The sequence below is a fragment of the Oncorhynchus mykiss genome, chromosome 14, assembly GCF_013265735.2.
Source record: "Oncorhynchus mykiss isolate Arlee chromosome 14, USDA_OmykA_1.1, whole genome shotgun sequence".
Taxonomy (NCBI): Eukaryota; Metazoa; Chordata; class Actinopteri; order Salmoniformes; family Salmonidae; genus Oncorhynchus; species Oncorhynchus mykiss.
Window position 1 is genome coordinate 4,518,780 of NC_048578.1, and position 72,089 is coordinate 4,590,868.

Sequence of the window (72,089 nt, forward strand, 5' to 3'; positions counted from 1 at the left end):
GCAACAGATGGCTGAAGCCTATGACATCGCCAGTAGAAACATGGAGAAATCAACAGCAAAGGGAAAAGCCTACTACGATCGGAAGAAAATTAGTTTGGTTCTGGTCTCAGGGGATCGTGTACTGGTGAGGAACATGTCAGAACGTGGGGGGCCGGGAAAGCTAAGATCACACTGGGAGGACCAAATACATGTGGTGGTAACCAGGAAAGCTGATGACAGCCCTGTCTATGAGGTCAAACCAGAGAGGGGTACAGGCAGGGCCCGGGTTCTGCATCGCAATATGCTCATGTCATGTAATTCCCTACCATTTGAGGAACCTTTTGAAGCACCCAGTAGAGGTTATAGTATAACGTCACTACTTTAAGGTGGTTTATGCATCCAAACAAGACATAGGGTCCATTTAGTCTTAGCTGTCCTATTGCTAATGTTAGTGAATAGTGGCCATAGAGGTACCTGCATCTTTATTCTATAAGTGTGGATCTCAGTCTCTTCTGGCCCATAGACTGCTGCCAACATAAGGACAAATCTGAGTGTTTAGCTAATTTGAATGATCTCTTTATGTTAAGTGCCTGACCCTTTCATTTCCCAGATGACTTCTTCCTCTTCTTGATCATTTCCTCCTTTTAATTTCTCATCCTTAAAGCTTCACTCCAACTCCTCTCCCCCATATCCTTTCTCATCCGATCCACCCATTTGTCTCTCTCCTTCATCCTCTCCCTCCCTCCCTCTCTCCTTCTATCTCTCTCTCTCTCTCTCTCTCTCTCTCTCTCTCTCTCTCTCTCTCTCTCTCTCTTTCTCTCTTTCTCTCTTTCTCTCTCTTTCTCTCTCTCTCTCTCTCTCTCTTTCTCTCTTTCTCTCTTTCTCTCTCTCTCTCTCTCTCTCTCTCTCTTTCTCTCTTTCTCTCTTTCTCTCTTTCTCTCTTTCTCTCTTTCTTTCTCTCTTTCTCTCTTTCTCTCTTTCTCTCTTTCTCTCTCTTTCTCTCTCTTTCTCTCTCTTTCTCTCTCTTTCTCTCTCTTTCTCTCTCTCTCTCTTCTTTCCAAGCCCTTTACCCACTCTCTAAATATCTGTATCCCACCTCTTCTTATACTCCTCCCTTGCCCTCTTCACATCTTCCTCTTTTTGCTGAGCCGACTCTTCTTTAATGATCGGCTATGAAAAGCCAGCTAACATTTACTCCTGAGGTGCTGACTTGTTGCAGCCTCAACAACTACTGTGATTATTATTATTTGACCATGCTGGTCATTTATGAACATTTGAACATCTTGGCAATGTTCTGTGATAATCTCCACCCGGCACAGCCAGAAGAGTATTGGCCACCCCTCATAGCCTGGTTCCTCTCTCGGTTTCTTCCTAGGTTCTGGCCTTTCTAGGGAGTTTTTCCTAGCCACCGTGCTTCTACACCTGCATGGCTTGCTGTTTGGAGTTTTAGGCTGAGTTTCTGTACAGCGCTTTGAGATATCAGCCGATGTAATAAGGGCTATATTACTACATTTGATTTGATTTGATAAGCTGCCTCCAACATTGTTTTAGAGAAATTGGCAATTACGTCCAAACGGCCTCACAACCGCAGACCAAGTGTATGGTATTGTGTGGGTGAGCGGTTTGCAAATGTCAACGTTGTGAACAGAGTGCCCCATTGTGGCAGGCATAAGCTAAGGACAATGAACACAATTGCATTTTATCGAGGGCAAGTTGAATGCACAGAGATACCATGAAGTGATCCTGAGGCCCATTGTCGTGCCATTCATCCGCCTCCATCACCTCATGCTTCAGCATAATACACCCATGTCACAAGGATCTGTACACAATTCCTGGAGGCTGAAAATGTCCCAGATCTTCAATGGCCTGCATACTCACCAGATGTCACCCACTGAGCTGGTTTGGGATGCTCTGGATCAACATGTACGACAGCGTGTTCCAGTTCCCGCCAATATCCAGCAACTTCGCACAGCCATTGAAGAGGAGTGTGAAAACATTCCAGAGGCCACAATCCACAGCCTGATCAACTCAATGTGAATGAGATGTGTCGCGCTGCATGGCGCAAATGGTGGTCACACCAGATACTGCCTGGTTTTCTGATCCACCCCTCTACCTCTTTTTTTTAAGGTATCTGTGACAAACAGATGCATATCTGTATTCCCAGTCATGTGAAATCCATAGATTAGGGCCTAATGAATTTATTTTAATTGACCGATTTCCTTATATGAATTGTAACTCAGTAAAATATTTGAAATTGTTGCGTTTTATATTTTTGTTCAGTGTACATTCCATTCTCAGCATCAACAAAACTCTATTTATCTTTTTGAGTGTGTTCAGGTGTGTTGCCTGTGCCCACTAATAGGCCAAACCTGATCTTAATGAGTCCTTTGAAATGGGGTCTGTTATAGACTAAATAATTATACATTTAATTTGTAACACGCTTTTCTCACACTAAAGGCGCTAAAAAATAAAAATAAATAAAAATAAAAACAATCCAAAACACAGAAAACAAACAAAGCTATATACAGGTGTCATAAGAACTGAATTCGCAGAAGTCCATGAAAGCTTTTCTGAACAGCGTGGCCTTGAGCTGTGCCTTAAAGAAGGACAAAGACTCTGCAGTCCTAATAGTGTCTGGAAGTGCGTTCCATGGCTGCTTAAAATGAATAGCTTTGTATGCCTACAAAAACATACTCCCATACTCTGGCTCATTGGACAAATTCCATGGACAGAAAACAGAAGGTTTGAATCTCACTAATGCCGTATCATAATAAAAAGAAATGTGTTTGTATGATTAATGCCGAAGGAAATTCATTTTCATGTGTCCCATTGGTGCTTGGAGTTCCAAAAAGTTAACCCAAAATAAGCTAGCAGTGTTATTAAAAGTCGTATTGAAACATTCAGTGAAAGTTAAGGAAGTTATTAAAAAACCTCCAGATAACCTATAATTTCCATTATCAGAATGTTACAGTTTAGATTGCTTGAGCACGTATCCAAACAGAGTTCACTTTTTCAAAACAATTAACATGCAGCCCCAAACTGAAACACGCCAAAATGAGATTTAATTTGCAAAATGCATTAAGACTCAACATTAAATACATGACACAAAATCAACTACCTCCGTCAAAGCATGCAACTTGTTATTTAATGAAAAGCTAATTCAATCAATCGCTAAACAATGACCCAATAAATACTAACTACAACAATCCATATACACTAACGTGGTTAACCTTTTTTTATGTTTTATTTTATTTTTATTTCACCTTTATTTAACCAGGTAGGCTAGTTGAGAACAAGTTCTCATTTACAGCTGCGACCTGGCCAAGACAAAGCGTAGCAATTCGACACATACAACAACACAGAGTTACACATGGAATAAACAAAACATACAATCAATAATACAGTGAACAAATGAAAACAAAAAGTTTATATACAGTGAGTGCAAATGAGGTAAGTTAAGGAAATAAATAGGCCATGGTGGCGAAGTAATTACAATATAGCAATTAAACACTGGAATGGTAGATCGGCAGATAGATGGGCTGTTTACAGATGGGCTATGTACAGGTGCAGTGATCTGTAAGCTGCTCTGACAGCTGGTGCTTAAAGCTAGTGCGGGAGATGTGAGTCTCCAGCTTCAGAGATTTTTGCAATTCGTTCCAGTCATGGGCAGCAGAGAACTAGAAGGAAAGACGACCAAAGGAGGAATTGGCTTTGGGGGTGACCAGTGAGATATACCTGCTGGAGCGCGTGCTACGAGTGGGTGCTGCTATGGTGATCACTGAGCTGAGATATGGCGGGGCTTTACCTAGCAGAGACTTGTAGATAACCTGTAGCCAGTGAGTATGAAGCGAGGGCCAACCAACGAGAGCGTACAGGTCGCAATGGTGGGTAGTGTATGGGGCTTTGGTGACAAAACGGATGGCACTGTGATAGACTGCATCCAGTTTGTTGAGTAGAGTGTTGGACGCTATTTTATAGATGACATCACCGAAGTCGAGGATCGGTAGGATGGTCAGTTTTACGAGGGTATGTTTGGCAGCATGAGTGAAGGATGCTTTGTTGCGATGTAGGAAGCCGATTCCAAATTTAATTTTGGATTGGAGACGCTTAATGTGAGTCTGGAAGGAGAGTTTACAGTCTAACCAGACACCCAAGTATTTGTAGTTGTCCACGTATTCTAAGTCAGAGCCGTCCAGAGTAGTGATGCTGGACTGGTGAGCAGGTGCGGGCAGTGATCGATTGAATAGCATGCACTTAGTATTACTTGTGTGTAAGAGCAGTTGGAGGCCACGGAAGGAGAGTTGTATGGCATTGAAGCTCATCTGGAGGTTAGTTAACATAGTGTCCAAGGAGGGGCCAGAAGTATACAGAATGGTGTCGTCTGCGTAGAGGTGGATCAGAGAATCACCAGCAGCAAGAGCAACATCATTGATGTATACAGAAAAGAGAGTCGGCCCGAGAATTGAACCCTGTGGCACACCCATAGAGACTGTCAGAGGTCTCTATGGGACAACAGGCCCTCCGATTTGACACACAGCACTATCAGAGAAGTAGTTGGTAAACCAGGCGAGGCAATCATTTGAGAAACCAAAGCTGTCGAGTCTGCCAATAAGAATGTTGTGATTGACAGAGTCGAAAGCCTTGGCCAGGTCGATGAATATGGCTGCACAGTAATGTCTCTTATCGATGTCGGTTATGATGTTGTTTAGAACCTTGAGCGTGGCTGAGGTGCACCCATGACCAGCTCTGAAAACAGATTGCATAGCGGAGAAGGTATGGTGGGATTCGAAGTGGTCAGTAATCTGTTTGTTAATTTGGCTTTCGAAGACCTTAGAAAGACAGGGTAGGATAGATATAGGTCTGTAGCAGTTTGGGTCTAGAGTGTCACCCCCTTTGAAGAGGGGGGTGACCGGGGAAGCTTTCCAATATTTGGGAATCTCAGACGATATGAAAGAGAGGTTGAACAGGCTAGTAATAGGGGTTGCAACAATTTCGGCAGATAATTTTAGAAAGAGAGGGTCCAGATTGTCTAGCCCGGCTGATTTGTAGGGGTCCAGATTTTGCAGCTCTTTCAGAACATCAGCTATCTGGATTTGGGTAAAGGAGAAATGGTGGGGGCTTTGGCGGGTTGCTGTGGAGGGTGCCGGGCAGTTGACCGGGGTAGGGGTAGGCAGGTGGAAAGCATGGCCAGCCGTAGAGAAATTCTTATTGAAATTCTCAATTAGAGTTTATTATTTATTGGTGGTGACAGTGTTTCCTAGCCTCAGAGCAGTGGGCAGCTGGGAGGAGGTGCTCTTATTCCCCATGGACTTTACAGTGTCCCAGAACTTTTTTGAGTTAGTACTACAGGATGCAAATTTTTGTTTGAAAAAGCTTGCCTTAGCTTTTCTAACTGCCTGTGTATATTTATCCCTAACTTCCCTGAAAAGTTGCATGTCACGGGGGCTATTCGATGCTAATGCAGAACGCCACAGGATGTTTTTGTGCTGGTCAAGGGCAGACAGGTCTGGAATGAACCAAGGACTATATCTATTCCTAGTTCTACCTTTTTTGAGAGGGGCATGCTTATTTAAGATGGTGAGGAAGGCGCTTTTAAAGAATAGCCAGGCATCATCTACTGACGGGATGAGGTCAATGTCATTCCAAGATACCCCGGCCAGGTCGATTAGAAAGGCCTGCTCGCAGAAGTGTTTCAGTGATGAGGGGTGGTCGTTTGGTCGCGACCCATTACGAATGCAGGCAAGAGGCAGTGATTGCTGAGATCTTGATTGAAAACAGCAGTGGTGTATTTGGAGGGCGAATTAGTTAGGATGACATCTATGAGGGTGCCCGTGTTTACTGATTTGGGGTTGTACTTGGTAGGTTCATTTATAATTTGTGTGAGATTGAGGGCATCAAGCTTAGTTTGTAGGATGGCCGGGGTGTTAAGCATGTCCCAGTTTAGGTCATCTAGTAGCACGAGCTCAGAAGATAGATGGGGGGCAATCAATTCACATATGGTATCGAGGGCACAGCTGGGGGCAGAGGGAGGTCTATAGCAAGCGGCAACAGTGAGAGACTTGTTTCTGGAAAGGTGAATTTAGAAGCTCAAATTGTTTGGGTACAGACCTGGATAGTAGGACAGAACTCTGCAGGCTATCTTTGCAGTAGATTGCATCACAGCCCCCTTTGGCAGTTCTATATTGGCGGAAAACGTTATAGTTAGCGATGGAGATTTCAGGGTTTTTGGTGGTTTTCCTAAGCCAGGATTCAGACACAGCTAAGACATCTGGGTTGGCAGAGTGTGCTAAAGCAGTGAGTAAAACAAACTTAGGGAGTAGGCTTCTAATGTTAACATGCATAAAACCAAGGCTTTTACGTTTACAGAAGTCAACAAATGAGAGCACCTAGGGGGTGGGAGTGGAGCTCGGCACTGCAGGACCTGGATTAACCTCCACATCACCAGAGGAACAGAGGAGAAGTAGGATAAGGGTACGGCAAAGACTATACGAACTGGCCGTCTAGCACGTTCAGAACAGAGCGTAAAAGGAGCAGGTTTCTGGGCACAATAGCATAGATTCAAGGCATAGTGTACAGACAAAGGTAAGGTAGGATGTGAGTACATTGGAGGTAAACCTAGGCATTGAGTAATGAAGAGAGAGATATAGTCTCTAGAGATGTTTAAACCAGGTGATGTCATCGCATATGTAGGAGGTGGAACAACATGGTTGGTTAAGGCATATTGAGCAGGGCCAGAGGCTCTACAGTGAAATAAGACAGTAATCACTAACCAGGACAGTAATGGACAAGGCATATCAATATTAGAGGGAGGCATGCGTAGCCAAGTGAACATATGAGTCCAGTGAGTGGTTGGGCTGGCTGGGGACACAGCGATTCAGACAGTTAGCAGGCTAACAAGCTAGCAGCTAGTAGACCGGGGCAAGCTAGCAGTTAGCAGGCCGGGTTAGCAAGCAAGCAGTTAGCATGGGCTAGCAGTTACAGACCGGGCAGGTAAGCTAGCAGTTAGCAGGCCGGAGCCGGCATCTAGCAGACCGGGCAGACCGGGCAAGTAAGCTAGCAGTTAGCAGGCCGGAGCCGGCAGCTAGCAGTTTGTAGACTGGGGCAAGCTAGCAGTTAGCAGGCTGGGTTAGCAAGCAGTTAGCAGACCGGGTTAGCAAGCAAGCAGTTAGCAAGAATTAGCAGACCGGGTAAGCAAGCAAGCAGATAGCAGGGGCTAGAAAGTTAGCCTTTGGGGGACGTCGCGATGGGGGTGAGTCTGTTTTTGTCTCTTCGTGCGGTGACGTCGATAGACCAGTCGTGGAATTAGTAGGGTTCCAAGTAGCTCTAGGTAGCCAGCAGGCCTAGCTGGTTAGCATAATGGGCCTTCAGCGGGTGTCACGCCTGAGGGGCCTGTTGGGAGTCCTCGGACAGATTATGTCGGTATTCCAGTCGTAGGGGATCTGCGGGGTTCCATGCCTCCTACCGGCTGTAGAAGGGGTCCGGGTATTGTAGCCCAGGAGTATACTTCGGTGGTAGCACAGGATCCCTGGCCGGGCTAGCTTCAAGCTAATTGGTGCTTGCTCTGGGATGGAAACGCTAGCCAGGAGTAGTCATCCGGGATTGCTGGTTAGCTAGTTGTGATGATCCAGATGAAAATCTTCAGTGCCATTATGTCTGTGCCATTTGTTGATACTATAATTATGGTATGACCATAAAAGGCAAGAAAATATATTATCACAGCATGGACTGTATTCTTTTTTTCCCTAAAAAGTAAACTTCATGTTACTCAGGCCCAGAAGCCAGAATATGTATATAATTGGTACCATTGGATAGAAAACACTGTGAAGTTTGTAGAAATGTTAAAATAATGTTTGAGATTTGAGATCCCATGCTCTTACAATGGAAAGCTGGTCATATGCAATTCTCGCTCCCAGATTGATTCTTTGTTTCTTCCCAAACGAGGAAGAAATGTGAGTTTTGCCACTGGGAGTCAGTCGGAAATCAGTATGTGGGCGCACGACAAAGAAGACATGCACCTGACATTTTACTTTCCTACTTTTTTTAAACCTTTAGTTAACTAGTCAGTTAAGAAGAAATTCTTATTTTCAATGACGGCCTAGGAATAGTGGGTTAACTGCCTGTTCAGGGGCAGAACGACAGATTTGTACCTTGTCAGCTCGGGGATTTGAACTTGCAACCTTTGGGTTACTAGTCCAACACTCTAACCACTATGCTACCCTGCCTCCATACTTCTTTCCATATGAAATATTATAGTTTAATTACATTTTAGGGTACCTGAGGATTATTTAATTATTATTAATAATAATTATTATAAATTATTTTGACTTGTTGAAACAAAGTTTAGCGGTAGCTCTTTGGATTCCTTTCTCTGCATGTTGAACGAGTGGATTACTCAAATCGATGGCGTGAACTAAACAGATTTTTTGGGATATAAAGAAGGATTTTATCTAACAAAATGACCATACATGTTGTAGCTGTAACCCTTTGGATTGCAAATCAGAGGAAGATTTTCAAAAATAAGTGAATATTTAATCGCTATTTGTGATTTTACGAAGCCTGTGCTGGCACCATCCTCAAACAATCGCATGGCATGTTTTTGCTGTAAAGCTTATTGTAAATCGGACAATTCAGTTAGATTAACAAGAATTTAAGCTTTTAACCGATATAAGATACTTGTACAGTGGAGCCAAAAAGTATTTAGTCAGCCACCAATTGTGCAGGTTCTCCCACTTAAAAAGATGAGAGAGGCCTGTCATTTTCATCATAGGTACACTTCAACTATGACAGACAAAATGAAGGAAAAAAATGCAGAAAATCACATTGTATGATTTTTAATGAATTTATTTGCAAATTATGGTGGCAAATAAGTATTTGGTCACCTACAAACAAGCAAGATTTCTGGCTCTCCCAGACCTGTAACTTCTTCTTTAAGAGGCTCCTCTGTCCTCCACTCGTTACCTGTATTAATGGCACCTGTTTGAACTTGTTATCAATATAAAAGACACCTGTCCACAACCTCAAACAGTCACACTCCAAACTCCACTATGGCTAAGACCAAAGAGCTGTCAAAGGACACCAGAAACAACATTGTAGACCTGCACCAGGCTGGGAAGACTGAATCTGCAATAGGTAAGCAGCTTGGTTTGAAGAAATCAACTGTGGGAGCAATTATTAGGAAATGGAAGACATACAAGACCACTGATAATCTACCTAGATCTGGGGCTCCACGCAAGATCTCACCCCGTGGGGTCAAAATGATCACAAGAACAGTGAGCAAAAATCCCAGAACCACATGGGGGGACCTAGTGAATGACCTGCAGAGAGCTGGAACCAAAGTAACAAAGCCTGCCATCAGTAACACTGCACTGCCAGGGACTCAAATCCTGCAGTGCCAGACGTGTCCCCCTGCTTAAGCCAGTACATGTCCAGGCCCGTCTGAAGTTTGCTAGAGAGCATCTAGATGATCCAGAAGAAGATTTGGAGAATGTCATATGGTCAGATGAAACCAAAATATAACTTTTTGGCAAAAACTCAACTCGTCGTGTTTGGAGGACAAAGAATGCTGAGTTGCATCCAAAGAACACCATACCTACTGTGAAGCATGGGGGTGGAAACATCATGCTTTGGGGCTGTTTTTCTGACAAGGGACCAGGACGACTGATCCGTGTAAAGGAAAGAATGAATGGGGCCATGTATCGTGAGATTTTGAGTGAAAACCTTCCATCAGCAAGGGCATTGAAGATGAAACGTGGCTGGGTCTTTCAGCATGACAATGATCCCAAACACACCGCCCGGGCAACGAAGGAGTGGCTTCCTATTAAGCATTTCAAGGTCCTGGAGTGGCCTAGCCAGTCTCCAGATCTCAACCACGTAGAAAATCTTTGGAGGGAGTTAAAAGTCCGTGTTGCCCAGCAACAGCCCCAAAACATCACTGCTCTAGAGGAGATCTGCATGGAGGAATGGGCCAAAATACCAGCAACAGTGCGTGAAAACCTTACAGACTTACAGAAAACGTTTGACCTCTGTCATTGCCAACAAAGGGTATATAACAAAGTATTGAGATAAACTTTTGTTATTGACCAAATACTTATTTTCCACCATAATTTGCAAATAAATTCATTAAAAATCCTACAATGTGATTTTCTGGATCTTTTTTCTCATTTTGTCTGTCATAGTTGAAGTGTACCTATGATGAAAATTACAGGCCTCTCTCATCTTTTTAAGTGGGAGAACTTGCACAATTGGTGGCTTACTAAATACTGTATGTACCTAAATGTTTAATATCCATAATTTCTATGATTATTTATTTGAATTGCGCGCCCTCCAATTTCACCAGAAGTTGTCGACAGGTGTCCCATCGGGACGCCTAGCCCTAAGAAACTGAGAGCTGAACTATCTTCCTCTATGGGCCCCTCTACCCCTCCTTTGTCCTTGACCTCGGCCTCTTACTTGGGCCATTCTTGCAAAGATGTTTCGCACACATGCAGACGAGGCTCACATTTTTTTGAGTAATTCGTGTCAGCTGTGAGCAGATGTTTTAATTTTGTTTTACTTGATTTATTCAACTGACATTTGTGTCTTTTGAGAATGGTGTTTACTGTTTTGCAAAACTGTGCTTAGCATTTGCATTGTGTGAAAGCAATGAGTAATGACTTAGTTTATGCAAAAAAATAATGCTATTGTGCTCAATAGGTTATGGTGGAACGTCGACCCCAGTTTCATTAAAAGTGTCTTAACGATCGAGAAACTATAATGAAACCTCCCAGGGAACATTCAGGAAACTATAGTAAAACGTTCTTAGAACCTCCCTGCAACCAAAAAAATGTAAGTTCCCAGAACACTTCAATTCTCAGGACGTTATGTTTTTCTTCAGTTTTACCGGCCAGAGAACTTATGGCTTCGTTCCCAGAACCAATGGGAAACCAAAAACGTATGTTCCCACAACCTTCAAGGAACTCAATGCGCTAGCTGGGAAGCTGATGGAATAAGGACAGTTACCATGGCAATTCAAACATTGCAAAAGGGCCTACACAATATGGCCAAAGGAATAATAAATAAACAAAATGTTTATTATTAGCGGCACCCCTCCCTCATTGAAAATTAATCATTTGATTCAATGCAATTCCCTCCTCCTGCAAATCCAAAATGTGTTTATCTGTTCAGCTTTTTGGTCTATGTGTATATATAGACTACCAATATTCTCAACTCCGGAGCATTTCATCTTAAGGATCCGTTCCCTATTTTTTTATTTTTGCCTAAAATGACATACCCAAATCTAACTGCCTGTGGCTCAGGACCTGAAGCAAGGATATGCATATTCTTGATACAATTTGAAAGGAAACTCTTTGTAGTTTGTGGAAATGTTAAATTACTGTAGAAGAATATAACACATTAGATCTGGTAAAAGATAATACAAAGAAAAAAACGTTTTTTGTACCATCTTTGAAATGCAAGAGAAAGGCCATAATGTATTATGCCAGCTGAGGCGCAACTTAGATTTTGGCCACTAGTTGGCAGCAGTGTATTGCAAAGTTATAGACTGATCCGATGAACCATTGAATTTCTGTTCAAAATGTTGTATCAAGACTGCCCAAGTGTGCCTAATTGGGTTATTAATACATTTTCAAGTTCATAACTGTGCACTCTCCTCAAACAATACCATGATATTCTTTCACTATAATAGCTAGTGTAAATTGGACAGTAAAGTTAGATTAACAAGAATTTAAGCTTTCTGCAATATGAGATATGTCTAATCACATTAGCCTACGTTAGCTCAACCCACCGATCCAGTAGAGGTAAAAAAAAAAAAACTCCCATATTTCCCATGGATGCACTTGTTTTCTCCTTAAAGTCCAATTGTGATAGGCCTACCATAGAAGAAGAAAAAACGGTATAGGCACACTGAGACACACATATTGTACAATATAGACATTTGTTTTATTTATTTGCAAAATGGAAAATCAGTGGCCATTGGCATACGACAGTTGAAGTGTTAAGGGCTCGATTCAATCCGTACCGCGATGGATCTGCACTGTAGCCCGATTTACAATTAAAGGCAACATTATCGCGCTCGCAAGACTGCATTCACAGTAACCGCTGCAAATGTCGGCTCAATTGGAAATGATCTCAAATGTCAAGCGTGCTACAACACAGTTCTTCCACGCTACGGCTTGAATCAAGCCCTTAATCTAAGTATGCTATATACAGTATCTTTGACATATGAATGACTGAGTAATGTTTGAAAATACATTTATTTATGGAGTGTATCACATTTTTCATAGATGGGGTAGTGCGTGTAACAGTAGCAGTGGCTTTATAATCTCCTCTTAAATCAAAGCACACCCTCTATGTTCCCGCCACATTCTTTTTTTTCTCCTTTATCTTTTGCAACCACTAGATTCCTGATGAGTACACTAAATTACCAGGTTATACTTTATTTACACAAACATTCCATACAGATATCAAGTGACAGTAACAGAAAAGTGATCATCAGATCTTTACATGTAACACAACCCCATTCTCTGACTGACCACAGACCCAGCAGAGAAGAGGCATTCACAGATCAGGATAAACTGAAAGAGGAAGGATGACAGTTTAGGGTGCAGTTCCACACGTAGTCCCAAGGTTTCATGACTTTGTTTCTGTCAAATCCATAGTATACAGTTTGTGGTTTATGAGAAATACAGTACAGCCTCATCTGTAGTCGTTTTCCTCTGATAGTGATAGTGATAGTTTGATTTAACAGATGCTGGATTGATCCTGATGCTCAGTAAAGCTGGCTAACATACAGCAGAGGGCATCGTCAACCATTTCCCATACCAACAATACGAAACCATTGACCGTTCGAGGATCACTTGACATGAACCACTGACAGTGAATGGAACCATACATCACTCCCCATCATCAGTCCAGGACTAAACATGATTCAAATCCCCATCAGGAATCATTCAACAACAACTCATGGGTCTGTAAGACTACCAGAGAGTCACACCTTATCCTCAGGTATGTCCCCTCCACACTCCCCGTTCTGCCCCCCACAGGGGAACAAGAACACCCCCTGACCAGACTCCCTGTAAGACGTCCCTCCACTCCCCACACCCCCCCTCAGTGTTCCCAGTTGGCAGCTAGCAGGACTCCCAGGCAGCAAGGAGGGGGACCTGGAGGCGGCGGAGGCCCAGCAGGTGTAGAGGGCCTCCCCCTCTGGGCAAGCCAGCATGTAGCTCGGACTGGGGCTGGCTGAGGAGGACAGGGTGCGCTGGCTCCCGTTGAGACAGGCAGGGTTCTTCTGTGAGTGACCAGACTCAGCCGAGTTCTTTCGTGAGTGGCTGGCGGAATTGAAGTGGGAGGTACGGTAGTTGTAGCCATGCCAGCCTGGGCGTCTCCTATGGTGGCACTGGCATCTGAGGATGGAGAGGTGGGGGAAGGATTAAGTCCAAATTAAAACGCTTTATTGTACATTTAGGGTAAAAGTGGACATTTGAATTTGGCTTCTACATGGCTCAGAACAACAACCACAATGTACAGAACTTTAGACACACAAAGGGCTACTACGAACAATACTTGGCCACTCTCAGAGTAAATTGTAATATGAAAGACCAATCTGAAGATGCAGAGGAATTAAGGAGTACAGTAATATGATAGGTAGTAAAGTAATAGACCAACCTGAGGATGCGTATGAATGCCAGTTTGAACTCTCGGCTGTAGCAGGGGTAGATTATGGGGTTGAGACAGGAGTTGAAGTAGCCCAGCCAGAAGATCACCTTGAACAGTGTCTCAGGAGGGCGGAAGTCTGGATTGAAAGACCCTGGGGGGGGACAGGAACAGATAAAGATTATACATTTTTATATTCCTTTTAAAATAATATTTTCTAAATAAATTTAAAAAACAATTATAAAAAAAACGAAAAACCAGTAAAAGCAGGTAAGCTGGTTGTAATATTTGTGGCCATTTTCTGGTGTTCTGTGGTGGAAAACTGAGCGTAACACGTCAAACCTGTTACCCAGACATGCTAGAAATGTTTTAACAGCTTGCCATCAATTGCCACTCACTGTTGCACACAGTAAGTTTCCACTCCCCCTGTCACAGAGGGATTCAAGGCCCACGTAACCAGCATGGCTACCACAGCATTCTGCAGCGATATGCCATCCCATCTGGTTTGCACTTAGTCCCACTATCATTTGTTTTTCAACAGGACCTTGACCCAACACACCTCCAGGCTATGTAAGGGCTATTTGACCAAGGAGAGTGATGGAGTGCTGCATCAGATGACCTGGCCTCCACAATCACCTGACCTCAACTCAATTGAGATGGTTTAGGATGAGTTGGACCGCAGAGTGAAGGAAAAGCAGCCAACAAGTGCTCAGCATATGTGGGAACTCCTTCAGGACTGTTTGAAAATCATTCCAGGTGAAGCTGGTTGAGAGAATGCAAAGACTGTACAAAGCTGTCATCAAGGTAAAGGGCGACTACTTTGAAGAATATAAAATATATTTTGATTTGTTAACACTTTTGTTTACTACATGATTCCATATGTGTTATTTCATAGTTTTGATGTCTTTACTATTACTCTTCAATGTAGACAATAGTACAAATAAAGAAAAACCCTTAAATGAATAGGTGTGTCCAAACCTTTGACTGGTACTGTACATGTAAACAGGGATGAAAAGTGACTGGTAGCAGGGATATAGATATACTTATGTTAATAAACTAGTAGTAATATATACAGTGCCTTCAGAAGGTATTCATACCCCTTGACTTATTCCACATTTTGTTTTGTTACAGCCTGAATTCTAAATGGCTTAAATTGATTTTGAGGAAGCACCTTTGGCAGCGTTTACAACTGTGAGTCTTTCTGGTAAGTCTCTAAGAGATTTCAAACACCTGGATTGCGCAACATTTGCCACTTTTTCTTTGCAAAAATCTTCAAGCTCAGTCAAATTGGTTGTTGATCATTGCTAGACAATAATTTTCATGTCTTGCCATAGATTTACAAGTAGGATTAAGTCAAAACTGTAACGTGGCCACTCAGGAACATTCACTGTCTTCTTTGTAAGCAACTCTAGTGTAGATTTGGCCTTGTGTTTTAGTTTATTGTCCTGCTAAAAAGTGAATTAATCTCCCAGTGTCTGGTGGAAAGCAGACTGTACCAGGTGTTCCTCTAGGATTTTAATGATAACAAGCATACCCATAACATGATGCAGTCTATGACTATGCTTGAAAATATGTAAAGCGGTTCTCAGCAATGTGTTGTATTGGATTTGACCAAAACATAACACTTTGTATTCAGGACAAAAAGATGAATTGCTCTTTGCCACATGTTTTGCAGTGTCAAGTGGCTTGGTGCAAATAGCATGCATGTTTTGGAATATCTTTATTCTGTACAGGCTTCCTTCTTTTTACTCTTAGGTTAGTATTGTGGAGTAACTGCAATGTTGATCCATCCTCAGTTGTCTCCTATAAGAACTATTAAACTCTAACTGTTTTAAAGTCACCATTGGCCTTATGGTGAAATCCCTGAGCGGTTTCCTTCCTCTCCAGCAATTGAGTTAGGAAGGACGCGTGTATCTTTGTAGTAACTGGGTGTATTGATACACCATCCAAAGTGTAATTAATAACTTCACCATGCTCAAGGGGATATTCAATGACTACTTTTTATTTTACCCCTCTAACGAAAGTTGCCCTTCTTTGCGAGGCATTGGAAAACCTCCCTGGTCTTTGTGTTTGAATATGTGTTTTAAATTCACTGCTCAACTGAGGGCGCTTAAAGGTAATTGTATGTGTGGGCTACAGAAATGAGGTAGTCATTCAAAAATTATGTTAAACGCTATTATTGCACATGAGTGGTGGCTCCTCAGGGGAGGACCATAATCCTCAGTGAATTTCTGAAACATTTAAATAGTGAAACATTCGTTATCCTTTTTAGATCAAACTATACTAAATATAGTCACATGAGTTTAGTTTTGACAAACAGAGTAAATAACTCACGGACAACTAGTAAAACCTCAAACCAAGTTTATTCACCCACTGGGTCAAACAGCTGCAAAAGACAAACACATATTTACACAAGCACATATATTTATACCCTCCTCCTAGGAGGAGTCACCTCCTTGCACGTCTAGATAGCCAACACATCTCTGTTGCTAGTCATGAACAGAATGTAAACTTCCTGCCTACCCCCATTGTCTCACTCAGTAACTTTCCATACACCTAGTTCTTATCCACCCTCCATTGACCCCAACATACATGTAAAGTAATCAATAAGTTGTAGTATGGTAACATGAACAAATTTCAAGCTATAATCCAACATGTCACCAAATAATTGATTCAAACACACTGTTTTGCAATGAAGGTCTACAGTAGCCTCAACAGCACTCTGTAGGGTAGCACCATGGTGTAGCCGGAGGACAGCTAGTTTCCGTCCTCTTCTGGGTACATTGACTTCAATTCAGACTAACATAGTTATTATGACAACTTCCAGAGCATGTACTCCAACCTATCAGAGCTCTTGTGGCATGAACTGACATGTTGAACACCCAATCAAAGGATCAGAGAATGAATCTAGTACTGAAATAATAATCTACAGCTAGCTAGCACAGCAGTGCATAAAATGTCATGAGTAGTCGACTCAGAGTGAGAAAGACAATAGTTGAACAGTTTTGAACAAATCAATTTCTTGAAAAATGAAGCGTGCGCGAGAGAGCGATAGCTATATGTATTTTTTCACTTTCCCTTACTTAGCTAGTGAATGCAGCTAGCTAGTTTAGTCTGCTCAAACAGATAGGGATGCTATGTTAGCTAGTTGGCTAAGGCTATCCAACACTGGAACTCTTCCAAGTCATGGTCATATTTAACTGCTAAGCTCCTTGCTGACTGTACACTGTACTGCATCGTTGTAATGGGTTTACTAACGCATTAGTTCTGGTAGCTATTTTGACTATGATGTTATAATATGCTGATAATGATGTAGGCTGTGTGTAGCGATTATGATATGAAGGTTTTGCTCGGAAAGTTTTTTTTGCCTAGTTAGACAGCTGATGTGTTGTGCACTGAACTCCAGTAGCGAAGGGAAAAGGTGAGGGGAGCGTTTAGCTGTGAGAATAAATGACAGAATAGCATACTCGGAGTTGCCCTTATGTTAGGCCCTGATCTGGCTTTTCCATATGGCTATGGGCTACATTAGTTAATTTAACAGACAAGATTTGCTTAGAATTCCGTAGCATTATTTTATATTAATGTATAGTATGAAGAATACAATTGAACATAGCTGAATAAAAAATAAAGTATATCTTCTCCAAACGATTTTAGGGAGTGTGCACATGTGGCTATTCTGTGTTGAGTGGTTAACAAAGAAACAGGTCCTCCCATATGCTTAATTTACAGTTATTTAGGCAACTTTAAATGTGATACAAACATTGGGCTATATGTTTGGACTTTTAATACATTCTAAGGTTGCATGATGCAACTCTAATGATGATTTGAAAACGAGTTGCATGAAAGGCATGAGCTCGGCTTTGTTTTCTTTGCGCAGGCTGCACACACTTCATCAGTCTCTCATTCACAATTTGATAAGCATTTGATAATGCCTCAAATTTCCCGGCGGCATCCCCTTAGTGTGACCGTAATGCACCCTAAAAAAAATCCATTCCTTTGGCGGGCAGTGGCCGTTGTGCCCTTGTGCTTCGGGAGAAGGGAATTATAATTATTATATTCAGCCCGTCTAACTCACATGGCTCTCTCGGATAGCTCAAATCTTATTAGCCAATGCCTGTCATGTAATCAGGTCTTTCTCACAGGCTACAAGTGAAGACAGACACATCGGGGAAGCGACTGCGCACGTCCTTATCCAATTCTGAGGTGCATATTGAAGCAGGCCTAACGAACAGCAAAAGCACTAGCCTATGTCATTCTACTATCCCCCATAAGTGCAAAAGTTTACCTGTTTAACCTGTTAGAGCTCTAGGGGCGCTATTTCATTTTTGGATAAAAAACGTTCCCGTTTTAAGCGCGATATTTTGTCACGAAAAGATGCTCGACTATGCATATTCTTGACAGTTTTGGAAAGAAAACACTCTGAAGTTTCAGAATCTGCAAAGATTTTGTCTGTAAGTGCCCCAGAACTCATTCTACAGGCGAAACCAAGATGATGCATCACCCAGGAATTAGCAGAATTTCTGAAGCTCTGTTTTCCATTCTCTCCTTATATGGCTGTGATTGCGCAACGAATGAGCCTACACTTTCTGTCGTTCGCCCAAGGTCTTAGCAGCATTGTGACGTATTTGTAGGCATATCATTGGAAGATTGACCATAAGAGACTACATTTTCCAAGTGTCCGCCTGGTGTCCTGCGTCGAATTCGGTGCGCAATTGCCAGCTGCTTCTACTTTACCATTTGATTCAGGGGAGAAAGCATGTGTCCAAGAACGATGTATCAATGAAGAGATATGTGAAAAACACCTTGATGATTGATTCTAAACAACGTTTGCCATGTTTTCAGTCGATATTATGGAGTTAATTTGGAAAAAAGTTTGCGTTTTGAGGACTGAATTTATGGATTTTTTTTGGTAGCCAAATGTGATGTATAAAACGGAGCTATTTCTAATACACAAGGAATCTTTTTGGAAAAACTGAGCATCTGCTATCTAACTGAGAGTATCCTCATTGAAAACATCAGAAGTTCTTCAAAGGTAAATGATTTTATTTGAAGGCTTTTATGTTTTTGTTAATGTTGCGTGCTGGATGCTAACGCTAATGCTAACGCTAAATGCTAACGCGAAATGCTAACTCTAGCTAGCTACTTTTACACAAATTATTGTTTTCCTATGGTTGAGAAGCATATTTTGAAAATCTGAGATGACAGTGTTGTTTACAAAAGGCTAAGCTTGAGAGATGGCATATTTATTTCATTTCATTTGCGATTTTCATAAATAGTTAACGTTGTGTTATGCTAATGAGCTTGCTGATAGATTTACACAATCCTGGATACAGGGGTTTTTTCATAGCTAAACGTGACGCAGAAAACGGAGCGATTTGTCCTAAACAAATAATCTTTCAGGAAAAACTGAACATTTGCTATCTGAGAGTCTCCTCATTGAAAACATCTGAAGTTCTTCAAAGGTAAATGATTTTTTTGAATGCTTTTCTGTTTTTTTGTGTAAATGTTGCCAGCTGAATGCTAATGCTAAATGCTACGTTAGCCATCAATACTGTTACACAAATGCTTGTTTTGCAATGGTTGAGAAGCATATTTTGAAAATCTGAGATGACAGTGTTGTTAACAAAAGGCTAAGCTTGAGAGCTAGCATATTTATTTCATTTCATTTGCGATTTTCATGAATAGTTAACGTTGCGTTATGGTAATGAGCTTGAGTCTGTATTCACGAACCCGGATCCGGGATGGGGAGATCAGAAAGGTTAATAAATAAATATTCCAAATGTAGTCTGGGACAGTTGTGGGATGCGATAGATCCCAAATTAATACAACCACTAGCATCAAAAAATGTTTTTAAGCAATGAGGTTGACGTAACAGATCAAAACTTTTAGCTTAACATGTTGATAAACTATTAGGCTATTTCTTCACATTATAAGTTCAGCAATGCGCACAAGGCTGTATGTGCAAATGTTCCAAAATGGGAAAACACCATTCTCAAAAGTGACCGCAAATGCGATTATGCATGTAATGCTTTTAATATAAATGTGCATTATTATGGTGAAAATGATCTTCCCCTAACTTAAAACTTGTGCGCTGCCCATGTATGCCAGTTAGGCTCTACACCCATTGTAAAGCAGATTAATATGCTTACTTTTAAGAAGCTATTTGGCCACTTTAGTGATGCTAACCTTATCAAACATTAAAGTCCATGAGCTAGGCTACAGGAGGTGTGTTACTATGATTTTGAAAAAGGCATGCACCGTTTCTTGCCTTACTGCACACAAGATGGGCATCATTCACAAGTGATAGGCTAATATTGTCATCCATCTGATTATCCTTGATTTAATCTTGTCTTTACATATATTATTTAGTATATGTGTGAAATGTGTTTTGATTTAGAAAGGTCCATGATAATAGTCCAGTCTCAAAACAGTGGCACGGGGAAAAAACACGTAATCTACTGTATGCACTTAAATAGCGAATGGAAGATGTTTTTCCCTTGGTTCATTTTCATGCCATTCAGGTTGGATATACTCCGGTTGTAAAGAGAAGCAATGTGCTTAATATTAGGAAAGTTGAGAAATAAATATAGTAGGCCTAGCCTATAGAAAGCTGATGTTATCCTCCTATTTTTTAATAGAGGTCATCAAAACAGTTCTCTCACGCAATTGCATAGCCTATAGATTGTTGCGCTTCATGAGCTCATGGGCTCTCATGAAGTATTTGATTCGATTTCAGAACACATTTGCAATGACGTCAGAGTGATTAAAGGAACAATAGAGTGCTGAGCACGAGGCAGTTAGCAGGTTTGGTAGGCTACTAATGACCATCAGCAGCATCAGAGCATGGACAAGCCTAGTCACCATGTGGAATTTGACTGTGGTCAGCTGTAACAACAAAATGTGGAAAAGGTCAAATGGTGTGAATAATTTCTGAAGGCACTGTACATGTAAACAGAAGTAATAGTTATCCGGCAGCAAGATAATGAGATAGGTACTAATGGCAATCAATGAACAGCAGCATAGTGGTAGTAATAAATCTAATCATTAATCATTTTAGTAGCGGGTGTGGGGGGAGCAGTATTTGTTAGCCATTTAACAGTCTTATGGCCAGGGGAAAGAAGCTGTTTAGGAGTTTTGGTCTGAGCCTTAATGCACCAGTACCATCTGCTGGACAGGGGCATGGAGAACAGTCTATGTCTCGGGTGGATGAAGTCTTTGGCAATGTTTCGGGCCTTTCTCTGATGCCGTCTGGCATGTACATGGGAGCTCACTCCCAGTGATCCACTGGGCCATCTGCACCACCCTCTGTAGGGCCTTCCAGTCGAAGGCGGTGCAGTTGCCATAACATACAGTGATTACAACCAGCCAGGATGCTGTCGATGGCGCAGCTGTAAAAGTTCCTAAGGATCTGAGGGGCCATGCCAAATTGTTTCAGCTTCTTGAGACAGAAGAGGCACTACCATGCCTTTATGACTGTGCTGGTGTGAGAGGACAATGATAAGTCCTCAGTGATGTGGACACAGAGGAACATGAAGCTGTCTTAACCTCTTAAACCATCCCTCAAATCCTTTCAGATAATGTGTCAAATAAGCCCTAGGCCTAAAGTATCGGCAACAAACGTGAGCTAGTAGACAAACTTGAGTTGGAAATTAGCTGGTCACTTTGCTCAAAATGTAATTTTTTTATTTATTTTTTATTTCACCTTTATTTAACCAGGTAGGCTAGTTGAGAACAAGTTCTCATTTGCAACTGCGACCTGGCCAAGATAAAGCATAGCAGTGTGAACAGACAACACAGAGTTACACATGGAGTAAACATTTAACAAGTCAATAACACAGTAGAAAAAAAGAGAGTCTAATATACATTGTGTGCAAAAGGCATGAGGAGGGAGGCGAATAGTTACAATTTTGCAGATTAACACTGGAGTGATAAATGATCAGATGGTCATGTACAGGTAGAGATATTGGTGTGCAAAAGAGCAAAAAAAGTAAATAACTAAAAACAGTATGGGGATGAGGTAGGTAAAATTGGGTGGGCTATTTACAGATAGACTATGTACAGCTGCAGCGATCGGTTAGCTGCTCAGATAGCAGATGTTTGAAGTTGGTGAGGGAGATAAAAGTCTCCAACTTCAGCGATTTTTGCAATTCGTTCCAGTCACAGGCAGCAGAGAACTGGAACGAAAGGCGGCCAAATGAGGTGTTGGCTTTAGGGATGATCAGTGAGATACACCTGCTGGAGTGCGTGCTACGGGTGGGGTGGTTATAATTGTGGGGCAGCTAAAACCATGATTTAGTCAAACAGTAGCATCCTGATCCCGCATGAAAGTGTTTGCCCTGCCCCTGTTTGTCCCTGTGTGCTCTGAGTAGCCTAGATGGAGAGAAGGGGAGGTAAAGAAAAATGCGCAAATTTCCTAATTCAATCACACACAAAAAAAACAGTTGCCTGTTTTGGTTTCAAGTTTCCCTTTCCACAGTTATTAGCCCCAAGTGAATTAGCCTATTGATATTTGTGCACAACGGGTCAGAGTCAGGCAGGTACCGAACAGCAGGACAGGGTCAGGGCAGGCAGAATGGTCAGAACCGGGGAAACAGAACATGAGAAAGCAGGGAGAGGGGAAACATACTGGTAAGACCTGACCAGACAAACTGGCAACAGGCAAACGGAGAACACAGGTATAAATATACTGGGGATAATGAGAAAGATAGGTGACACCTGGAGAGGGGTGGAGACAAGCACAAAGACAGGTGAAACAGATCAGGGTGTGACACAATGGCCTAATTGTCAACCCAAAAATGTACTGGTTTAGATGTTGCACATCAAAATATCTTTATCATGCGTTCCTGCTTGGAAATGTTAGATGAAACACCTTATTTCTTGAATCATTCCATACCAATAGCACTGTGAATGACTTTACATTTACAAAACAAGGTGCTATCTAGAACTTAAAATGGTTCTTTGTCTGTCCCCATAAAATATCCCTTTTTGGTTCCAGTTAGAACCTTTTTGGATTCCATTTAGAAACCTTTCCACAAAGGGTTCTACATGGAACACAAAAGGCTTATCTTATGGGGACAGCTGAAGAACCCTTTTTTCTAAGAGTGTGTAACATTATTACAAACATTTTCTATTGTGTGACGCTGTGACAAAATGTTGGTGTAACCGAATCATGGGCTGGTGCCACCATCTGAAAATGTTAATGGCACCAGTGCCACCAGGGGAAAAAGTTAGTCAGGCGCCCACATATACAGTTTAATGGATGACATGGGTTCATGTTAGGCCAATCATAACATTGCATTTTTTAAAGAAATAAGTGCCATGATATCATGGGAAAAAGGCCTATGGGAGTTTTTGAAATGCTCTGGAATTGAGAATATTAGTATATCTAAAAGACCAAAAAACTGCACAGATGAACACCTTTTTGATTTGCAGGAGAGTAGAATTGTATTGAATGAAATTATTAGTTTCCAATTACTTACCACCCTGTAAGGTTGGGGTACTGCTTGATTTTCATTTATCCTGACAATAACCCCACACTAGTCCCAGGTATGTGACTAGCAGCCCTGGCTGGTGGACATCGTCCTAGCCACTTGGAACAGACACAACAGCACTACGAGGGCGTGGGATGACCCAACATTCCGATGAAAGACAGATGCGTTCCGGACGAGATGCAACTCTTCAAAAATAGTAATTGGTATGTGCCCTAGGCTACATAACCTAATAAACGTCTTAGCCTTGCTCTTGGACCCAGTCATGCCTACCAGGGGTGGCTCTCTCTGCCCAAAGAGTGCTTTCCACTTGAGATAGCAAATCTGCAGTCTCAAGTTGATGTCAGTACCAGTACACTAAACCTAGAAGATTCCAGCACTGGTGGGAAGGAAACAGATAGAAATAGAATGGGCGAGGGATTAAGGGATAGGAGAGAGAGGGTGTGGGAGAAGAAGTGCGAAAGAGAGACCACATGCATTTCCTTACTAAATAGCATGGATTCTCATCAAACACTTTTTTATGTAAGCTAATGAGTGCAGCTGGTCTGTGTTATGTTGTGTCACACTCCCCACTGTGCACTGGTGTGCTACAGACGACTATATTGGTCCTCTAATACAGGACTAGTAAAGGCCCAGTGCACTACTTTTGTGCAATTTTTTTTTATTTTTTTATATGTATATTTTTCAATAAAAACATTTATTCCGATTTTTCAGGTACTGCTGCAGCCCCCTTAGCACCCATATTTCACAGGGCTATGCGCAAAGAGCTACGACTTAGGAATGATAACACCGAGTTATGAATCACAAACTGGAAGGTATGGAATAGCTGTGCTGTGTATTTCTGTGTGTGTGTGAACATGTGTGTTTGTATGTAAGCCACACTTGGTCTCTAAAGAGAAGAATGGCCCAAATTAGTTACACATTCCTGGCGAGATTGTGGATGCTCTATAATCCCAGGCAATCGTGAGTGAAATTACCTCTGTTAGGACATAATATCTGCCAAGCCAGATGGAGACCTCTGCTCCTAGAGAAAAATGTAGGGTAACCTCTTCCAGGACACCACACTGTAAAACAAATCATCTAGTTGTTTCAACAAATTATTATTAAGTAACTGGTTCCACAGTATTTTTATGTTAACTCAATTTATCGGGCCATGTGTTCCCTGAACAATATAACATTGCTGGCCCAAACTTACAAGTATGTTTGCTCAACTTGTATCATATGTTCATTCAACTTAAATGATTATTTGGGCATCTTAAGAAAAAAGGCAACTGGCTACACACAACAACGGCGCTTTTAACATACAATGTTTTCAACATTCAACACCAGTCAAAAGTTTGGACACCTATTCATTCCAGGGTTTTTAAGTATTTTTTCCTATTTTCTACATTGTAGAATAATAGCGAAGACATCAAAACTGTGAAATAACACATGGAATCATGTAGCAACCAAAAAGCAACTAAAAAAGTGTTAAACATATTTTACATTTGAGATTCTTCAAAGTAGCCACCCTTTACCTTGATGACAGCTTTGCACACTCTTGGCATTCTCTCAACCAGCTTCATTAATTAGTCACCTGGAATGCATCTCAATTAAGCCCTATTTGGTAAAACACCAGTCCATACTATAGAAAGAACAGCTCAAATAAGCAAAGAGAAACGACAGTCCATTACTTTAAGACATGAAAGTCAGTCAATGCAGAACATTTCAAGAATTTTTAAAGTTTCTTGAGTGCAGTTTCAAAAACGATCAAGCACTATGATGAAACTGGCTCTCATGAGGACCACCACAGGAAAAGAAGACCCAGAGTTACCTCTGCTGTAGAGGATAAGTTCATTAGTTACCACCCTCACAAATTAAAGCCCAAATAAATGCTTCACAGAGTTCAAGTAACAGACACATCAACATCAACTGTTCAGAGGAGACTGCGCGAATTAGGCCTTCATGGTTGAATTGCTGTAAAGAGACCACTACTAAACGACTCCAATAAGAAGAAGAGACTTGCTTGGGCCAAGAAACATGAGCAATGGACATTAGACTGGTGGAAATCTGTCCTTTGGTATGATGAATCCAAATTTGAGATTTTGGTCCCAACCACTATGTCTTTGTGAGATGCAGAGTAGGTGAACAGATGATCTCTGCATATGTTGTTCTACCGTGAAGCATGGAGGAGGTGGTGTGATGGTGTGGGGTTGCTTTGCTGGTGACACTGTCTGTGATTTATTTAGAATTCAAGGCACACTTAACCAGCATGGCTACCTCAGCATTCTGCAGCGACACTCCTTCCCATCTGGTTTGTACTTAGTGGGACTATCATTTGTTAATCAACAGGACAATGACCCAACACACCTCCAGGCTGTGTAAGAGCTATTTGACCAAGAAGGAGAGTGATGGAGTGCTGCATCAGATGATCTGGTCTCCACAATCACCCAACCTCAACCCAATTGAGATAGTTTGGGATGAGTTGGACCGCAGAGTGAAGGAAAAGCAGCCAACAAGTGCTCAGCATAAGTGGGAACTCCTTCAAGACTGTTGAAAAAGCAATCCAGGTGAAGCTAGTTGAAAGAATGCCAAGAGTTTACAAAGCTGTCATCAAGGGAAAGGGTGGCTATTTGAAGAATCTAAAATATATTTGATTTGTTTAACATTTTTTTGGTTACTACATGATTCCATATGTGTTATTTCATAGTTTTGATGTCTTCACTATTATTCTACAATGTAGAAAATAGTACAAATAAAGAAAAACCCTTGAATGAATAGGTGTGTCCAAACTTTTGACTGGTACTGTACATATTTGACACGTTTACTTTGTGCATCGTCATTTATACAGTAATTATTGAACATGGTTTTATCTCACAACCTCTTGGTTTATGGAATTCTGACCTTCCTGCCACGTCACCATGTCTGTCATTTACCAGTTAATCTGACTATTCTCTTATCATTGATTTCATTTACTTATTATAGCAATTTGAGGATTTTCTGTGTAGTTGTCCAATGTTGGTGGGGCATATTACTCTGTTTTAATGTTCCTTCTTAAAATGACAAAAATAGTTGCTATCATGTCCACTGGTTATATCAAAACATTAGGAACACCTTCCTAAAATTGAGTTGCAACCTCGAAAGCGTTCCACAGGGATGTTGACTCCAATGGTTCCCACAGTTGTGTCAAGTTACTGGATGTCCTTAGGGTGGTGGACCATTCTTGATACACACGGTAAACTGTTAAGCATGAAAAACCCAGTAGCGTTGCAGTTCTTGACACAAACTGGTGCGCCTGGCACCTACTACCATACTCTATTCAAAGGCATTTCAATCTTTTGTCTTGCCCATTAACCCTCTGAATGGCACACATACACAATCCACGTCTCAACTGTCTCAAGGCTTACAAATCCTTCTTTAACCTGTCTCATTCTGATTGAAGAGAATTTAACAAGTGACATCAATAATGGATCATAGCTTTCACCTGGATTCACCTTTCCATGTCATTGAAAGAAAAGGTGTTCTTAATGTTTTGTTTAATCAGTTTATGTCAACATGTGTCATATGTAAGTTGAAAACATTGTATGTTAAAAGCACTTTGTGTGAATGTGTGTGTAACTAGTTCCACAGCCTAGAAAATATTAATTTCTAGTTAAACATATGAGACAATTCCAGCAAACACATTTTATGTTTTCTCAAGTTGGAACTAAGTTTGGGCACAAATTGTTTTGAGTTCAGGTAACACTTGGACCAAAAAGTTTAGTAAAAAAATCAATGGCTGTGGAACCGCTTACTTAATAATGATTAGTTCAAACGACTAGATATTTTTTACAGTGCAATATCAAGGCAAGGGCATCTGTTAGTGGTAACACTTGTCTTCGAACTACAACTGAGTGAAGCATTTAGAGTATATAGTTACACAAAATTCTACAAAGCTATGAAAAAATAAGCAGGTGGTTTATAGATTGTGTTATCAAACATTTAAGGATCGGACCCATTTTTTCCATTTTCGCCTAAAATGATAAACCCAAATCTAACTGCCTCTAGCTCAGGACCTGAAGCAAGGATACACATATTCTTGATACCATTTGAAAGAAAGTGCAAGTCTTTGAAGTGCAAGAGAAAGGACATCATGTATTATTCCAGCCTTGGTACAATTTAGATTTTGGCCACTAGATGGCAGCAGTGCAGGTGCAAAGTTTTAGACTGAGCCAATGAACCATTGCTTTTCTGTTCAAAATGTTGTTTCAAGACTGCCCAAATGTGTCTAATTGGTTTATTAATAACTTTTAAAGTTCAAAACTGTGCACTCTCCTCAAACAATAGCATGGTATTATTTCACTGTAATAGCTACTGTATAGCTACTGTAGGATCTGGACTCTGAGAAAGTGTACAGTGGTAGGACCCAATTCATATTTTACCCCAGACTGGACCCTATCAAGGGAATCCAGTCCAACTCTTACCCCAGATCCAACTTTGGGCCCAGACATAATGTCTGTTTCCATAGTACTGTATGCTCCCAGTCCCAGATACATGGCATCCACTAGACAATTAGCTCTGAGTGGTATTAATCTGCCTGTCTGGAGGGCTCCTGGGAGCAGGAGAGAGATGAGGAGAGATATTAAATCCCAACCTATTCTGCATCTCAAGCAGTCCTACTCTGCATCAATTCTAGGTTACGTAATACCATTTAGGGTTGATGTCTAGGGGAGAAAATAGCATGTGAAAATACCAACCACTAAGCACTGGGCCATTCATCTACTGTACAGGAGGCCAAGACACGTACAGATAACATTATCCCTCTCTCTCTCTCCCCCATCTCTCTTTCTCACTCTCAATCTCAGTCTGTCAGACTAAAACACACATTACCTTAATTGCAAATGCAATTGTGCCACCTGCGACACAAGCCTCACTGTAAACACTGCAGCCATGTCTTCCTTGCCACACAGAGAGAATTGCTGGTGGCTGGTCTATCTCTTCCTCTCTTTCTCTCCAGCCCTGTCTACCTGTGCCACCTTGGCCTGAGCTAAAGATTTTGTGCCAAATGAAAGGAGCAGTGTACTGGGACTGAGAGGGGGACCAGTGTGTACTGGGAAGCTTTGCTTCCTGCACAGAGCCTCAGAGGGGCCGTAAAGCTGGCATTTGCCCGGGCCAACACAGCTGTGTGCCTGTCTGCCTCTCCCTCAGGACTGGGCCCTACACACAGAGAGAGGCCCCTGGGGGCCATGACCATGGGTCAGTGCCTGGACCAATACACACAGCCACTGTGTAAACCCAACACACACACACACAATACAGACAAGCATGTATGCGAGTGCACACACACACAGGCATACGCACACACACACACACAAATACACAGCCCACTTATTCCATACTTCCTGTCTGTGATTTTCAACTCAGTGTTTTCATTCCTAAGGCGTAGCTCCTAGTGTCCACTCTCAGCTCATTAGCCTATGAGATTCCCTCTCACCTGCGATGCTTGACACTAACCGGAGTGAGTGCACAAACCAGCTGCACTCATTAGCCTATATAATAAAATTGTTTGAGAATCCATGCTAATCTTGCTGTCCAGCTAGGTGTTGGAATGCATAGAAAATTAAATATTTGTAATTGATGAATCCAGGTTTCAGGAATTTGTGATCTTTAGCTTTAAAGGAAAATTCACCCTGGCTCTGCCACTGCACATAGTCATTACTATATTAACAACATTGCATTTTTGTCATACATAAAAATGACCCAAACCACAAGTTGGAAAGAGTGCATTTTAATTTAACTGGTAGAATCAGGAAGTTTTGACTTTCTGTGTATTCACGTGCTCATAGTGAACCACAAAGTCTGGCATTCATAGCGAATCTAGATACCGCCCCACTAGGTAGATGGGGTGTACCCACAAACTTAGATTTATATGGCATTGTTTACTTCAAACGAACAACACACAGAAATCTCAGAATTTCTCTAGGCAATATATTTTTTTTTACATTTGTTTTTCATTAACGTTTGTCATCATGCCCGTGTGATGTTCTGTGCCTGGCTGTGCTAATTACAAACAAGTGCAAAAGGAGTTATCATTCACCATTCTACCGAGCTGATATTTCCCATGATGCTGCCCGTAGAACTGAATGAGTCCCCCCTAAATAAGGCAGCAATTAATTCAAAATTGGCTATATTGTACAAATTCATTTTTTTTTAAATTAGCTTTTTGGTCTTAATTTAAGGTTAGGCGTTATGGTGGTTAAGGTTATGTTAAAAATCTGATGTTTTGTCTTTGTGGCTGTGCTAACTAGTGACCACTATGCAGAGCGGCGTCCAGAACAAGATTCATGACTAAAAAAGCTAACCTGCTTGCTGCTATCAAGAATTATGTTTACAGTGACTAAAGATGATCAAAGGGATTTTTAATCTGAATTGATGAGGAATCCATTTCGACGCCAGCTGAGAAGTGATGCGAAACCATCTATTTTTTTCTTTCATAACAAAATGAAAGATTTTCTATTAGAAGTAACCTAACGTTAGCTAGCCTAGCTGGACCAACTAGATACAGTCCTGTATTGAACTCTGAAAGACGTCAACAAAATCATATAGCGGTCTTTTGGATGCACACTGTCAATCAATTTTGCCAATGCTAACTTCAGCAGAGTAAAAAAAAATGTTTGTTCATTCTAACGTTGAGCTAGCTAATGTTAGCAAATAAGAGTAGCGCAATCTGGTAGTCATCTATTCCACTCTTACCTTGAAAACACTGCTACTAAAAATAGAATGGCCGAGAAAGCTAACTCACTCTCTGTTTGTGTGTTGGTAGCAATGAGGAATTTGTTTAAATCGTCTATGATTGGTTAGTTGGTTCTCAGTTGGCTAGCAATCTTGTTAACAGCAAGCTGGCAATATTGAAATGTCCATCTTAGGTGTGCTAAGCTAGCCAGTCTAATAGAGATCAATTGGTTAAATTGTATATTGTTGTGTATTTTGTTGTAGGTCATACAGAATCTTATTCCATCAGAATGTGCTTCCAACCCCTAGCTCTGCACAAGGTGAAGGTAAGTTGGCAAAAATATGTATGACCTGACAGCTAAGAGAGCTCAATTTTACATGAATTGGGTAGTGTGTGTATGGGTTTGTGATATGTGGTTACAGGTGGTTAGAGAGAGCCTGTGAACCATAGAGTACCTTCCAGACCATGTCATCAATTTAGTCTACCCCCTTTTCTCTTTGTAAAACTTGGTTTACCTGGAGTCCTTCCACAGTGCCCTGCTGAAATATACCCTAAAGCGGTTGTATTTTAGGTACACACGCATGAGGGAGTGGACACAACTTGCCATTATGGAGCACAACAACATTGTGGGACAAAAACCGGAAAGGGATACTGAAAGGTATGGCATCAAGACTACAACAGTAACGACACAACCATCTCATTCTTCTTCTCTGCAGATTCTCAAAACACAATACAAAGACATGTCTAGAAAAGTCCCACTGCTAAGGGCTACTGATCGGTCAATGAGCTGAGGGAGGTTTACAGACAGGTATTTGAGATGAGGATGAGGGAGGTTTAGGTTGTGCAGGATTGTGTTTAAAGACATGTATTGTTGTGTATTAGAGCGATTGAGAGGTGACATTTTTTACATACTGTGCTCGATTTTAACAAACCTAACGCAAAGGTAAATCATAGTGCTGATGGTAGCGTTATATTTTTTATATTTTCACAACCAAAATGATGGGTGCAGTAGCTGGCAGTGACTGGGTTTTGATGAATAAACAAGTAGTGGGTGTGTCATGGCTTGGCTTCTCACTGACCAATCAGAACATGCTCCATGGCTAAAAATGTTGTTACTTCAAGTTGAGTATTTAGTCTTTTATGTATTGCATTGTCATCAACTCTAATTTGAATGTTAGTCAATTATAGCCAAGTTGGTTAAATAACCTGCCCAATATTTAGATTTTTTTTTACAGTCCACAATGTTACAATTGCGTTGCTTCAATATGGAAATACATTGTTAAACATAAGCTACAGCATTCCGACTAATATAGGGGCTAGGCCTACTGTAAATTGCAGTCTAGACATGGACATGCAAAACGTAGTCTATAAACAAGATTAAATTCACTTGGCTATTGATAAGTTCTAAAAAGAATGCTGGAGTATTTGAGGTAGATACTGTGTGTACCTGTAGGCGGGGATTAGGAGAAAGTGACTGGTAGCAGGATTAATAATAATAAACAGTACGGCAGCAGCATAAGTAATGGGTGGATTTGTTGTGTGGGTGGGTGGGTGCCATCGTGACAGTGTTGGCATGATAGGCAGATATACAGTACATGTAAACAGGGATGAAAAGTGACTGGTAGCAGGGATATATAAATACTTACAGTAATAAACGAGTGGTAATATATACAGTGCCTTCAGAAAGTATTCACACTGCTTGACTTTTTCCACATTTTGTTGTGTTACAGCCTGATTCTTTAAATGTATTATTGCATCACTGGCCTACACACAATACCCCACAATGCCAATATGGAATTATGTTTTTAGAAATGTGTACAAATTAATAAAAAAATGAAAAGCTGAAATGTCTTGAGTCAATAAGTATTTGTTATGGCAGGCCTAAGTATGTTCAGTAGTAAACATTTGCTTAACAAGTCACATAAGTTGCATGGAATAAAAGTGTTTAACATGATTTTTGAATGACTGTATCCCACACATACATACAATTATCTGTAAGGTCACTCAATCGAGCAGTGAATTTCAAACAAAGATTAAACCACAAAGACCAGGGAGGTTTTCCAATGCTTCGCAAAGAAGGGCAACTTTCGTTAGAGGGGTAAAATAAAAAGTAGTCATTGAATATCCCCTTGAGCATGGTGAAGATATTAATTACACTTTGGATGGTGTATCAATACACCCAGTCACTACAAAGAGACAGGCATCCTTCTTAACTCAGTTGCCGGAGAGGAAGGAAACCGCTCAGGGATTTCACCATGAGACCAATGGTGACTTTAAAACAGAGTTTAATGGCTGTGATAGGAGAAAATTTGAGGATGCATCAACAACATTGTAGTTACTCCACAATACTAACCTAAATTAGTGAAAAAAGGTGGAAAAATAGTGAAAAAAGGAAGTCTGTATAGAATTTAAAAAATATTCCAAAACATTAATCCGGTTTTCAATAAGGCACTAAAGTAAAGCTGCAAAAAATGTTGCAAAGCAATTAACTTTATGTCCAGAACACAGAGCGTTATGTTTGGGGCAAATCCAACACAACACATCACTGAGTACCACTCTTCATATTTTCAAGCATGTTGGTGGCTGCATCATGTTATGGGTATGCTTGTCATCAGCAAGGACTAGGGAGTTTTCTTTGTATAAAAATAAATGGAATTGAGCTAAGCACGAGGAAAACCTGGTTCAGTCTGCTTTCAAACAGACACTGGAAGACAATTTCACCTTTCAGCAGGACAATGACTTAAAACACAAGGCCAAATATACACTGGAGTTGCTTACCAAGACAGCATTGAATGTTCCTGAGTGCCTAGTTACAGTTCTGACTTAAATTGGCTTGAATCTATGGCAAGACTTGAAAATGACTGTCGAGCAATGATCAACAACCAACTTAACAGAGCTTGCAGATTTTTTAAAAGATAGTGTGAAAATATTGTACAGAGCTAAAGAGTTAATTGGCTGAGGTGAAAGAACCTGCCGGAGGACAACAGTCTCTACAGCACTTCACCAATATGGGCTTTATGGGAGAGTGGTCAGACGAAAGCCACTCTTGAGAAAAAGGCACTTGACAACACAACTGGTGTTTGTAAAAAGGCATGTAAAAGACGGAGAGCATAAGGCAAAATAATCTGTGGTCTGCTGAGACAAAAACTTAACTCTTTGGCCTGACTCATCACCCATCTAACACCATCCCTACCATGAAGGATGGTGGTGGCAGGATAGAAGGAACAATGAATGGAGCCAAATACAGGAAAATACTTGACGTTTGCTCTGGTCCAAAGTTAAACCAACTCTCAAGTTCAAAGACTTTCAAAGTTCCTCAATAGAAGCCGCTCCTCCGTAGGTTTAATTCTGTGGGCATAATTCTGATAATTCATGTCATATCAAGATGCCCAGGGCTTCAAGGCAAGCTTCCTCCATCCTCTCTCCTCACCCGCAAAATTTCAGTTGCATCTCACGCACTACACTGTGACTATATATTCTATCCACATAATGTTTATACAGCCCGTCATATATATATATATATATATATATATATATATATATATATATATATATATATATATGTATGTGTACTGAACAAAAAATATAAACGCAACATGTAAAGTGTTGGTCCCATGTTTCATGAGCTGAAACAAGATATTCAGAAATTCTCCATATGCACAAGAAGCTTATTTCTCTCAAACGATGTGCACAAATTACTTTACATGTCCTTTGTCAAGATAATCCATCCACCTGAGAGGTGTGGAATATCAAGCATCTGATTAAACAGCATAATCATCACATAGGTGCACCTTGTGTTGTGGACAATAAAAAGCCACTCTATAATGTGCAGTTTTGTCACACAACACAATGTCACAGATGTCTCAAGTTTTTGAGGGAGCATGCAATTGGACAGAGTTTTGAGGGAGCGTGCAATCCACCAGAGCTTTTGCCAGATATTTTAATGTTTACTTCTCTAACATAACCTCCAATGACTTTTTTGAGAATTTGGCAGTATGTTCAACCTGCCTCACAACCGCAGACCACGTGTTTGGCGTCGAGTGGACAAGCGGTGTGCTGATGTTAATGTTGCCCCATGGTGCCGGTGGGGTTATGGTAAAGGCATGCAAAAACTACAGGCATACATACACAAATGCATTTTATCGATCGCAATTTGAATGCGCAAACATAACGTGACAATATCCCGAGGCCCATTTTTTAAAGGTATCTGTGACCAACAGATGCATATCTGTATTCCCAGTCATGTGTAATCCATAGATTAAGTCCTAATGAATTTATTTCAATTGACTGATTTCTTCACATGAACTGTAACTCAGTAAAATCAATGAAATTGCTGCATGTTGCGTTTATATTTTTGTTCGTATATATATATAAATATATTTATACTCCGGACTCCGACATTGCCTGTCCTAGAATTACCTTATTTTACTTTTAGATTTGTGTTTATTGCTGCGCTTTGTTAGATATTACTGCACTGTTGGAGCTAGGAACACAATAATTTCGCTACACCCACAATAACATCTGCTAAACATGTGAATGCGACCAATACAATTTGATTTGTTTTGACTGGCAGCACAGTTTGTTTCTTTCATAATGATTAAACCATGCTGTTACGGTAAAATACAATGTGCTCTTAATGACTTTCCTATACAGATGAAATCGCTCACCCACTCCAAAGCAAGCTTCTCTATCCACACGGATACTGGTGAAGTAATTTAATGTCAAGCTATGTGTTAACAACAACTTTAATTTCAGAGGTTTAAAAATGAACGGAAAGGAACGATATAAACCATTCGTTTTTGGGGGGTTCGAAACGGTTCAGAGAATTATTAAGCTGTTTGGAACAGTGGAATGGAAATAAAAAAAAATGGTTCCGTTCAGAAAGAAACGATTGGAAAATAATTTATATTCCAACCCCTGCTTGTGCCATTCGTTTTTTCCTGTTAACGTAACGACCGCTGAAACGTTTGTAATGGCCTGGCAAACAGTGGAATACATTGGCTTTCCATTGCATCTATAAAAACACCAATGCTGTGTCAGGGATTTAACGCACCGTCTCGACAGTTTCATCACAAGAAAGAGATGAAATAACTTTCCTTTGACGGGTGTTGATTTTTTTTGTGTACAATTGAAAAAAAGTCTGATTTAATATAGTTGATGAATGTACAAATTAGATTCGCTGAAGTGAACGCAACTTCCTGAAAATGAACACTTGGATTGCGGTGATATGTCTAATCTCACAAACGATATGTACAGATAGGTGTAATCTAGAGACAAGGATTTTGATATGAAATCACATGGTTATACTTCGCTTGACACACTTGTTGAATTATGCAAGTGAACATGACAACAGTAATGAATAATTAATGATGCAGTCTAGACACCGCAGTTGAGCGCAGATAGGCCTAGAGAGAGCGCAGAGTTGTAGCCCTGTTCTACCCTTATTAGATTAATGTTTTAATGTATGCAAATACACCCAGCTGTAACGGATGTCATCTGGAGATATAGAGGAGGACCAAGGTGCAGCGTGGTAAGTGTTCATGTCTTTTTAATAAACAAACTGAACACTGGAACAAAACAATAAACGATGTGGCCCAAACACTCACACAGAAACAAACACCCACAAACCAAAAGTAAAACCCAGGCTACCTAAGTATGATTCTCAATCGGGGACAACAATTGACAGCTGCCTCTGATTGAGAACCATACTAGGCCAAACTCAAAACAAACATAGAAAAACAGACAGACTGCCCACCCCACTAAGGTCAGAACGTGACACCAGCACATATTATTTTCTTATTTTCTTTATTTCATTAATGTATACAAAAAATACCTGATATATTAAGAACATTTTCATATAAGAAAAAAAGTAAAAATGTACAATAAATTGAATACCTGAATTTCCACAAATGCCTGAACTCAATTCACTATTTGTCCTTGCCAGTACAATCATATGTGCTACAATTCAGTCAATATCTGAATGATTTTTTAAAAATTAAATACTTGGAGTGTCTTCATCCATTGTCCGACTGTTGAATTTATTAGGGGTTCACAGCGAAGCCAAATAATTGAAGCATAGATTGGTCACTTTTCTTCTAATTTGGCACACAGAAACTAGAGGCCATGAGTAACTTGACAGAGATGACAGAGATTGGCCTATAGGTGGCGCTGTTATAGCAGTCTCACTTAAACCCTCATATCTGCCGCCCCATTTGACCTAGACTTTGTAAGTAGGTGTCTTTCTTACTTTATGCTGAACACATATGCATCAATGAACCATATGGTCTGCCAGGATAGATTTTTCTTTTGGAAAACCTTTGAAAAACCTATTATCATGAAACATAACTACAGATAACGCAACATTTGGTATGTAGGCCCATAGTACAGCTCTTAATTTACCGTTTTAGAACATTTAAGGGATTAGTTAAGAGATGCTCCAGTTATAATGGCCGAGTTGTAAATCCACTTCACAATGGCCTATCAACTTGAAACTTTTTAGGGTCATCAAAGACAGTACCATGATGAGACAAGACATTTCCCCCTGCCACTGCATGTGGTCATGACAATATTAACAATGTTACCTTTTTGTCATAAACATAACAATTATCCACACTACAAGCTAGAACGAGCGCAGAGCGAGAACAGACTGCCTGTGTATTTGTATGCTCATAATAAACCACAAAGTTCAGCATTGATAGTAAATGCAGATACTGCCCTGCTAGGTAGATGAGGCGTGCCCACAAACTTGGATTTAGATGGCATTGTTTACTTCGGCTGAACAACACACAGTAATCTCAGAACTTCTCTAGGGATTTTTTATTTTTTTACATTTCTTTTAATGCTTCTCATCATGCCTGTGTGCTGTTCTTTGCCTGGCTGTGTTAATTTCAAACAAGTGAAAAAATGAGTTATCTTTCACCGTTCTACATACCAGAGATTTACCCCGATGTGAACAAAGATTACTAGAGGGATTTTCAGGCTGAACTGATGGAGAATCTATTTTGATGCCAGCTGAGAAGAGATACCATACATTTTTTTCTTCACAATAAAACTGAAGATTTGCTATTAGAGATAACCTAACGTTAGCTAGCTTGCTAGCCTAGCTGGACTAAGTTAGCTAGCTTACAGTCCTGAGTGGAACTCTGAAAATCTTTGGGATACAGACTGTCAATCAATTTTGCCTATGTCATGGTCACTTATAGTCTGGTAGCTACCTTCAGCATAGCAAACATATTTGTTTGTTCTATCTTTGACAAATGTTAGCTAACGTAAGCTAGCTAACATTAGCAAATAAGAGTAGCTCAATGTGGTAGCCATCTATTCGACTCTTGTCTGAAAATCACACCATTACTGAAACATATATTTGCTGATACAGCTAACTCAGTCTGTGTGTTGGTAGCAATAATGAATGTATATAAATAATCTATGGTTGGTTAGTTATCAGCTGGCTAGCAATCTTACTGACAATTTAGTGATGCTAGCTAGCTAAAAGCATGGTGACAACATTGACATTTCCATGTTAGGTGTGCTAAGATGGCCAGTCAAATAAAGATCAATTGGTTAAATTGTGTGTTTTGTTGTAGGTGGTACAGAATCTGATTCCACCAGCATGTGCTTCCAGCCCCTAGCTCTGCACAAGGTGAAGGTAAATTGGCAAAAATATTTGCAAGCTCTATTTACAGTAAGCATAGTATTAACATAAATTGGCTAGCGTTTGTACGGGTTTGTGTCTGTGTTATGAGGTTACAAGTGGTTAGAGGTAGCCTGTGGACCACAATGTGCTTTCCAGACCATGTAATCAATTTAGTCTACCCCTTTTTCTCTTTTTACATTTTCTCCACATAAAAATACACAAGCATGAGCGAGCGGACACACCTTGTAGTTGTGGGTCAGAAACCAGCAAGGGACACTGAAAGGTATAACATCAAGACTACAACAGTTCTGACACAACCACCTAATTCTTCTCTCTGCAGTCTCAAAACATACACTACCAAATCACTTAGAAATGTCCTTGTTTTTGAAAGAAAATCACATTTATTGTCCATTAAAATAACATCAAATTGATCAGAAATACAGTGTCAACATTGTTCATGTTGTAAATGACTATTGTAGCTGGAAACAGCTGATTTATTTAATGGAATATCTACATAGGCGTACAGAGGCCCATTGTCCGCAACCATCACTCCTGTGTTCCAATGGCATGTTGTGTTGGTTAATCCAAGGTTATTCTTTTAAAAGGCTATTTGATCATTAGAAAACCTTTTTTGCAATGATGTTAGCATAGCTGAAAACTGGTGTGCTGTTTAAAGAAGCAATAAAACTGGCCTTCTTTAGACTATTTGAGTATCTGGAGCATCAGCATTTGTGAGTTGGATTACAGGCTCAAGATGGCCAGAAGCAAAGCACTTTCTTCTGAAACTCGTCAGTCTATTCTTGTTCTGAGAAATTAAGACTATTCCATACGAAAAATTGCCAATGTACTGAAGATCTCGTACAACGCTGTGTACAACTCCTTTCACAGAACAGCTCAAAGTGGCTCTAACCAGAATAGAAAGAGGACTGGGAGGCCCCGGTGCACAACTGAGCAAGAGGACAAGTACATTAGTGTCTAGTTTGAGAAACAGACGCCTCACAAGTCACAGCTTCTTTAAATAGTACCTGCAAAACACCAGTCTCAATGTCAACAGTGAAGAGGCGACTCTGGGATGCTGGCCTTCTAGGCAGAGTTGCAAAGAAGAAGCCATATCTCAGACTGGCCAATAAAAATTAAAGATTAAGATGGGCAAAATAACACAGACACTGGACAGAGGAACTCTGCCTAGAAGCCCAGCATCCCGGAGACGCCTCTTCACGGTTGACATTGAGACTGATGTTTACAGGTACTATTTATTGGTCATTTACAACATTGACAATGTCTACACTGTATTTCTGATCAATTTGATGTTATTTTAATGGACAAAATGTGCTTTTCTTTCATAAACAAGGACATTTCTAAGTGACCCCAAACTTTTGAACAGTAGTGTAATACAAAGACGTGTACAGAAATCCCCCGCCAAGGGATACTATTGACAAGAATGATCTTTGAAAGTCAATGAGCTGGGTGAGGTTTACAGACAGGTCTTTGAGATGATGAAGGGAGTTTTGGTTGTGCAGGTTTGTGCTTAAAGACAGGAAATGTATTGTATTGTATGATAGTGATTGATGTGCCATTACTCCTCAATTTCCCAAACACACCAATACATACTGTGTAAGAATTGTCCTCCTAAGACATTCCACACCTTCTGCATTCCCCCAATTAACTTTGTTGACTGGTTGATGCCTTCACCAACAAAAGAGTGTTTCACTATGCCCTTTCCCCAACTGAGTGTAAAATTGTAACACCAGAACCATGTCTTTCCATCAGCAAATCTTCTGCAAGAGGTTAAGGAAGTTGGTGGTTAAGAAGGTCTACGAGCCCTGCAATCACCACTTCCTTCAGAGTCTTATCCAGCTGGCCGGTACACCACATACAGGACAAGACCATTCGCCACAAGCACAAAGAGTCTCAGCTTACCCTGCCCACCATACCAAACACCATTGCCAGTCTACCGAAGGACAGTGTGGCTGAACATAAGACCAATGCAGAACCACCTTAAAATATATAGGGATATTTTCTATCAAACCTCTACATTTGTCTCCCTTTATGTACCCACAGAAGATATGCATGTATGCTGTACAGGGCTCTGTAGCATCAAACAGATGTTAGAAATTCAGATATATTCAAATAATGTTTATTTGTCATTCTAACATAGGGGAGTGTAAACTATTTAATTTTGATTCAAAACCAGAACTACATATTCAACAAGAATGTTATGTGGTAAAACTAACATACAAAACAAATACAGTATGAACAATATAGTACAGTTCAGTGTGTCTCAGGAGTAGTAAAGTGCAGAGAACTAGTGATCAGCAGACGATGAGAGAAGTGGTCATGATGAAATTGCCATTCACAAAGAAACATAGAGTAAGAAAATAGTGTGATCCGTGTATTAAAGTTCAGGGAATACATTGTGTGTGTCTGAGATGTAAAGTATAGACATCTGTTGATCAGCAAATTATGGGAGGGGTGTTGTCATGATCAAACTGCCATGCAGCTCCTCTTGAGTCATCTAGGCCTGCTGCTTGTTCCAGCATAAGGTCCAATTCATCGAGAGGGATACAGTTCACAGGATACAGTTCTGCTTCAATGACGCATGCAGGCAAAGGAATTATGTTTCCTTCCAACTAGAATCCACTGCAGGAAGAACCTCAGGCTCCACATGGTATTGGCTCTAAGACCAAACATATACTAAATTATACTCTATTGTACAGTTTGAACTACAGTTGAACTGTGCCAGCATAACGTCAACATTAGTGTAGGCTAATTGAATATGCATACATGTGCACAGGCACAGAGATTACATTTAGAACAATATTTAGCCTAATATAAATAAGGCACAAACCTAAATGTTTTCACAGTGACCAGACCGTACAAATTTACCTAGGTAGGTAGACAGTACCTAGCTACAGCCATGCTTTAGGCAAATGTTTTTCTAGTAAAACCAATTTAAACTCAGTTTAAGAGATTTGTTGTTGCATTTAACTGCCAAAAATTCTGTTATCAAGGTCATTTCCTTGGTAGGTGACATCAGAGATCAACAATTGTTTTAATTTTACCTTTGTTTAACTAGGCAAGTCAGTTAAGAACAAATTATTATTTTCAATTACAGCCTAGGAACAGTGGGTTAACTGCTTGTTCAGGGGCAGAATGACAGATTTGTATCTTGTCAGCTCGGGGATTTGAACTTGCAACCTTCCGGATACTAGTCAAATGCTTTAACCACTAGGCTACCCATCATGTGGGTTAAGTGGGAGCTCAGGATGATAGATGAGTCAGAAACGGAAGAGGAAGCCAGACACTCCACTCGCTGTTTTTTTCTGGTTCAATGAAAGTCAATGAACTAAGTAGACCAGACCCAGCTGCTATTGCATTGGTGTCTATGGGAGGCCCACCCCGTTAAGTAGACTGGAACTGACATTTTTTTTCAATGGTAAACAGCCTGAGTGAACCATCTTCATTTACCCACAATCTTTGTACGACGTTCCCACTAGTAATTACCAGTTGGAGAGAAGTTCAAGTAGATTTGTCCAAGTTGTATGTTGTAAATTCCCACTTGGTTAAAGAGATACTTCGGGATTTTTAAATTGAGGCCATTTAACTATTTCCTCAGAGTCAGGGGAAGTAATGTATACCATTTTTTTGTCTCTGTGTCCAGTATGAAGGAAGTTAGATGTAGTTTCGCAAGCCAATGCTAACTAGCTTTAGCGCAATGACTGGAAGTAATAGCATTAACGCTAGTTAGCAATTTCGCTAGCACTAGTTAGCAACTTCCTTCAAACTGCACACAGTGTCATAAAAATGCTGAGGAAGTATATAAAGGGCCTCATTGCCAAAATCCTGAAGTATCCCTTTAATAAGAGCGCAACGTAACTATTGATCAAGTAGACTTTGTCTTATGCAAAATTAATGTTAGATTTCAATTATGCAGACGAACAATGTGAAATATTGTGATTAGTATATCTGTATAATCATATATTGTTGCCCTATTATGTGGTCTGAACGTAGTGAAAAGTCAATATTTTATTCTGTAAAATTAGAAAGCAGTCAGTGCAGTCAGCGTATAACAGCTGCTAGAGTGTATTGACGTGTTCTGGAATGCTAACGTAGAGTGTATCAACTAATTTAAATCAACATGGTAAGGCTTTCACTGATTGCAAATAAAGGAAAATAGTTCCTACATGATAGTGTTTGCTTTGTTATATGTTATCCGCCTGAATGTACTCAGACATAACATTGGACAGATATTGTATGCGTTGGGGGGACGGTTAGGTGAAATAAGCGGCTCACAGGAAATCCCCCACAGTGGGTTGACTGAGGCTGAAGAAGGCTGTGGGAGCAGGGCTGGGAGGGAGAGGATGTGTGTGTGAGTGTGGTGTGTGCGTGCGTGTCTGTCTGTCTGCTCCTATCAGGCTCCTATTACTGGGGCTTAGACATTGAGCCAATGAGCAAGACATTTAAGCAGGGCTCAGAAAAGAAGCAGGAGCTTATTAGGATCAGGAGCTTATTTTCTTTTTTGAACGACAACCCATCCTTAACCCTCCATTTTCAAACTATGGGATAGGAAGAATAGAGGAAGCATGGGTGAGGAAAAGCCTATGAGATTGTCATAATATACTGGATATTTAAAAAAAATTGTGTGGGTATGTCAACAATATGGATGCATGTGACCACCTCTATTCGGTCTTATGTTGCAACATTTGTTTTTTTACATTGGATAAAAGTATAGATTTAAAGCTACAAAATTACACATCATACACTGCAGTCGAGGAATAATGGGAAAGTAATTCTGCTTTGAAAGTTGATAAACTTGTAACGCCACTTTTGAGAAAATTGCCTTTGAATGTTTTGGTACACCTAGTGGAGAGCTCTTCTTTGTCTACACCTATCCAGCAATGTTCACACCCTCTTAAGCCTTAGCCCCACCCATCTCTTTAAGGATTCACGTGAGGCCATGTGCTAAACAGAGTGAATAAGGTAGTGTAGTAAACAAGAGTTCAAGACTAAAAGTGGTGAAAGTAGTAGCCTACAAAAGAAAAACTCCAGGTAAAAATACACTATCTAGTCCTTCGCCTATACCCTAATCTGAATGTGGTGCAGGTCATGTTGTTCTTCACATTGCCTTCTCTGGTAAACACACACTACATCAAATCAAATCCAAATGTATTTGTCACATGCACAGGATACAGAAGGTGTAAACGGTACAGACGAATGGTTACTTGCATAGTAGCAATATCAAAAATAGAAAGTATCCAGACAAAAATATTTGATTAGATGACGCTTACCCAGACACACGTCTAAATTGATGAGTCATGTGAAAGAAATGCTATAACCACCCCCCCAGACACATCTAGCTAAGTGGATGGGTCACTATTGTCTAGACATGTACACATGTTCATGAAATACAATAGACGGCCGTAATCACCCCCAGACACACCTGGCTAACTTGATGGGTAATGTAATCATCTGGTGAAGTGGAGTCTTTTCATTAGACATGTAGCTAGCTAGCTAAACAATTAACCACAATCCCAACCCATACAGCACTAGCTAGCATCACAAACAGATTGTTATAGCTAACCACCATACATTCATTTCTGACAAAATTATAAACTTATAATATCTGGAAATATAGCTAGACTCTTACCCATATAGCTGGATGAACACTTCACAGCAGACTGGAACCCGTTTAACTAAGACGTCCTGCGCCATTTCTGTTTTGTTTGTACAGCTTGTTTGTTTTCACACTGACTGTGTGCAGAAAGTAGTCCATCACAACTTTTTCCCACTGGTCTTTGTCGATAGCACCTGCTAGATTCAGGGCAGCAATGTTGTTGAGAGCAGTAGCAAAACTTTTGCAGTCCTCCATGGCTAAAGTTATCTTTTAAAAAAGCCATGGTTGTAAGGATTATCTACACATACTGAGCAGCTCAAGTTATAGACAGATGCATGCCACATGACAGACCAATCCGAACTCATCTCTCAGCATGTCCAGCCCAGCCATTATCTCAGCCAATCATGGCGGGAAGGTTCCTTGCTTTTTCCGTGGTCAAACCAACTAGACTTGTAATTGAACAATTGTATTAGTATTTTCAAATGCCTCTCCTGTGAAGTAGTGACATGCGACATACACCTAGCTTCCTGAAACGGGCCACAGTTATGCTTGGATTCACACCTCTTGCAGTTCAGATTAAAGTAAGCGGTAAGGTGGGATAAGGTTGTACTGTTAAGTAGCATGATGCGCTGTATTGTATTGTCCCTTAATAAACAGTGTATTACACTTTTTTTGTCATATGTGCAACAACGCGCCTTTTGAATATTGTCTAATGTTAGTAGTAGCGTAGTCAAGGATGCATCATGCAACATTGGGACATTTGACTTGTTACAACAACAAAAATTATACTTTGAATTTGGAGGTTTAACATATGGTGGCTAAGTTGACTTTTTTTTAATGACATTGGATCGTGGATATATAGTCTAAGATTGACTGATGTGGAATTTGTCATAGGAAATAATCATGGCCAGCTGGTCTTGTTAGCATAGGGCTAAGTGTGTCAGGTTATCTCATGGGAAAAGCTTACTTGTAGCGTTATATCACTTGCAACTACGTAGATGATTTTAATTGGCTGATGAAGATTTTGAGACAAAACGTTTTTCAAGAGTTTGCAAAAATGAACCCTTGGTTTTCTTTTGATTGGTCTTAAATAAACAGTCCAGGGTCATCCAAATTCTCACATCCCCCTCCTCCCTCTCCAAGGAGCCCTGACGATCAACAGAATACAACCCCAGAATGTTCCTAGAGTTCCATTCTTCTGCTGTCTAATTTAACGTTCCATGGAGCGATTGGGGGAATCACCTGCTGCCCGACCTTGCTCGGTGACCAGCGACCTCATCCCAGATAGGAATACATACTATGCAAATTCATAGTAATATCCTGGACGTATAGAGAAAGAGAATGTGTGTGTGAGGTTGCGCCTGCCTGCGTACAGTATGTTCCTGTGTGTGTGTTTGTATGTGGTGCACGCGTGTGTGTGTAGTGGCGAGGGGAGGCCTAAGAACTTGGCCTGTCACCAAGCACGTTCCCACATGGCTGCTGTAAACAACTTAAAGGTCCCACACAGTCATTCTATTTCCCAAGTAAAAATAGCCATTGAATGACCAAAACATCACCCATAATATTTTTATGCTATTAAAATACATTTGACCTTTTCTCTCATCTCTAACTATCAGGAAGCCTGAAAGAACAGGCTGAGTTAGCGGGGAGCTTATATTTATGAGCTCACCTTAACTGAGCTCTTTGAAATGCCCTTGTGGTCATTGCCAGGTAAGAAGGTAAACAACGGGCCACATGTCATTCTGAGCCTAAATAGCATGCCTTAACGACGCATTTTATCTGCAAAATGCTCTGGACTGTTGGATATCAGACAAAGATTTTGATTATTTTGTAACTAATTACAGAATAGAGTTAACTGATACACTTCTTCACAAGATGTTGTAAAGCCTGAATCACCTTAGAAGCTTAGATATAAGGGAATGTACACGAAAACAGCATACAATAAGTGTACCGGACAATTAGCATTAGAAATGACAATATGTTCGTAATTGAGTATATTGATCAGACATTTATTTCAATATTTTACGATAGGCCAGCATGGCCAAAATATTGAGCAACATGAACAATCATGAGAAATAAAGGTGAGAAATAATTTGACATAAAAATACAAAACTTCAGCCATAAGCCTAATATAGTCACCCAGCCGCACGCAATACAGTGTCCCAGGACCCATTTATTTATACAATTTGTAACACTCATCTCCCGTCTGAATGCTTGAATAAAAAAACTAAACAAAGTAAATCCTGAGTGGCGCAGTGGTCTAAGGCACTGCATTGCAGTGCTAGAGGCGTCATTACAGACCCTGGTTCGATCCCGGGCTGTATCACGAGCGAGAGTGTTTTGTTGTGTTTTTATCAAGGGTGATGTCGTTGAAGAGGAGATCCAGCAGGAGCCTGTCAACATAGCCTGTAATATTTTTGAAAGGGGAAATGTTAAGTGGGAAGTGAATTTAATTCCTTTTACTTACTGTTCTGAGATGATGCTTCAATTCAGTGATGTAGTGATCTAGTCATTCTACAATGTGTTTCCTGGAGTTTTTGATGTATTCAATTTTAAATATGCAATATTTGGTTCTGTACTTTTTTGTGAAACTTTTCAATGTTTCTAATTTGACTTTTTTTGTTCCCGAAATGCTCAATTGATGCAGAATTGAAATGAATAACTATGACTTACAGTATATTGGGTCTTTCTTCACAGGCTTCACAGCATTTCCCCCCTTCTTTGCCTTGGGAAAGATGATTTTGTATCACATCATTCCTGCTGCAGTTGCCTGGGAAGCTGTGCAGACAGAGAGATGTTGATTTTTCCAAAATGTCTATCATTACAGCTTGATGAAATTGGAAAGACAAAAGGAGATGGAAAGTGAAATAATATTCCCCCTCATCATCATGATTAGTCCCAATGACACAAGCTACATCAACTGTAATTTAAAAAAAAAAATGTAAACACAATGGAATGGCAAAATATGATTTTCAGGGGTAAATTACAAATAGTACACACACACACACACACACACACACACACACACACACACACACACACACACACACACACACACACACACACACACACACACACACACAACCCCTTTTGTGGACAACATTATTTTGTGTCAGCTGTGTGCTGGCAGCTCTAAGACTCAATGTTGGAGTATTAGGGATGAAGGAACAAAAACCATATGGTGACTATCAGGTTTGTTACAGAAAATATACAGTTCACAAGTCAAAGCAGTCACAGCCACAGTTGCATTATCTAACGTGATCCCACCCAAAATGTTGGCTACTGTGTCACACTCATCAAACTCTGATACTTACATTATGGTCTGTGCTTGCCAGATCCACTGTCAATGATGCATCCGTCTTCAGGATTAGCTTCCTGGCAAGACCCATCGAATGTTCTCCCCAAATTGATAAAGCAACTTCACACCGAAATGTGCACTGCACACGCGTGCCATGACCGTAATTTTCAGTCATCTCGTAAGCTAGCTAAGAAATGAAAAGCAACCACTGCTGTTGGATGTCTTCACTCTTTGGGAAATAGTTTAAGGTTAATGTTACACTATGTAAGGTTCATTTTACACTCATTTTACACTAGTTACGACACAGTGTGCTTTTGCCGGCATGCTGGTAAGTAGCTTGCTACTGTAGCTAACAGTCATACCACAGATGAAAGGTTAGCAGTATCTTTGGTCGTACCTTCTGCTTGAGCTAGCTACTAGTAGCTAGCTTAAGGTTTGTAAACAAAGCCAAAGCAAGGGGTAGGGGCACATGAGATGACGGTTTTAAGGTGGTACATATTTAAATTAGTTCAGATAAGATGCTACCATTGCCGTATTAAATTTCCGGCTTTATGTGATGTTGCATAAAGCCGGAAGTAAATCCTTGACAATGCCTGCCTCCTAAATCCAAGTCTTTGACATGGGGGGAGGGGATCAGTAACTTTATGATCAAACTTTCTCAATGTACAGTACCAGCTACAGTCATTTTTCATCTTTGGGTCACTCTACTTTGAACTGGTTTCCACCAAATATCATTCAATTTGATTTAAAAAAAAACCCACTATGGATAAGTACAAACTCATTCACAATTCAGGTGCTCTACATACTTTCTAAGGAATATCTGCATGATTTGGTTTAGTGCATGCCTTCACAACTGTCCCAAGCCAATGCATGTATACGGAATTTAAGTGCTTTTTGGTTTATGGTGGGTTATAAGAGGTACAATACAGTACCAGTAACTAATACAGTACCATACTGGACCAGACCTCTTAGAGAGAGGCCCAAGAGAACGGGATTGACAGCGAGCTCTACTCTGAAAACAACAACAGTAAATAAAGAGGCATGTTTTCTTAGCCTCCCTCGTCGGTCTGCACTGCTCTGTCCCTCACCACAACGTGCCCAGTAGCACGAGTCCCCTCTCCACAACATATTTTGTTTAATTTCCTCTGAGATGTTTTCTCTACAGCCGTGACGGTGGTAGTGGGCTCTTTACTGCTATCAGTCAGTGAAGTCTGGTTTTGGCCCCTACAGGCCCCCATAGACCCTACCAGACTCCACCAGCCCCAACAAGCCCCTACAGGCCTCCACCATCATGCTGATAAATCAGGGCAGTAATTCAATGGGTGAATATTATCATATATATGCCACTGTCTGGAGATGGAATTTATGGAACTGAAGGACCACTTAGATTTACTTCCAGATATTAATGAAAAAGCTTCTCAGACACTTTTCAACAGTTGGTAAATAAAATAGATTTGCATCTGACTGAAAGTGCACTGAGACTTTCTCCAGTTTTGCATTTCGCCTCCAGCACCCCCTGCACCACTATTCTGTTTTGGGTGTGGGTAGATTATGGTTTGTGCCTATTATGGCTTGTTAAATTGAATATGGCACCAACATGTATATTAATTTACCATAATATTTTATAATGTGTCTTATCACATATTGAGCGTTGTTTTTATTGTTGGCTATATTAGCATATTATTAGGTTTATTATAGTATTTAATTAAAACTGCTGGCCTGCTGTGTCTTGGATATTCGTTTAGAAAGGTGTCAATAAAATATGTTTAAAAATATATATATATATACCTACCAATGGGTAACGCAAGGAAGAACGGCAGCCAACAAAGCGTAAACATGCCAACCACGACTCCCAACGTTTTAGCTGCTTTCTTCTCCCGGGAGAATTTCAGAAGTTTCACCGTCAGGGAGCTCCTTGCCTGATTTGCACGGCCCTTCCCAGTGCTGCTGCTGTCATCCTGCACCTGAGATCCCTTGTGGATCCTGAGCGTGAGCTCACTCGTGTTCATCCTCTCCCTCATCACCCCGGCCTCCAAGTTCTTGGTGGTCCGTTTGGCGACTACATAAACCCTAAAATACATGGACAAGATAACCACCAGTGGTATATAGAAGGAACCGAGGGAGGAAAATAGTGCGTAAAACGGTTCCTCGGTGATGAGGCACACAGTGTTGTCCGGCGACGGCGGCTGCTTCCACCCGAGGAGGGGTCCAATGGAGATGACCACCGAGAGCACCCACACCCCAAGCATGGCCAGCAGTGCCCGCTTCTCGGTCACTATGCTCGGGTACTGCAGCGGATGGCTCACCCCGATGTAACGGTCGATAGAAATTACGCACAGGCTCATGATGGACGCCGTGCAGCACAAAACATCCACTGCCGCCCAGATGTCACAGAAGATCCGGCCGAACACCCAGTAGTTAAGAATCTCCAGGGTGGCAGACACTGGCAGCACTGTGGTGCCCAGCAGCAGGTCAGCGATGGCCAGGTTTATAATGAAGTAGTTGGTCGGGGTCCGCAGGTGCCTATTGGTCATCACCGCCAGAATGACGAGGATGTTGCCCACAATGGCGAACACGATGAAAGCCCCCAGGACGAAGCCGAGCGGGATGGCACGGGTAAGGTCCACCTCACCAGGCGACTCTGACAACCACGGTGTCCCCACTGTCGCGTTGTATTGTTCCAATAAGGAATAATTTCCCCATAAATGAGTCGCATCGTCAGTGGTCAGATTCATTTTGACTAAAGAGGTCCTCCATAGCAGGTTTCTAATCACATGGAGCTGTGGCACACGAAAACGAGCAACACCATGCCAAAATACATTTACTAAATTCGGCCAAGTGTTGTTAGGCTACATGATTAGTGGAGAAGTTATCAAGGATTAAAATTCCATTTGCAAACCGGTGCGTTTTCAATTATGAAACCAATTGGATGAAATTGTATGATAATGGTTTTGTCACATCCGTCCACTTGCAGTACAGTCTCGCTTTCTCTTTGTTTCTCTGTTTTTCCCCTTAACTGTCTGCTTGAAAAGTACGGAGGGGGCGGGCAATCGTCCCTCTTTTTGCTCCTGTCAAACCTCACTGATCTGCGCGCAATGCCGTATAGGCTACAGAGGCTCTCTCCTAAACACAGTTTGACTGTATGAATTGGCAGATATACTGGCAAACAAAAATATATAGCTCAAGAATAACGCACTAGGAAAATGGCTCTGGCACCGCAGAAAACGCATGGATTTCTTTGTTGGTTTTGTGGCAAGGTTTATGCATTAAACTTTTCAGGGTTGACCTCCACTACTTCGGATAATGTCCAAATGACCTGGTAAAAATATATAGAGAGATGCTATATAGACAGCAACCTCCTTATGTGACTGTGTACTTACTGCCTCTGCCAAGAGGTCTGAAGTTTCATGGCAGGTGGCAGTGCATTTGCACCATAATTACAGGGTTGCTGGTTCAAGCTCTGCTCTGGCGGTTCCCTCTCAGTATTAACACATACTTTTTAATTTCCTTTTGGGTGGGCAGGCTTAAATTCATTCACAAATTTGGCCCAATATGAGTAGAGGATATAAAACACGAGTAAGCTTTCATTCAAGGGTCAACCTAAAAACAAACAATTATGCCTTAATGTCCAGAATGGGCGTTAATGAGAGCAGATACTGTTATGCAACAAATCCCTATTTTTGTCAAATAGTTTTTTCGAACAAATCACTCAGGACATTATCATGTCCATGCGTCTTATGTGTTGTCGACAGACCATTTTGCGGGGAATAGCTTTCTGATCTAAAAATGGTTTAGTTCAAATTTGTCTTGGGATCCATCTATGTTTTCAGTAGGGATTATTCCCTCTATCTCTATCTGCCAAGAAACTCCACAATATTCAGGTAATATGAACAATGTTCAGAAATAAATCATCTAAAAGCCTATCACTACATATCCTAAACTGGATTTTACTGGTTAGTAGACTTTCCACTTGGCATCACGCTAGATTTAATATTTTGGGCGTTAAAAAAAGTGAAGGTTTGTCTGCTTTAGAACACTGAGCGTTGCCAAGTGGAAAGTACCTCAGGTGAGAACATGGGAGGAAAATGTCACATATTTCCTCCAAAGATTAACTTTTTAATAAGGGTTTAATAGAGCACTGCATGTGCCTCTTGATCTGTCATTTAGTTAAATGGAGTGGAAACATTGTCAAGAGTTGAAGAGGATCAATGGCGGAATTTGGCCTGTGTTTGAAACCATAGAATACATGTATGCAATGCATAGATGTAAAAATTAATCCCATCAAGACTGATTGGTATCCTTGCTCATCAGTAACAGAAGCTACATTTATTTTTCAAACTGGTGATGCATTAGGCTCTAGGGTGGCATAATGCAAGGATATGCATATTCTTGGTACCATTTGAAAGGAAACACTTTGAGGTTTGTGGAAATGTGAACGGAATGTAGGATAATCTAACACAATAGATCTGGTAAAAGATATTTGTATTTTTGATGTACCATCATCTTTGAAATGCAAGAGAATGGCCATAATGCATTATTCCAGCCCAGGTGCAATTTAGATTTTGGCCACTAAACAGCAGCAGTGTATGTGCGAAGCTTTAGACTGATCCGATGAACCATTGCATTTATGTTCAACATTTTCGATCAAGACTGCCCAAATGTGCCTAATTTGTTTATTAATAACTTTTCATTTTAAAAATTGTGCACTCTCCTCAAACAATAGCATGATATTCTTTCACTGTAATAGCTACTGTAAATTGGACAGTGCAGTTAGATGAACAAGAATTTAAGCGTTCTGCCAATATCAGATACAGTTGACGTCGGAAGTTTACATACACCTTAGCCAAAAACATTTAAACTCTGTTTTTCACAATTCCTGACATTTAATCCTAGTAAAAAAATCACTGTTTTAGGTCAGTTAGGATCAACACATTATTTTAAGAATGTGAAATGTCAGAATAATAGTAGAGAGAATTATTTTTTTCAGCTTTTATTTCTTTCATCACATTCCCAGTGGGTCAGAAGTTTACATGCACTCAATTAGTATTTGGTAGCATTGCCTTTAAATTGTTTAACTTGGGTCAAACGTTTTGGTAGCCTTCCATAAGCTTCCCACAATAAGTTGGGTGAATTTTGGCCCATTCCTCCTGACAGAGCTGGTGTAACGAAGTCAGATTTGTAGACCTCCTTGCTCGCACACGCTTTTTCAGTTCTGCTCCCAAATTTGATTTTGGATTGAGGCCAGGGCTTTGTGATGGCCACTCCAATACCTTGAATTTGTTGTCCTTAAGCCACTTTGCCACAATTTTGGAAGTACCCTTTGGGGCATTGTCCATTTGGAAGACCAATTTGCAACCATGCTTTATCTTCCTGACTGATATCTTGAGATGTTGCTTCAATATATCCACATCATCTTCCGTCCTCATGATGCCATCTATTTTGTGAAGTGCACCAGTCCCTCCTGCAGCAAAGCACCCCCACAACATGATGCTGCCACCCCCGTGCTTCACGGTTGGGATGGTGTTCTTCGGCTTGCAAGCCTCCCCCTTTTTCCTCCAAACATAACGATGGTCATTATGGCCAAACAGTTCTATTTTTGTTTCATCAGACCAGAGGACATTTCTCCAAAAAGTACTATCTTTGTCTCCATGTGCAGTTGCAAACCGTAGTCTGGCTTTTTTACAGCGGTTTTGGAGCAGTGGCTTCTTCCTTGCGGAGCGGACTTTCAAGTTATGTTGATATAGGACTCGTTTTACTGTGGGATATAGATACTTTTGTGCCTGTTTCTTCCAGCATCTTCACAAGGTCCTTTGCTGTTGTTCTGGGATTGATTTGCACTTTTCGCACCAAAGTACGTTCATCTCTAGGAGACAAAACGCGTGTCATTCCTGAGCGGTATGATGGCTGCGTGGTCCCATGGTGTTTATTCTTGCGTACTATTGTATGTACAGATGAACAAATTGCTCCCAAGGATGAATCAGACTTGTGGAGATCCACAATTGTCTTTCTGAGGTCTTGGCTGATTTCTTTTGATTTTCCCATGATGTCAAGCAAAGAGGCAGAGTTTGGAGGTAGGCCTTGAAATACATCCACAGGTACACCTCTAATTGATTCAAATGATGTCAATTAGCCTGTCAGAAGCTTCTAAAGCCATGACATCATTTTCTGGAATTTTCCAAGCTGTTTAAAGACACAGTCAACTTAGTGTATGTAAACTTCTGACCCACTAGAATTGTGATACAGTGAATTATAAGTGAAATAATCTGTCTGTAAACAATAGTTGGAAAAATGACTTGTGTCATGCACAAAGTAGATGTCCTAACCGACTTGCCAAAACTATAGTTGGTTGACAAGAAATTTGTGGAGTGGTTGAAAACAAGTTTTAATGACTCCAACCTAAGTGTGTGTAAACTTCCAACCTCAACTGTACCTCCCTAGCAATTGAGCACTGGTATGAGATGGAATAGCTGTAACACCATTTACAGAGACAGTTATACAATATGTATTTCAGCTAAAATGTTATGGTCCTCACTGAATAGAACACATTTCCCTCTTCATAATGCAAGAATGCTGATATTTCAGTTGGTTAATGTGGTCTGTAGGTGTTCAGCTTAGTCAACACTGCTATTGCATTTTCATGGCTATTCTGATGAATGTGGAAGTACCCTTGGAGATACTATATAATAATAACAATACAGAGTTTCTATATCTGGTGGGTTGGTTTACCATTCTGGCATTATATTGCCTTACACTTTTGAACAGCAGTGTATGTCAGCAGTATTATATGCTGTAGTTCTTTAACTGTGTACTCTTTTGTTTCCTGATTAGAGATCTAAAACGTCTTCAGGGATTATCGGGGCTTTCTCCTTATCCTAACTTATCCCCGACAGGATCGGTGGTCATGTAGGAAAGGAGATAAGGAAAGAAAAACGGCTATGACAATTGGCACCAAGCCAATGCTCTCTTAACGTATTGACGTTAATCTTTCCCTAGTTCACCAGTTTAATATCGATTCTGGACCTGTCAATCACAGGTGTTTTAGGCGTTTTAAAGTCCAGAGAGGCATCTCAGGTTTCTGTTCCAAGATTAGCAGTTAAGACCTTCTCACATTAACAGAGGCTACGTTCCAAATGGCACCCTTTATAGTGCATTACTTTTGATCAAAGCCCTATACGCCTCAGTCAAAAGTAGTGCACTATAAAGGGAATACGGTGCCATTTGGGTGCAGACAGGATGTTCTCATCACCTTAACAGCTCCACATGAACTTCCTCCCAGAGGCCCTGTTGTTGCCACTTTTCAGAACAGAGGGAATACCATCATCTCTGGCTTCTCTGTCTGCTCAGCATGCACACTTCAGGGAGACAATAATTAATCCCGTCTGTCTGTCTATCTCGCTCTCTTTGTCCCTTTTTCCAACTCTCTCATTTGCTCATTTTGTCTTTCACAGAGTTTATCTAAGATTATATGGCTATTTAACAATTAGAACTACTTGTATTTTTGGTTTTTGGTTTCTAAGAGTCCACTAGTACTGAACTGTTGATGACCGCTGTGAAAATGTGTTGAAAACAACTGTGGGACCTGCTGCTGAGTGGAGGGTTAGCTGGGACCAGTGCCTTGGATAAAATTAAAGACAGCCTTGTCCTATTGATTTCCTCTTGGCTTAATGGAATCTGAGGCTAAGAATAATGAAGGAGGTTGACCAGGGAAATAAGTTAAATCATGTTGTTTTCTTGCCACTGTGCCAGAGAGGGCTGAAAGGACTCCGTAGGGTTTGTGTGTTGAGGAATATGGATGAATAGCTTTGTTATTGGTAATGGGGCTTGGATAACATTCAGCTCTGATAACCAAAAGGGAAAGAGAGATACTGTGAAACCCTGTCTGCCTGCCTATTCTTCTGCCTGACTGTCCTTCTGTGTCTCTCTGATACACACAAACACACACGCAATGATCCTCTCTCCTCCTCTCCCGCCTTCTCTCTGTCCATCGGGGATAAGGTATCACGGCAGCCCACGCGGTGACAGTCACAGCCCATACAGTTATATATACGTACATATGTTATATATGTATATCATGCCACCGGCTGTTTACTACCGAACATCAATGTGAAACACTCTGGCCACTGGGTGATTTCTGCCTCTTTCTGCTCCAGAATCAAAATGCAAGGCGGGCACTTTCTGAAGCACCATTTATACTTGAAGAGAGAGGGGTGTGGGGTGTGTGTGTGTGTGTGTGTGTGTGTGTTGGGGGGGGAGTGAAAGGGAGGCCCAGCCACTCAAATTTGCCCAGTTTGCTCCCTGAGAGTAAGCCTCTCTGTGTGTTGTAAATGTGATGGACCACAGCCATCAGGGGGTACAGGTTTGCATGCCTATCAGGGTGAATGCCTGCATGTGCCTGGGCTGGGCTTATGGCTGGGGAAGAGGGGTTGATGGACGAAGGGCTACGTCTGGCAGGCACACAATCCGCTCACAGCAGGCTGCTGAGCTGAATGCTTTAGCTCCAAGTCATTAGATTATTGACTTCATGGCTTTCTGAGAGTGGGGCTTTTATCTATTATCTGTTGGGTCATGGTGATTAGAGTTCTGACTTCATGGTCCATAACTGTGTCCATAACTGTGTGCTATGTGCTCTATAAAATAGGCCAGGTTCAATGACACTGTGTTTACTGAAAACATCCCCATACCATACTGCAGCTACATTCCTTCTGGTAGGCTGCTCTTAAAGCAGCCCCCCCCCCCCCCCCTCCCCACCTCTCTGATCCAGAGAGGGGGGTTAGGTTAAAAGCGCAAGACACATTTCTGGAGAATGCATTTAGTTGTACAATTGACTAGGTTTATCCCTTTCCCCTTTCTCATAGACACACATCAAGAATGTAGCATATTGACCGCTATAAACCAATATAAAGTTTGTCCAAGATGAAGAGGTAATTTTCCATAGACAGAGGACAGAGTCATGGTAAGGTGGTAGTACATTTAATATTTTGTTAACTATGATTAACAATCTCTACCATGAATTTGTGATTTTTATTCTGAACCCCAGCTATTCTTCCTGGTGTCCACACAAAACAGAGAACCTGTCCAAATACAGAACTAATGGACAGGAACAGCAACACAAATTGAAACTAAGAACAATACAACTATTAAAGCATAATAATAAAGTTGAAATCCGCAGGTCTTGGGCAAGCCTATGCCGTCCCACTTCTTGTGTAGTGTTTTCACTTAGAACAAAAACAAGGAGGTTGAGCCCTGAACCGCCTTGGGCTGGCCTTCTGGACCAGGTGTGTCTTTGTGCTAATCCCGCCTACTTGATTGACCCTGCTGCCCAAGAGATAGAGAGGAAGTGAAAGTCACTTGCAGCCTCCAGAAACAAAAAGAGCAGATGAAGACAACACGCACCATTCCCTGTTATTGGATCTGTGTCGCAGGGAACGGATGTTGGAGCAGCCTTAAGGGCAGTAAGTAGCAGGAGGCAGCAGGTTTAGGTGCAAAAGAGTGTCCAGTTCAATAGTGAAAGGTGGTTCCCGGTGAATTTTTATTTAACCAGACAAGTCAGTTAAGAACAAATTCTTATTTACAATGATGGCCTAGGAACAGTGGGGTTAACTGCCTTGTTCAGGAGCAGAACGACAGATTTGTTTACCTTATCACCTCAGGGATTCGATCCACCAACCTTTCAGTTACTGGCCTAACACTCTAACCACTAGGCTACCTGCCACCCACAATGACGAAATCCAATTCATATTTACATAATCTACAAAGGTATTTACAAAATGAACAGACTCTCAAAATACAGGTTTGAATATTCAATGCATTCGGAAAGTATTCAGACCCCTTCGTTCTTCCACATTTTGTTGTGTTACAGCCTTATTCTAAAATGGATGAAATAAAAAATGTCCCTCATCAATCTACACACAATACCCCATAATGAAAAAGTGAAAATAGTTGTTTTTTTTCATTACAAATTAAAAACATAAATACCTTATTTACGTAAGTATTCAGATCCCTTGCTATAAAACTCGAAATTGAGCTCATGTGCATCTAGTTTCCATTGATCCCCCTTGAGATGTTTCTACAACTTGATTCTAGTCCACCTGTGGTAAATTCAATTTATTGGACATGATTTGGAAAGGCACACACCTGTCTATATAAGATCCCACAGTTGACAGTGCATGTCAGAGCAAAAACCAAGCCATGAGGTCGAAGGAATTGTCCTTAGAGCTCCGAGACAGGATTGTGTCGAGGCACAGTTCTGGGGAAGGGTACCAAAACATGTCTGCAGCATTGAAATACCCAATAATACAGTGGCCTCCATCATTCTTAAGTGGAAGAAGTTTAGAGCCACCAAGACTATTCCTAGAGCTGGTCGCCCGGCCAAACTGAGCAATCGGAGGATGAGGGCCTTGGTCAGGGTGGTGACCAAGAACCCGATGGTCACTCTGACAGAGGTCCAAAGTTCCTCTGTGGAGATGGGAGAACCTTCAAGAAGGACAACCATTGTTAGAGAATTTCCAGTCAGCTGGTGATTTTCCAGTATCTATACTGTTTTCCCAGAAGTAGTGAAACAGAATCAACATGGGGTTAATTATTAGACATGTGTAAGACGAATTAAGTCTGAGCTCATGTGAATGTACAGAGCTGGATCAACATAGAGTTAACCATTAGACATGTAAAAACAGAACATAAGCAGAATCCATGTGGATTCCCATTACACACGGACATGACATACAAAACATGAAGCTCTGAGACACAAACTTCAAACACATGACAAATTACAATATGGGAAAAAACAAACTTCTTTCTCGTCAGTGTAGAAAGTGTTCATGTGCACCTGAACATCGCATCCACTGGGAAGATTGCAAAATGGCAAATGAATGCATTTAAATATGAAACTGAAACAGATACAGTGAATTATAAGTGAAATAATCTGTCTGTAAACAATTGTTGGAAAAATGACTTGTGTCATGCACAAAGTAGATGTTCTAACCGACTTGCCAAAACTATAGTTGGTTCACAAGAAATTTGTGGAGTGGTTGAAAAACTAGTTTTAATGACACCTAAGTGTATGTAAACTTCCGACTTCAACTGTAGGTATTCTTCTTGTCCAGATGGGATAGGGCAGTGTGCAGTGTGATGGCATCATCTGTGGATCTATTGGGGTGTTACGCAAATTGAAGTGGGTCTAGGGTGACCGGTAAGTTGGAGGTGATATGATCCTTGACTTGTCTCTCAAAGCACTTCATGATGACAGAAGTGAGTGCTACGGGGTGATAGTCATTTAGTTCAGTTACCTTTGCCTTCTTGGGTACAGGAACAATGGTGGCCATCTTGAAGCATGTGAGGACAGCAGACTGGGATAGGGAAGCTCTGAGGACGCTCTGAGGATGTGGCTATCTGGGCAGGCAGCCTTGCGAGGGTTAACACATTTAAATGTCTTACTCACGTTGGCCATGGAGAAGGAGAGCCCACAGTCCTCTGTAGTGGGCCGCTTCAGTGGCACAGTATTATCATCAAAGTGTGCAAAGAAGTTGTTTAGTTTGTCTTGAAGAAAGACGTCTTTGTCCGTGACGTGTCTGGTTTTCTTTTTGTAGTCCGTGATTGTCTGCGGACCATGCCACATGTATCATACATGTAATTTAGATGTTTATACTTTACAAACACATGTTTTATTTCTATAGTTCTCAAAATCCATAGAATTTATAGTAGACAAACCAGTTTAAAATCTATAGGTTTACCAAACTGTTAAGTAATTAACCATTAAGCGCAGTTGGATTAACTTTAGGATAGGGGACGGTTGCGTGATATAAAAATCAAACTTTCATTAAATCACACATGTCAGATACTCAATTAAAGCTACACTCATTGTGAATCCAGGCAACATGTCAGATTTTTAAAAGGCTTTGCTGCGAAAGCATAAAATCAAATCAAATCAAATCAAATTTTATTTGTCACATACACATGGTTAGCAGATGTTAATGCGAGTGTAGCGAAATGCTTGTGCTTCTAGTTCCGACAATGCAGTAATAACAAGTAATCTAACTAACAATTCCAAAACTACTGTCTTGTACACAGTGTAAGGGGATAAAGAACATGTACATAAGGATATATGAATGAGTGATGGTACAGAGCAGCATAGGCAAGATACAGTAGATGGTATCGAGTACAGTATATACATATGAGATGAGTATGTAAACAAAGTGGCATAGTTAAAGTGGCTAGTGATACATGTATTACATTAGGATACAGTCGATGATATAGAGTACAGTATATACGTATGCATATGAGATGAATAATGTAGGGTAAGTAACATTATATAAGGTAGCATTGTTTAAAGTGGCTAGTGATATATTTACATCATTTCCCATCAATTTCCATTATTAAAGTGGCTGGAGTTGAGTCAGTGTCAGTGTGTTGGCAGCAGCCACTCAATGTTAGTGGTGGCTGTTTAACAGTCTGATGGCCTTGAGATAGAAGCTGTTTTTCAGTCTCTCGGTCCCAGCTTTGATGCACCTGTACTGACCTCGCTTTCTGGATGATAGCGGGGTGAACAGGCAGTGGCTCGGGTGGTTGATATCCTTGATGATCTTTATGGCCTTCCTGTGACATCGGGTGGTATAGGTGTCCTGGAGGGCAGGTAGTTTGCCCCCGGTGATGCGTTGTGCAGACCTCACTACCCTCTGGAGAGCCTTACGGTTGAGGGCGGAGCAGTTGCCGTACCAGGCGGTGATACAGCCCGCCAGGATGCTCTCGATTGTGCATCTGTAGAAGTTTGTGAGTGCTTTTGGTGACAAGCCAAATTTCTTCAGCCTCCTGAGGTTGAAGAGGCGCTGCTGCGCCTTCTTCACAATGCTGTCTGTGTGAGTGGACCAATTCAGTTTGTCTGTGATGTGTATGCCGAGGAACTTAAAACTTGCTACCCTCTCCACTACTGTTCCATCGATGTGGATAGGGGGGTGTTCCCTCTGCTGTTTCCTGAAGTCCACAATCATCTCCTTAGTTTTGTTGACGTTGAGTGTGAGGTTATTTTCCTGACACCACACTCCGAGGGCCCTCACCTCCTTCCTGTAGGCCGTCTCGTCGTTGTTGGTAATCAAGCATACCACTGTTGTGTCGTCCGCAAACTTGATGATTGAGTTGGAGGCGTGCGTGGCCACGCAGTCGTGGGTGAACAGGGAGTACAGGAGAGGGCTCAGAACGCACCCTTGTGGGGCCCCAGTGTTGAGGATCAGCGGGGAGGAGATGTTGTTGCCTACCCTCACCACCTGGGGGCGGCCCGTCAGGAAGTCCAGTACCCAGTTGCACAGGGCGGGGTCGAGACCCAGGGTCTCGAGCTTGATGACGAGCTTGGAGGGTACTATGGTGTTGAATGCCGAGCTGTAGTCGATGAACAGCATTCTCACATAGGTATTCCTCTTGTCCAGATGGGTTAGGGCAGTGTGCAGTGTGGTTGAGATTGCATCGTCTGTGGACCTATTTGGGCGGTAAGCAAATTGGAGTGGGTCTAGGGTGTCAGGTAGGGTGGAGGTGATATGGTCCTTGACTAGTCTCTCAAAGCACTTCATGATGACGGAAGTGAGTGCTACCGGGCGGTAGTCGTTTAGCTCAGTTACCTTAGCTTTCTTGGGAACAGGAACAATGGTGGCCCTCTTGAAGCATGTGGGAACAGCAGACTGGTATAGGGATTGATTGAATATGTCCGTAAACACACCGGCCAGCTGGTCTGCGCATGCTCTGAGGGCGCGGCTGGGGATGCCGTCTGGGCCTGCAGCCTTGCGAGGGTTAACACGTTTAAATGTCTTACTCACCTCGGCTGCAGTGAAGGAGAGACCGCATGTTTTCGTTGCAGGCCGTGTCAGTGGCACTGTATTGTCCTCAAAGCGGGCAAAAAAGTTATTTAGTCTGCCTGGGAGCAGGACATCCTGGTCTGTGACTGGGCTGGATTTCTTCCTGTAGTCCGTGATTGACTGTAGACCCTGCCACATGCCTCTTGTGTCTGAGCCGTTGAATTGAGATTCTACTTTGTCTCTGTACTGACGCTTAGCTTGTTTGATAGCCTTGCGGAGGGAATAGCTGCACTGTTTGTATTCGGTCATGTTACCAGACACCTTGCCCTGATTAAAAGCAGTGGTTTGCGCTTTCAGTTTCACGCGAATGCTGCCATCAATCCACGGTTTCTGGTTAGGGAATGTTTTAATCGTTGCTATGGGAACGACATCTTCAACGCACGTTCTAATGAACTCGCACACCGAATCAGCGTATTCGTCAATGTTGTTGTCTGACGTAATACGAAACATGTCCCAGTCCACGTGATGGAAGCAGTCTTGGAGTGTGGAGTCAGCTTGGTCGGACCAGCGTTGGACAGACCTCAGCGTGGGAGCCTCTTGTTTTAGTTTCTGTCTGTAGGCAGGGATCAACAAAATGGAGTCGTGGTCAGCTTTTCCGAAAGGGGGGCGGGGCAGGGCCTTATATGCGTCGCGGAAGTTAGAGTAACAATGATCCAAGGTCTTTCCACCCCTGGTTGCGCAATCGATATGCTGATAAAATTTAGGGAGTCTTGTTTTCAGATTAGCCTTGTTAAAATCCCCAGCTACAATGAATGCAGCCTCCGGATAAATGGTTTCCAGTTTGCAAAGAGTCAAATAAAGTTCATTCAGAGCCATCGATGTGTCTGCTTGGGGGGGGATATATACGGCTGTGATTATAATCGAAGAGAATTCTCTTGGTAGATAATGCGGTCTACATTTGATTGTGAGGAATTCTAAATCAGGTGAACAGAAGGATTTGAGTTCCTGTATGTTTCTTTCATCACACCATGTCACGTTAGCCATAAGGCATACGCCCCCGCCCCTCTTCTTACCAGAAAGATGTTTGTTTCTGTCTGCGCAATGCGTGGAGATACCCGTTGGCTGCACCGCCTCGGATAGCGTCTCTCCAGTGAGCCACGTTTCCGTGAAGCAAAGAACGTTACAGTCTCTGATGTCCCTCTGGAATGCTACCTTTGCTCGGATTTCATTAACCTTGTTGTCAAGAGACTGGACATTGGCAAGAAGAATGCTATGGAGTGGTGCACGGTGTGCCCGTCTCCGGAGTCTGACCAGAAGACCGCCTCGTTTCCCTCTTTTTCTTTTTTAAGAAGCTATTATCTGATGATAGCACGATAGTAAACAAAGAGGGTAGCATATTTCAACCGTGCAGGCGCTACACAAAACGCAGAAATAAAATATAAAACATGCATTACCTTTGACAAGCTTATTTTGTTGGCACTCCAATATGTCCCATAAACATCACAATTGTTCCTTTTGTTCTATTAATTCCGTCCATATATATCAAAATGTCAATTTATTTGACACGTTTGATCCAGAAAAAAACAGCTTCCAAAAAACGTAACATCACTACAAAATATTTCAAAAGTTGCCTTTAAACTTTGCCAAAATATTTAAAACTACTTTTGTAATACAACTCTAGGTATTTTTAAACATTAATAATCGATCAAATTGTAGACGGGTCTATCTGTGTTCAATACAGGAAGACAACAAACCATGCTACTTTTCACGTCTTGCTCACTCTCAACAGTGTTACCCAGTTCCTAGATGGCCTACTTCTTCATTGCACAAATTAATAACCTCAAACAAATTCCAAAGACTGGTGACATCCAGTGGAAGCGGTAGGAACTGAAAACAGGTTCCTAAGAAATATAATTTGCCAATTAGAACATGGTGAACAGACAGAGACCAAAAAACAAACAATTCTGAACAGTTAGTCTTCGGGGTTTTGCCTGCTACATAAGTTATGTTATACTCACAGACATGATTCAAACACTTTTAGAAACTTCAGAGTGTTTTCTATCCAAATCTACTAATAATATGCATATCTTATATTCCTGGCATGAGTAGCAGGAAGTTGAAATTGGGCATGCTATTTATCCAACAGTGAAAATGCTGCCGACTATACCTTAAGAAGTTTTAAGTGATGGTCAAATGTATTTAAGCAAATGACAAGAGAATCATACGAAAAGTATTGTGAGCAGTGCATTGTGAAAGGCAATTACTTCATATGAAAGGTATTTCTAGATTAAACACTAATTAGGTTTGGTGAAAAAGTTACTCTGTGATTTTGGGTGTTGTACTTATTAGTCAGTTGAATATGTGCTCAATGTTATGAGTTTATTCTGAGAGTTGTGAAATTTGACCACACACTTGTGAAAATAATACCAAAGTGATAAAAAAAATGTGAATGCAAATAAAGCTGTTACAATAACATCATATCGTTTTTTTGCAGGCAGTATGCCACCCTGCATCTCACTGCTGGCGTACCTCTGAAGCCTAGCATGTTTGGTGCCTGGATGGGAGACCAGATGCTGCTGGATGTGATGTTGGAGGCCCAGTAGGAAGCAATTCCCCAGAGCAGTAATTGGGGTCATTGCCCTGTGTAGTGTACTGTCTTTTGGATGGGATGCCAAATGGGTGACCTGACTCACTGTGGTCACTGGAGGTCCCATGGTACTTATTGTAAGAGTAGTAGTGTTAACCCTAGTGTCCTGGCTAAATTCCCAATATGGCCACCCAGTTATCCCCAGCTTCCAATTGGCTCATTCACCCCCCTTCCTCTCTCTGGTAACTATTCCCCCAGGTCATAGCTGTAAATTAAAATGTGTTCTCGCTCAATTTACCTGGTAAAATGTAAATGTTTGGATCGTAGACTTAACTGACTCACCCAATACAAAATTAGACATCAGTTCAAAGATTTACCATATGGTTTCTCAAAAACATGTCTGATCAAAGAAAATATATGTTATTAGATCTTGTGTTGCATTACCTGTAGGTTCTAAAGAAAACTGCTGTTTGAACACCATTGGTTCTGAATGACAGATTGTCTGTATCCAACATGTACATATGAATTGGATCATTCAAACAGAGTGCTAGCGAGCAGTTAGACTGTTTCATACTGCAAAAAGAACATCTAGCATTTTTACCCAACAATCAAAACACAAGTGACTAGGCATCTTACCATGTACTCTACAATAACAATGCTTCACGACACCATCAACATGCTGACTGCTTCATCTCTGAGATTGGAGAACAATTTGCACCGCGCAGAAATGGATTCTCCATTGATCGGGGGTGGAGATGGTGAAGGTGGCTGTGCTAGAGTTGCAGTCTGATGGTCTCCTTTGATCTACTGTGGGACGAGAGGAGGGAGGACAGGAGAGGACGAGAGAGGACTGGAGAGGACAAGAAAGGACCCGGAGAGAATAAGAGGAGAGGACATGAGAGGAGAGGGCATGAGAGAAAAGATAGAAGACAGGGCATGAGAGGAGTGAACAGGAGAGGACATGAGAAGAGAGGCAGAGGCGTGTACTTGTACTTGATTTTGACTTGGAGTCGACAAACTGGAGACTACATGTTTGAGGACAGATTACAATTCATTTAAATCCATTTCCCCCTATTTTCCTCTTACATCTCAAACAGTGAATGGTTACAGCAGAACAGGGAATTCACTCTGTCATCGTTAGTCTCAGAGTCTGAGAAACTAAAAACATATTCAATTCTGCCGCTTATGTAATCCATTTACTTTGTCCATCAAGGAATTTAGATGACTGGTAGCTTTAGCAGGAGAGGAGAAGGACCTTTAGAAAATGAATGAAATAAATGGCTGGCACCAAGTAGCACAGTAACAGGGGCAGCATTTGAAAAGGAGGCCTTTTTGTGTGTTTGTCAATGAGGTGCTATAAAGTGACATTAGATTTGTCATTGGGCCTTCACTACGTAATGGATTGCTTTCAGCTAAAAGCTACTCATAATATCCATTATGAATTGATCATTTCTCCACAGAATCGCAATCTGTCATTTTCTACTCCAGGAGTCCGGACTGTGTGGGTTTGTATACTGTTGTAAATTAAAAGCAAACAACAAAAGAAACTAAGATAATTCATGAATACTCTAATACTGTTTGTATTTAGTTTCATGTGCACGTTCAGCTTTTCCATCATTCGAGATTAATATGGATCTGAAACAAAAGTTAATAACTTCAAATAAAAGTCATTAAAACTACAAAAACCCAGACAGAACAAGCAATGCAAAATAACACTTGATGGTGTTCAATAGGCCCTGAGTAACTGGAAAAACACACTAGAACTGAACCACTAGCCAGCTAGTGGAACAGAACTCTCATGGAGTTTCAAAGAACCAAAATGGCAACATGACAGAGTCAGTTGCCCTTAGTTTCCCAGAAAGCTTCCCAAATTCTCTGCAGTTGGTATAAACTAGTAAACACATCCTTCTGCCTGGGGCATTCTGTCAAACCCTGGTAAACAACTGGCATAATCAGGAGGAGAGGTAGAGGCAGAGGTACCCATGAGGCATCCATGCAATTACAGGGATCACCTGCTGAAGTGGTCAACATCATTTACTTTTCACTTCCTCTGGTAGAGATGCCGGAATTGAGATCTGTAACAAAAACAGTTGTATAATTGGGCTGTTTTGCGCAAACACGCACGCACGCACACACACACACACACACACACACACACACACTTGCCTGCCTGCCTGCCTGCCTGCCTGCCTGCCTGCCTGCCTGCCTGCCTGCCTGCCTGCCTGCCTGTCCACAAATCATCTCATTAATCTCTCATCTCAAATGTGCCAATCTCTGGAAGCCTTTTCCTCTTTAATGACACATCTGTGCCAAAAAGTATGTTCAGCATCATCTTATGCAGACCAAAACCTAAACACACACACTAAATGGCCATACTGTTTAACACACAAGACCCACAGACTCTGGAATCAACATGGCATCTTTCATTAATATAGAAATTATATTTATAGATGCTAGCATGCATGTTTCTATGGGAAGCCTGTATTTCTCCCAGAGATTCAGGCCTGTTTAGTGAACCTAAACATCTGACATTGATGAAGAGCAGTGTCTTTGAAAGGAGTTAGATCCCTCTGATGGAGCCTCCAGGGGCCTGTGCAGGCCTCACAGCAGAGTTAGGGCCCACATAGATAGATAAACTGTTAACACAAGGTCTGAGTCCCAAATGGTACCCTATTCCTTATATTGTGCATTATTTTTGACCAGAGCCCGTACTATATAGGGAATAGGGTGTAATTTGGGACACAGGCAAAGACCCCAGTCTTTTACAAGCAAGCCTTAGTCCAGTACTTCCCAACCTTCTCCTCGAGAACCACCAGAGATTTCACATGATATGTATTTGTTGTAGCCTTAAACTGGCACACCTGAATCAACTGGCCAAGGCCCTGATGATTAGTTGACTAATTGAATCAGGTGTGCCAGGTCAGGGCTGTAACAACTACATTCATTATTGGGACAGTGAAGCATTGTTTCTTCTTTTGGCTTTATACTCTATATTTGTGCGTCTTTAACTTTCTCACTCACTTTCTCAATTATTCACAATTATTTCAGGATTATTTGTAATCATATTCCTACTTACAATAAAAGTGACTCCGAAATGACACAATACCTTATTTACCATTCATTTCTATTGGGCACAAAATAATCTGAATCACAAACAAAACAAACAGTAAATGAATCCAACAAATTTGTAGAGTCAAAAGCTTGATGTTGTCATTGCGTGGTATGAATATGGGACCAAATCCTTAACTTTTTACTACTTTAAATGTGTAAATGATTTAATGATGTTTTATTCAATGCGTTTCTATGGGCTTTAGTAGCAAAAATGCATGTAAAAGAGTGGGGTCTTTGCCTGCGTCCCAAATAACACCCTATTCCCCAAAAAAATTATTCATAGAATGATCATCTTAAAACAATTCCATATGTCATTTTTCGAGTATAGAGCCAAAAAAAGAGAAAATGCTCTACTGTCCCAATAATTACAGTGGGCACTGTATGTGAAATATATGGTAGTCCCAAAGGAGAGGGTTGTGAAACCCTGCCTTAGGCCCCCCCAACTAAAACACCTTCATTACCCAAGTGCAAATTATTCCAAAAAAGCATTGCCGCACTGCTGGACAAAGAAACAGGGCTGCTTGGCAGATGTGAGTCTTTTTTGGCTGTCTTGTTGCTGAATTTTGGCACACTCGAAAGCGTTGTGCAAGCTTCTGTTCAGAATCTCTCATTGGTCCAAATATCACCCTATTCACTTTGTAGTGCATTACTTTTGACCCTATTGCATTACTTTTGACCAGGACCCATAGGGTCAAAAGTAATGAACTATATAAATAGGGAGTAGAGTGCCATTTGGGACACACACATTGAGTGCCACACCCCACCCTGGCAGCTCTACTTTGTCCTGCCCCAATACATAGGACATGGTCTAGTAAACAACAATCTTTAATGGTACACCTGCAGAGGGAGGGATCAATAATGATGATCACGCAGGTTATGGTGTGCTGTGTTGGCATATTGGTTATTAGACTCACAGTCGCTGACTGGCAAGAAGAGATTAAGTTTGAGAGCAGAGATTCTACCCATAGCACAGTTAGCAGAGTTATTGGTCCCCAAGGTGGAGATTGTATTTATAGGCCATATGTTTTAGCTGCCGTAGTTAATCACAACCACAGGGTGCTGTAACAGAGTGTGGGCATCAACCATATCTTTACCGGACAGTCAATAATCAGTAATAGATTCCATCCATCTGCTGAGGCTGCTGGTCTGACTGGACTGTAGATAATCATAAACCTGGATGGTGGTGATTGACTTACTGCTGTTCTAGAAGTATTGTTGTGTTAAAACTCAAACAACTCAGCAGATGCCATGATAAGTCATAATCCTTGAGAGACGTCACACATACAGTATGGCTTCAAGACTTATAGGTCAGGAGTCACACCTGCAGCCCTTATCCCTGATTGCTGCTGCTGTAGGGGTCATGGGGTTGGAGCTGATCTGATCTGTGGATGCTCCAGATCAGAGAACTAAGGGTGAGACCGGAATTACACACTATTCGCTGTTGGGCATCCTATTATACCAAATGGCTTTCTTAAAAAGTAGTTCACTTTGTAGGGAATAGGGTGTCATTTTGGACGCAAAACAAGTTTGTTGTAACTTTCCATGGATGTGACCTCTGTGTTTCTTGGATCGTTCCTGGTCGTCACACAAAGAGCAATGACTCTCCATGGCATTGATTTGAGAAACGGCATCATGGACAACTCTCAAAAGAAGAAGAAGACTTTTTATGGAAGTTTGTAAATAAATCCCCAAATAAAGTGGAGCAGCAGTCAGCAGATAGCTCTCTAGACATCGTCCGTCGCCAAGCCTCAGTGAGTAGGGAGATATTTTCATCCTGAGAAATTTTAAGTGTCCTGAGATCATTCAGCTGGGAGGAACAGAGGAGGAGGAGGAACAGGGGAGGAAAAGAGAAGACGGAAGAGAGAAGAGGAACCGAGAGGAGGAACAGAGACATAAAGAGAAAGAAGGCCAAATGAGATGGCGCTGCAGTGGAGGGCAGCCGTGTGTGTGTATGTGTGTGTCTGTGTTTGTCAAACCGGACCAATTATTTTGGATATTTTTTTCAAATCTCAATTCTGCATCTCCACCAGAGGAAATAAAAAATCAATGATGTGTTTTCGCTGATCTTAACTTTTTTTTGGACATAATGTCTCCGCCATCATTTACTATGACCAAAAACAGCTTCTGCACATCAGAACAGCGATCACTAACCTCGAGTTGGAAAAAAATGTCTACTCAAACAAGTCGGCAACTCTGGACGTTCTGCTTACTCTGGATCAGGCTCTCTTCTTACAGCAGGTAAAATGCTGTAAGAATGCTGTTCATTGACTACAACTCAGCATTCAACACCATAGTCCTCTCCAAGCTTATCAACAAGCTCAGGACCCTAGGTCTGAAAACCTCCCTCTGCAATTGGATCCTGGAATTCCTGACTGGCCACCCTGTCATCCAGGCTCTCCATACCAGGCGGTGTCTGAGGAAGGCCTAAAACATGGTCAAAGACTCCAGGCACATACCACATACGCTGCAGCTACAGCTCAGTCTATTACAGTTGAAGTCGGAAGTTTACATACACTTAGGTTGGAGTCATTAAAGCTCGTTTTTCAACCACTCCACAAATTTCTTGTTAACAAACTATAGTTTTGGCAAGTCGGTTAGGACATCTACTTTGTGCATGACACAAGTCATTTTTCCAACACTTGTTTACAGGCAGATAATTTAATTTATAATTCACTGTATCACAATTCCAGTGGGTCAGAAGTTTACATACACTAAATTGACTGTGCCTGCTTGGAAAATTCCAGAAAACGATGTCATGACTTTGGAAGCTTCTGATAGGCTAATTGACATCATTTGAGTCAATTGGAGGTGTACCTGTGGATGTATTTCAAGGCCTACTTTCAAACTCCGTGCCTCTTTGCTTGACATCATGGGGAAATCAAAAGAAATCAGCCAAGACCTCAAAAATATTTTGACCTCCACAAGTCTGGTTCATCCATGGGAGCAATTTCCAAACTCCTGAATGTACCATGTTCATCTGTACAAACAATAGTACGTAAGTATAAACACTATGGGACCACGCAGCCATCATACCCCTCAGGAAGGAGACGCGTTCTGTCTCCTATGGATGAACGTACTTTGGTGCGAAAAATACAAATCAATCCCAGAACAACAGCAAAGGACCTTGTGAAGATGCTGGAGGAAACGAGTACAAAAGTATCTATATCCACTGTAAAACGACTCCTATATCGACATAACCTGAAAGTCCACTTAGCAAGGAAGAAGCCACTGCTACAAAACAACCATAAAAAAGCCAGACCATGGTTTTCAACTGCACACGGGGACAAAGATCGTACTTTTTGGGGAAATGTCTTCTGGTCTGATGAAACAAAAGAACTGTTTGGCCATAATGACCATCGTTATGTTTGCAGGAAAAAGGGGGACGCTTGCAAGCCGAAGAACACCATCCCAACCGTGAAGCACGGGGGTGGCAGCATCATGTTGTGGGGGTGCTTTGCTGCAGGAAGGACTGGTGCACTTCACAAAATAGATGACATCATGAGGGGGGGAAATTATGTGGATAAATTGAAGCAACTTTTCAAGACCTCAGTCAGGAAGTTAAAGCTTGGTTGCAAATGGGTTTTCCAAAGTTGTGGCAAAATGGCTTAAGGACAACAAAGTCAAAGTATTGGAGTGGCCATCACAAAGCCCTGACCTCAATCCTATAGAAAATTTGTGGGCAGAACTGAAAAGGCGTGTGCGAGCAAGGAGGCCTACAAACTGACTCAGTTACACCAGCTCTGTCAGGAGGAATGGGCCAAAATTCACCCAACTTATTGTGGGAAGCTTGTGGAAGGCTACCCGAAACGTTTGACCCAAGTTAAAAATTTAAAGGCAATGCTACCAAATACTAATTGAGTGTATGTAAACTTAAATTGCTCGTACCCCTAGTACTCCCTTTACATAGCCATGTTATTTTTACTCGTTATTGTTATTCATTATTCACTGTGTATTTATTCCTACTATTCCACTATTTCTATTTTGTATTTGATTTACTTCTTAGTATTTTTCTGTTTAACTGTGCATTGTTGGAAAAGGACCCATAAGTAAGAATTTCAGAGTTTACTCCTGTTGCATGAAGACAAATGTGAGTGTTTGTATATACTATGCGTGTATGCATTTGCAAACCGTTGTGTGTGCGTGAATGTACGGTATATATTGAACACTGGCATTATCAAACCTGTCAGATATAATTAAAGCATCATGGTATGACTACAAAATATTATTTTAACATTAAGTTATTATGCCTCTCCTTATTTCCCTATGAAGTTTTTATGCCTCTCATTTTTTTCCTTATGAAGGTATTATGCACCTCGTTGTTTTATTATGAAGTTAGCATGGACTTGTGTTTAGTCAACAGAATACTCTCGCTGCTGAGTGGTGTTGAGTAGAAGAGGGGCATCGGCCCAAGCTACGTGGTCTAACGAGGGGCGGCAGGCAGTCTAGTGGTTAGAGCACTGGGTCAGTAACTGAATGGTTGCTGGATCAAATCTCTGAGCGGACAAGGTGAAACTCTGTCATTCTGAGCAAGGCAGTTAACTCACTGTTCTGTGGATGTTGATTATGGCAGCCCCCCACACCTTGCTGATTCAGATGGATTGGGTTAAATGTGGAAGACACATTTCAGTTGTACAACTGACTAGGTATCCCCTCTCCTAGTAATGGTGGAGACATGGTTACAAGTATTCCACTTAAACACGAGAGGAGTTATAGTTGTGTTGTTGTAAAGCATTTCATATTCCGCGTCTGCTCAGAGCAATTGATGTTCAACGTTTTCTTTCACAGTCATTTATGAAGGGACACTCGGTGACTGAGTCCTGAGGACTGCTGAATGTTCTGCCTCCTATCTCCGGCTTGGTGACTTTCTGAAAGCAATTAACCGACTCACTTTGTTAGCAACTAACGCGGATAAACAACTGAGCTTCATTTCATTTAATCTCATTTCCTCTCTCTTTCTCTCTCTTGCTCTCTCTCTCTCTCGCTCAATTTCTGTCTCTCCCTATCTCTCACCTGTACTCTCTCTCTCCGTGTGCTTATTAAGCTGTTTTTCCTAATTAAAATAAAACGTTGCCGCTCAATTTGAAAGCAGGTAATGGATCAATGCTCTGTGTGATAGACAGAGGAACAGCTAATTACAAGGAACATTGGCTTTAGGGAGCTGCATGCGTACGGGATAAATTAAGTGGATATTAAATTTCATTCATCTGGAGTTCTTATTAATGAATTTTCGTGTGAAATAAACAAATGTCAGATATCAAATATATCCTGGAAACTCTCCCATTGTCTGGAAAGATTTCCATTAACTGAACTTTCTAGACTTTCCTCTCCAATGGTACTGCTGAGTTTGAAAGAATGGGACTGGAATTAAATCGCCATTTCTGCCATGTGTCTCATCAGAGAATAAAGACCAGCTGGTCTTGTGGGGATGGTTTTGATTCGAGGTATTACTATGGCATCTCTGTAGTAACATCATATAGTATTATAATAATGGTCTGTGATGAGACTCTGCCGAGTATCCGTTGGCCATTTGTCGAGGTTTTGTTTACATCAAAGACTCATGGCTCCTTACATTTTTTCCATAACCATACTATAGATGGAATCTCATGGTATATTTCCTTATATAGTTTTACATAGGTAAGGGAAATTAACCATTGTATAGACCCTATCTATTGGTCTGTCTGCATACGATTTATGTAAGACGGTAGCTAGGTAGAAAAGTTGGTATTCAAACAATTCTGATCCCTCATTAGGCTCATGTGATTTTATTTACCTAAATCTGATCAAAATTAAGCCACGTACAGACAACTATTTGATTTTGAATATCTGCATCTTTTCCATTAAGAGGCGATTTTGGGGGGTGGCAATTTAGAGTTCTGGGCCTGAAAATTCGAGTCCGGTATGACCCAAGCCCGATGAGCTGAAGCCTGAGCCCCGGTCCGACATCACAGAAATGTAATGAGCCCGAACCAAAAAAGAAAAGCCAGATTTAAAACTGCTTCATCTTTCCCTTGACCATGTTGCTATTTTGCGAGAGTTCACCAGTAGGCTATTCATTTACACAGGGCAGAGACGGCAGAGGGAAAGCCCTCGCCTTGTCTATGAAATGTGAGTAGAGGGGGATACCCAACTTGAATATAATCAACAACTGTTTGTGGACTCTGGGTTTGTAAAACATCCATAAAACTGTACATCTTTAGAAATTAGACAGATGCTGCTTCTGTTGGCTGTTTTTAAGTGTTTGTTTGATTCCGTGAGCTCTA

At 41.2% G+C, this 72,089-nt stretch overlaps 1 protein-coding gene across 1 annotated transcript; it reads right to left on the minus strand.

Annotated features, from left to right (window-relative positions):
- Nucleotides 1-12,964: 12,964 nt before the first annotated feature.
- Nucleotides 12,965-49,088, minus strand: LOC100136712 (alpha-1B adrenoceptor). Its single transcript, NM_001124675.1, is given in 3 exon segments — nucleotides 12,965-13,379; nucleotides 13,642-13,783; nucleotides 48,146-49,088. Coding segments are annotated over 3 exon segments (1,500 nt in total).
- Between the last annotated feature and the right edge of the window lie 23,001 nt (nucleotides 49,089-72,089).